The sequence below is a fragment of the Cajanus cajan genome, chromosome 5 (assembly GCF_000230855.2).
Source record: "Cajanus cajan strain Asha chromosome 5, NIPB_CcT2T_4, whole genome shotgun sequence".
NCBI classification, from domain to species: domain Eukaryota; kingdom Viridiplantae; phylum Streptophyta; class Magnoliopsida; order Fabales; family Fabaceae; genus Cajanus; species Cajanus cajan.
Genome location: NC_138521.1, coordinates 28,236,943 through 28,309,031, shown reverse-complemented (window position 1 = coordinate 28,309,031; position 72,089 = coordinate 28,236,943). Strand labels below are relative to the sequence as shown.

The 72,089-nt window shown below is 36.3% G+C and overlaps 2 protein-coding genes and 1 long non-coding RNA gene across 4 annotated transcripts; 1 reads left to right on the top strand and 2 right to left on the bottom strand.

The window, feature by feature from the left end:
* Window positions 1-24,745: 24,745 nt before the first annotated feature.
* Window positions 24,746-25,917, bottom strand: CSDP1 (cold shock domain protein 1). Its single transcript, XM_083075173.1, has one exon. The coding sequence runs from the start codon at window positions 25,812-25,814 to the stop codon at window positions 25,053-25,055; it is 762 nt and encodes a 253-aa protein (XP_082931299.1). The 5' UTR covers window positions 25,815-25,917; the 3' UTR covers window positions 24,746-25,052.
* A 22,928-nt stretch (window positions 25,918-48,845) lies between these two features.
* Window positions 48,846-55,712, bottom strand: LOC109800502 (uncharacterized). Of its 2 annotated transcripts, XM_083075172.1 has the most exons (8): window positions 55,280-55,712; window positions 54,676-55,184; window positions 54,042-54,446; window positions 50,668-52,308; window positions 50,440-50,576; window positions 49,594-50,181; window positions 49,186-49,266; window positions 48,846-49,082 (listed from the first exon to the last, which is right to left on the bottom strand). In XM_083075172.1, exon 4 carries the CDS (start codon window positions 52,293-52,295, stop codon window positions 51,144-51,146), a length of 1,152 nt encoding a protein of 383 aa, XP_082931298.1. In that variant the 5' UTR covers window positions 52,296-52,308; window positions 54,042-54,446; window positions 54,676-55,184; window positions 55,280-55,712; the 3' UTR covers window positions 48,846-49,082; window positions 49,186-49,266; window positions 49,594-50,181; window positions 50,440-50,576; window positions 50,668-51,143. The 2 variants fall into 2 exon arrangements, with proteins under 2 accessions (XP_082931298.1, XP_082931297.1); XM_083075171.1 differs by having other exon boundaries at window positions 49,186-50,181.
* Window positions 55,713-63,474: 7,762 nt separating this feature from the next.
* Window positions 63,475-66,909, top strand: LOC145958285 (uncharacterized). The gene is made up of 2 exons (XR_014434027.1): window positions 63,475-64,592; window positions 65,684-66,909. It is a non-coding gene; the product is annotated as an uncharacterized LOC145958285 (long non-coding RNA).
* Window positions 66,910-72,089: the final 5,180 nt, after the last annotated feature.

Below are 72,089 nucleotides of genomic sequence, written 5' to 3'. Positions count from 1 at the left end.
TTTTATAAAATATATATTATTAATTATATTTTAATTATCTTATTATATTTAATATAATAAAATATATTGATATTTTATTTTATTATTTAATTACTTTCACTCTAATAAAATAATTTTAATTTTTTATGAGAAAATTCACTTATTTTAAAAGTAAGTATTGATAGATTTGTTTTTTCAATAATTAATGTTCTATATCAAATTTTTAAAAATTCAACTATTAAATTAAAAAATATTAATATAAAGATCAAGTTTATAAATTTTTTAAAAAATTAAAAATCATATGATACTTTATTAGATAGATTTAAAATAATATAAAATATTTTTTTTATGATTATTTATTAATTTAAATTAATGAAACGGGGTATTAAATAATTTTTAAATTTTTTTATAATTTTTATAAATTTGATCTATACATTAAAGACTTTTAATTGAACGGTTAAATACTTAATGTAAAACATGAATTATTGAGTGGAGTAAGTTTATCGAAATTTATCTTGAAATAAGTAGATTCCTTCTTGTTTTATTATTATAATAAAATATATTTTTTGACTAAAAAATTTATTACTTCTTTACTCATTAAACGTGTTGTACTATCCGTACTCCGAAGCCGAGCTCCGAGCTCGGTACCACAGCACGAGCTGACCTCGGACACGTGCCACGCGGTGTCAGCTCGGCACTTAAATAGATCGTAACCGATCTCGGGGAATCTCGGTCTAGGCGAGATCCTCTACCTAATCAAATCACAACTAATCTCAGGCCCAAGGCCCAACAAAATCCTAATACACATCAAGGTACGTGCATTATACATACGCGATTCGTACTCATACAAACCCTAACTTTAGCATCGGAGTCTCTTTTGCAGGTACCACTCCCGTCTTGGAGCACCAGCATACTAGTGAATGAAGCTCACAAATCTTACCTAGCGGATCAGCTCTACAGCAGATTTCTGGTAAGAACATTTGGCGCCCACCGTGGGGCCGATCAAGACAGCTCTTATCAGCCACGCTTATGGTTTTCACCAGAAGCCATAGCAGACGCACAACGGACGACGCAAATCACTCAACTACCATGGATAACGAAGCAGCGTTGAGGAGACTAATAGACCAGGTCGAAGAGATGCGGCAACAACACGCCGCCGACCTACAAAACATGCGTGCCAAGCACGACACTGACCTAGCGGCAATGCGTACCGCTAATGAAGCCGACCTGGCGGCACTACGCACCGAGAACGAGCGAATCCGCGCTCAACTCCCTCGACACCACTCCGATCATCCTCCTCATACAAGCAACCATAATGAGGAGGAGGAGCACTCAGTCTCTCAACCCCGGACCGCAACTAGGGCACCGACTCAACGACCTGCCTCACATCGGTCCCATGCACGACACACAAGTCGGCCCATGAAGTCAACAAGGCCCCTACTCATATCCCAGGGGATCAGACAATGTAACGACCCGCCATGGTCTCTACACTTAGTGGAATCGCACTACTACTAGTGAACTAAGGAAAATATTAAATTGGATAACTCATACATACAGGTATAGATAAGAATAAAAATAACCAAATTCTTTAAATACAAAATAAAATGCCATATATGTACAGTCATCCCAAAAATAATATTTCCTAGTGCCGGTCAAACAGACAAAAATCGCTACCCAAAATGGTAACCCTAACACGAGGATCAAACTCCCCGTCTCGCAGCGGTCACCTCGACTCCAAGCTAGCCCTGATCTGCTCCCATACCAAGTATGATCATCGCAGTTCCACCACATGGAAACAGAAGGGTAAGCTAGAATTCACAAATGAATCATAATAATCTATATTACACAATCGTATTCATAGAGTCACACCATACACTCTATCCAATACTACTCATGCATAAAATACAATCCACCAATCATGAAGTCAAACACCACACTTCATCATATTAATAATCATACAATAAATGCATCTCATGACAGATATCAATGCATATCAATCATCTAATGCGTCGTCACGCATACACCTAGGAGATCTCCACAACAATAGAGCTGTATAAGTGACATTCCATCCTACCGAAACCACCCCAACCGTTTTCACGCCCAATGCGCCCGCTCGGTCACAGCTAAACAGAATATATAATCCTCCCTCGGGTTTACTCGGATGATGTCACTTACACAATTGGAAGTCCAGATCCACCGTCAGGTATAGCACAGCTGGGTACGGGCTTACCACGACCTTGGCATGCATTAACCAAGTCAATTGTGGAGTTCGCCCACCGACTATCCGCAAGGATCCACGCACCTTCCCGAGTACTTGGTTAAGGGAATAACCCTCGACCTCATACCCCGCTCCAACACTAGCTAAGGACTTAGAGGAGACTCACCCAACCCAGTGGCCTATCTGAGCACCACTCTCCCAAATCCAGTGGCCTCCCAGAGCACCACTCTCATATATCAGTGGTCTATCCAAACACCACTCTCAAGAAACTCTATGTGAGCTCTTCCAGTTCGAAAATATTTTTCCTCTCCTCAAGTCCTAGGCTAGACTCATGCCATAGGCATCACATGCAATCATGCATCATACATCATAATGGTCTGCCCACCATCATGATCAACAATCATACACATGTCATAAGACATCACATGCAATAATGCATCATACATCATAATGGTCTGCCCACCATCATGATCAACAATCATACACATGTCATAAGACATCACATGCAATAATGCATCATACATCATAATGGTCTGCCCACCATTATGATCAACAATCATACTCATATGAACATATACGCATGTCATATCATATTCAAACATTCATACGTATCATCACAAAGCATACATATGAATCACACCTCACCATACATCATATATCATACATACATGATCTAAAACTTTAACTTTAAACATGCATAAGCATCAATTCATTCATAAACTTATTCACGCTCGGCGTAGCCTGAGCTCGCCCAGCCTAATCCCAGCCTGAGAGTCCCAAGACTCATCCACGCCTAGCGCATTCAACCTGCGCCCGGCCTAAATTCCAATAACAGAGTTCACAAACTCTCATCCACACCAACAAATCCAGCCACATGCAAACACAAAATACAATGCATAGACTCCATACAACTTAAATAAACCTAGAATCAACATGCACCCATCTGATGCATCAAATTCACTAGAACCCCCATTTTTCCAAGACTTTGAACAATTAGCGAATTCTCCGATCCAGCCATGGATCCTCAACTTTCATGCATCAATTGAGTTTCTAAACTCACATGCAACTTAAATAACAAACATTCTAGCTTCCCTTACCTGAAGATTGGCTCAGATAGCCAAAGACTGAACAAAAGTATAATTTTCCCTCGAGGCTCAACTCGGAACTTCAGTCCTCCCAAAACAAGCTTTCTAATCTGAATTTCAAGAAAAGTCAGAAGGAGTTAGTGATCTAGAGGAGAAAAGGAGTCAAACAGAGAAATTTGGGAGAGAAAGGAGCTCACTGACCCAGAGACATTCTCTCTAAAACTTCTCTCTAAAAACTCCAAAACTCCTGAAGGCCCCCAACCCCCTATTTATAGACTTTCGGATTGGCCCAGAACGGCCCGTACCGAGTTCGGAACGGCCCGTTCCGAACTCCCAAATCACGCACAAAATTAACGCCCAGAACGGCCGGTTCTGAAAACAGAACGGCCCGTTCCGGAACTCATCCGGAACGGCCTTTCTCCCTCCGGAACGGCCCGTTCTCCCTCCGGAACGGCCCGTTCTCCCTCCAGAACGTCCCGTTCTCCCTCCAGAACGGTCCGTTCTCCTTCCCAGAACGGCCCGTTCTCAACTACAATATGTAGTTCAATTCAGTAGCTTGGAACGGCCCGTTCCAATTTGGGAACGGCCCGTTCTGGGCTACTGAATCAGCCTCTTCTTTTTTTTTTTTTTTTTTTTTTTTTTTTTTTAACAATGTTACAGACAACCTTCCGCCAGCACCCTTTTGTGGATGGCATCATGGAGACACCACTCCCTCATGGGTGGAAGCCTCTCCACCTTGATCGCTATGATGGCACGACGGACCCAGATGAGCACATCGACCTGTATACGACGCAGGTAAACCTTTACACTAACAATGACGCTATCTTGTGTAGGGTTTTTCCAACCTCGCTCAAGGGGGCCACGCTCAACTGGTACACCCAACTGCCTGCCGAGTCCATTGATAGCTTCGGCACCCTAGTCAGGAGGTTCACCGCGCAATATGCGACGAGCCGACCTCACCATGTCACTTCAACCGCCCTGGCCAGTCTCAGGCAAAACGACGACGAACCACTCCGGGCGTTCATGGAACGGTTCGCCGCCACCTCGATTAAGATCAGAAACCTGAATCCCGAGGTCGCCCTACATGCCATGCTCATGGCACTCAAGCCTGGGCCATTCGTCGACAGCCTGTGTAGTGAGTCTCCCCGCGACATGGACGAGCTCCGCGCCCGCGCTGCAGGCTACATCTAGATGGAGGAACACTCTGCCTTCCGTGACCAGGTTCGCGGAAAAGGACCCGCGAAACCAAAACAGGGGCACAACGATAAAATCAAAGTCAACAACGACAACCAGTTCAAGAAGTCGGCCAGGGCAAAAAAAGGGGGAAGATATGACTCCTACACTCCCCTGAACGCACCCAGAGTCCACATCCTGGAAGAAGCCAGCAACAGCAACCTACTCGCCCTTCCACCACCAGGCCACACTCCCAACAGCGCCAAATCCAAGCACTGTCGGTACCACAGGAACCACGGTCACACCAAGAGGAGTGTCGCACGCTCCAGGACCGTATCGAAGAGCTCATCCAGGCAGGTCACCTCGTCCAGTACATCCAGCGACAGCAGGGTCACCGAGGGAGCTATGGTGGTCAGGGGCGGGGCAGAGGCCGAGGTTCAGGAGCGCGCACGGATCAACCCTCTGGCTCCCAACAAAATGCTGGCAGCGTAGTGCAAGCCGAGATAAGCCAGGAGACAGGGACAACCCCCTTACGGGGAGTGATTAACACAATTGCAGGTGGTTTCGCCGGGGGAGGCGCCAGCAGCTCGGCCCCGGAAAAGGCACCTACGAAATATCAATTGCATCCACTCTACCACCTCGGCCTCGCACCAAAGCTCACCGTCGATCTCTTTCTCTGACGAGGACTATGCGGGTGTCAGCCCTAACCAAGATGATCCCATGGTCATCGTTGTGGAAGTCGCCAACTGGGAGGTACAGAAGACACTCATTGACCAAGGGAGTTCGGCCGACGTCCTGTACTGGCCGACGTTCCTCAGGCTAGACGTCCCCCATTCTCTCATCCAACCTCACACGGAGCCCCTAGTCGGTTTCGCAGGAGAGTGAGTTCACACTCGCGGGTACGTAGACCTACTGACAACTTTCGGAGTACCTCCGGATACAAGGAGAATCATGGTTCGATACTTCCTCGTGGAGGCCAACACCTCCTATAACATCATCATCGGGAGGCCAACCCTGAATCAGCTCGGAGCGGTGGTATCCACTCCACACCTCACCATGAAGTTCCCAGGGAATGACGGCAAAATCATCTCCGTCAAAGCAAATCATAAGACAACTCGGTAGTGTTATGCCGAGAGTCTGAAGATCTCCTCGTCCGGCAAGCAAAGCAAGGGGGATCCCCCCACCGTAGCTCACATCACCCGCAGGGAGGCCACTGATCTTGGCCCGAGGACCGATCCCCGTAATCTTCCTTAAGTTCCATTTCAACTAATTTTGTATGAACGAGTTGTGCACTCTTTTCCCGCCTCAGTCTTTGACTGAGAGGGTTTTTAACGAGGCACACAGACATAATCAATAAAATGACTCATTTTGCTCAATCTATATTCTTATTTTATGTTTTTATAGAAGACGAGATCGAACCAACCTCTTTCACTCTCACCAAGGTCGAGTTCAAACCTTAATAAAGTCATTTTACTCCAATTTAAGGTCGAGCACGAACCTTAAGCACGCTTATCGGAGTCGAGTCTGAACCTCGTTAAAGTTTGAGGTCGAATACGAACCTCAACACTCTTATCCAAGGTCGAGTTCGAACCTTAATAAAGTCATTTTACTCCAATTTAAGGTTGAGCACGAACCTTAAGCATGCTTATCGGAGGTCGAGTCCGAACCTCGTTAAAGTTTGAGGTCGAATACGAACCTCAACACTCTTATCCAAGGTCGAGTTCGAACCTTAATAAAGTTATTTTACTCCAATTTAAGGTCGAGCACGAACCTTAAGCACGCTTATCGGAGGTCGAGTCCGAATCTCGTTAAAGTTTGAGGTCAAATACGAACCTCAACACTCTTATCCAAGGTCGAGTTTGAACCTTAATAAAGTCATTCTACTCCAATTTAAGGTCGAGCACGAACCTTAAGCACGCTTATCGGAGGTCGAGTCTGAACCTCGTTAAAGTTTGAGGCCGAATACGAACCTCAACACTCCTATCCAAGGTCGAGTTCGAACCTCGACATGATCAACTCGAGGTCGAGTACGAACCTTTACAAGAGTTAAATAAGGAAAATCCGAGGTCGAGTTCGAACCTCGACATGATCAACTCGAGGTCGAGTACGAACCTTTACAAGAGTTAAATAAGGAAAATCCAAGGTCGAGTTCGAACCTCGACATGATCGCACGCTTATCGGAGGTCGAGTACGAATCTTTACAAGAGTTAAATAATAAAAATCCGAAGTCGAGCTCGAACCCGTACAAGACATACTCAAAACCCGAGATCAAGACGTCAAACACATGTCCCACAGCTCAAACGGCAAAAACTAAGTCCAAAAAGCACAAAAGGCAGATGAAAGCGAGAACGCAAAAAGAAAAGAAGAATATATATACATACTCAAGAAATATCCCAAAGTTTTATACTTGAATTCCAAACAAAAAGTAAAACAGAAAAACATTAACTCAGCTACGACAAAAAGTGGCCTACGCAGAGGCGTTCTCACTAGAGCTACCCTCGAGGTCGTCCTCCCTAACCAGCTTCCCAAAGCGGACTACCTTCTCCACGTGCATGGCAGAGAAGTTGAACCCCGGGGCAAGAAACCTTGCCTGGCGAGTCGCCTTGAGGAAACCCCGCCTATGTTCAACCACGATGGCTCGTTCAGTTTCCTCCAGCTTCTTCTCCAGCACCGCTCTCTGCCTCCTGCCTCGCCAGCTCCGTTTTCAAGGCGACGACCTCTTCCTCTTTGCCGCCAATCACGACCTCGTCGCAAAGGTGCCTCTCGGCCGCCGTCACCAATTCACTCTTCAAAGAGGTGACTTCATCCTCCAAAGAGCGAACCCGACCACGGGAAGACGTCATCTCATCTTCAAGGAAGCGCACCCGACTTCGGGACGAGGAGGCCAAACCTTGCAGCTCGCCCACCTGAGAAGCATAGTTCTCGTTCAAGCACAGAGCAATCTCCAGGGATTTCTGCACCCTCGCAAGATCCCCCCTCGCGGCTCGCAACTCGGTATTTAGGACCGTATTCTCCTCCTTAAGGACCTTATTATCCCCCTTCAGGACCTTGTTCTCATCCCTAAGGGGTTGAACTCGGCCCCTCAGTCTGACCAAGTCCTCCTGCTGCTTGGACCATCGAGGCTTCCAGTGACCCATAATGGTCGTAGCCCTCTGCAGAAGGACCTGAGCAGCGTCAAAACTATCCACGGGCCCGACCTCGTCTATCAGCCCCTGGTCTTCGGAGCTCAACGAGCCTTGAGGGAAGAACTTCTCGGCAGTCACCCCCGCACTCCACAACGAGTCCATGTCAGCCGAGGCACTCACATGGTCCAATCGCACCTTTGAAAGGCCCTTCCCGAAGCGGTGGGCTATGTATCGGCTCCAGGAAGCCTCCTACGACGAACCAGACGGCGGCGCTGAAGTTGTAGGGGTGGACACGGGGACCTCAAGACTCGGCCCTTCGCCACGAGCCTCGACAGAGGCGGAAGCTGGTGTCCCCTGCTCGGCAACTGAAAAGTCCACGATAGGAACCTCCGACCTCGCCTGCGAAAACCAGCGCCATGTCAAAAAAGAAAAACGACAACATACAGAAAATCACGAAAATCAGGGAACACTACTTACCTCAACAGCATGGGCAACCTGCTCGGTGGCTGGAGCCACCACCTCGGCAGCCTGGGCGACCTGCCCAGTAGCCTGGGTCGCCGCCTCGGCAGCATCTCCTGCCTGCAGAAGACGGCCCTAGGTCAGAACACAGAAAAGCACAATAGAAGACACCAAAAAGCCGAAGAGACATGGTACTTACCACCTCGGCAGATTGAGCAACCTGCTCGGCAGTCCGAGCCATCAGAGGCCACTTGAGGAGCCCCCTTGGGCAGTGGACTCTCGGTAAGGTCCACCGCACCAGCATCGGCAGCCTTGGAGTTCACCTCCTCGACGTCTAGAGGGGCAGAGGTCCCCCCGACCTCCTTCGCTCCCCTCTTTCTTTTTCGGTTAACTTTCAGGGGGGAAGCATCTTCCTCTCGAGGCTCGGGGACGTCGAGCTCGGTAACATTGTAGCGATGCTTTAGCTCACGCCACAAGTTCTTCCCCATGATACCTACAGACAGGAAATAAAACACATCAGCAAAGGGAATTTACACAAACTCCAACAAACCACCAAAAAACAAAATACTCACTCTCCCTCTCCCTGTACGCCGAGTTCACAAGCGACAGAACGAGCTTGCAATCCAGCGGACGAGGAAGCGCGGCGAGGTTCTCGATGGCAGCCGCCTCCGAAGCCGTTAGCTTCACTTGGCCCACCCCATTGATGGAGCTAGGTGAGGAGATTGATGTTCCTCCACTTTGTTCCATGCTTAGGACCGAATCTCTTGAGGTAGACCTTGGATTGAAACTTGAATTCTCCTTGAAGAAATCTTCAATGGAGGTGAAGCCTTAGAAGGAGGTTCGGTTACTTCCTTTTGGATGAAGAAGTTTAAGGAACCTAGGCTAAGGTTTGAGGAACTTTGGAGAGAACTTAGGAGGGAAAGTTCTCCACGGTTTTGAGGAAGACTCTTGATGAGAGAAATCTGATTATTATTTCTCAATTTGCTCAAAAGTGATTACAAGAGTATAGAAAACAAATATATAGGATAAGGTAGCTTGTAGGAGAAGCTAACCTTAACCATGGTTCACTAGGAACCATGGTAAGGTGAACTTAACTCCCACGGTTTTAGCTAGCTTCTAGGAGAAGCTAACCTTGACCATGGTTCACTTAAGAACCATGGTAAGGTTGGCTTAACCTCCCTTAGTTTAGTAGCTTGCAAGGCAAGCTTCAAAACCAAGAGGAGAAGTCTTAGAAATTTCGGCCAAGAGGAAGTCTTTTGGGCTAGGCGGCCTTGGTCTCAAAATGGCTCCAAGATTAATTTGAAAATCTTTAATTTGGTTTAGTTAGGTTCATCATATGATGATGAAACCTAGCTAAATCAAATCTATGAAAAATTAGGAGCAAAATGAGTCCAATATGCAAAATTTAGCCTAGGCCCAACTCAGGCCCAATTTCTAAGCACACTCCCTAGCTTTGCTAAAAGCACCCCCTTTTCCCTACTGAAAAAATACCAAATGAAAGTATGAACTAGGGAGGTTAAATGGAGTTAAACTCTCCAAGTAACCTACCTCAAAATCAATATACAAACACTAGGAAAAAGCAAATAAAGTGCCTCAAAAATACAAAGGCAAAAATAACCTATACAAGAGACTATTTGAAACTATACAATATATACAAGTAGAACTAGGCTTCTCTTCATGATAGAGCATTCCAAGTGAAGACTACCTTGGGCTTGGCAAGTCCACTAGTCTTTACAAGGTCCAACTCTTCTTGTATTCTTCTAGCCATAGCTCTGGTAACTGGGCCCTTGGCCCATGGTCTATCACCCATGAAACCTAGACGGTTGGGGGCACCAATAGAAGGGAAATTTCGGCAGCCCGCCGAAGTAGAACACCCCATCTTCCAATGGGTCGATATTCACAAGAGCGACTCGGAAAAACTCTTGTTTGAAATTTTTGTACGACTGGGAGTAGAGAGTAAACAAACCCCCATCCCTACTCCCACTCAGAGATAGTATGCCGTATGGCGGAACGCCTAACTTCAACTGGTAAAAATGAAGGAAGACGAGAAGAGACACCTCTATCCCTAAAACTGCACACAGGACTTGAAAAGCCCTCAAAAAACCCCAACTATTGGGGTGCAACTGGCAAGGAGCCGAGTTGACAAAGTTCAAAAAATCACACTCGAACTGAGTGAAGGGAAGACAGACACCTAAATCCCTAAAAAAATAGTGGTACATATAGAAATGGGGAGGGTCGGTAGACTTCCCCATGTACACGCCCTCACCGGCCTAACAGGGTTCAAGCCGGATCATCCGGGAAATGGAAGGGTCACAAACCCTACACAATCTCGGGATCCCATTAACCTCAAGAAAGGAGCGAAAAATGCTCTGGACCCCCGCCATCTCACGCCTGACCCAGTCGTAACCAGGGATGCCTGGCTCTAGGCCCTTGGGCAGAGGCGGGTCCTTCTTCTCGACAGCAGCTTTCCCGGTAGCCGTCGCCTTGCCGCGTGCCTTGCCCCTGGCAGGCGCAGAAGAACCGGCACCACTTCCACCAGCCATTAAAGAAAAAGAAGATTTGGGAAGAAGAAAAAAAAAGATCTGGGGAAAAGAAAAAAGAAAACTGTAGAAAGGAAGTACCTGGTACTCTTCCTCACAAAACAACCCTAATAATGACGGGGTTACCGGAAACGGCGGCGGAAATTGTGAAAACAGCGACGGAGACTGGACGGAAGCGAAGGTGCACAAAGCAGCTTGCGCTAGAAGCCAAGGGAGAAAGAAAACGAAAAGAGTAAAGTGAAAGGTGAAGAGGCGCGAGTGAGAGAAAAGAAGGTTTTCTCCCAAATTCAAAACGGCCACGCCACGTGTCAGCCAAGGGGCACGTCTGACGACACATTAATGGAAAACCATCATGACAAACGCAAACCATCATTACATAACCGTCACTTCCATTAACGCGCCACGTGGCGTTAGCTCGGCACTTAAATAGATCTTAACGAGCTCGGTCTTAACTCCTCGACCTATGGTCTTCGGAGCTTGGGGGGCTAGTGTACTATCTGTACTTCGAAGCTGAGCTCCGAGCTCGGTACCACAGCACGAGCTGACCTCGGACACGCGCCACACGGCGTCAGCTCGGCACTTAAATAGATCGTAACCGATCTCGGGGAATCTCGGTCTAGGCGAGATCCTCTACCTAATCAAATCACAACTAATCTCAGGCCCAAGGCCCAACAAAACCCTAATACACATCAAGGTACGTGCATTATACATACGAGATTCATACTCATACAAACCCTAACTTTAGCATCGGAGTCTCTTTTGCAGGTACCACTCCCGTCTTGGAGCACCAGCATACCAGTGAAGGAGGCTCACCGATCTTACCTGGCAGATCAGCTCTACAGCAGATTTCCGGTAAGAACACGTGTCAATTTAACAACCAGTAAAAAACTTAATCCTTAATATTGTAATCTTTTCATTGACTTATTCGAATATTTAATTTCCTAATGTTATAATCCAATATTTTTTTTAGATAGAATCCAATAATTTATTTTTAAGAGGTGAAAGTAAATTTTTTGCACTTGTTCACACTTTCTTGGTCTTCAACCTTGAGCTCTCAAGCTCTCCCTCACTCTGTCTTCAACACTACAAAAAATATGCAATTTAGCAACCACCAAAATCGGTCGCTAAATTACTAAAATCGGTCGCTGTTTATCTTAGCAACTAAATTTAATCAGTCGCTAAAACCCTTGTCGTTAAGCTATTTAGCAACGAAAAAAAATTTCATCGTTGTTTAGCGACCAAAAATTTCGATCTCTAATTCGGTCGCAAAATGGTTGCAAAGATTTTGGTCGCTGAAGTGTATGGGACCAAATTAGTGACCGAATAAATCGGTCGCTAAATATTTATTTTTTATTTTATTAAATTTTATAGACGTCGCAAATTTGGTCGCTACGAACCACTCATATTTGGTCTCTTAAGGATTTTATTTCACAATACTTAACTTTTTAGCATGTTTTGACCTTAATTATATAATTTTTGGAAACTTCCCAGAAGGTCACCCATCCCTATATTACTCCAAGTCAAACACGCTTAACTGTGAAGTTTTGATGAGATAAGCTACCGAAAAGCAGATGCATATTGTTAGTATAAGTAGTACAAATTAATTCATTTAAGTCATCCTCAACTATCCAATCTCATACTTATATTATCTTTGGATCCTTATCATTTTGGTGTATCCGGACCGTTATAAATATATAATAATATATATAATAATTATATTACTAATAATAATTATTATATTATATTTAATTAATCTTTATTTATATATATACTTACTTTTATAATTAACAATCTACTTATTTCTATTTAAAATTAATTTTATGATACAATTTAAATTATTTATTATAAATTTAAAAGTTTAAGTAATAATTTATATATTTTAAAATGAGAAGGGTTATAATAACACCGGTATAACTTTTACTAAGTATTACACCGCTCAATAACTTTATATTAAATGTGAATTTCGTAAATCCAACCGTTAGATTGAAAGTTCATATCACTTTATATGTTTATATCAATTTTTGTTAAAATTGAACAACAACTTAAAAGTAATCAAAGTGCTCATATTTTATTTGAAATATATATATTACGTCAATTTTGTTTTACAAGAATGAAGTATTAAATCATCTTGAATTCATATAAAATTTTGTATATATGATCTAAGAGTAAAAAACTTTCAATCTAACGGTTGAATTTATAAAATTCACATTTAATATAAATTTATTGAGCGATGTAATACATAGTAAAAGTTACACCGATGTTATTATAACCCTTCTCTTTTAAAATATTATTTTTATAAATTAAATTTTAACATTTTAAATAAATTATTAATTAACTTAATATATTTATTCATCTTAAATCTAAGATATAAAATTCAAAAGATGTATTTATCCTTATTTTATTTTCTGATTATAACCATTAATAAAATACTAATTTAAAATCTTATCTAGTTATATCATAATATTTTCATATCAAGTTTAAAATCATATATTAGTTATACAAAAATATTAAAATCATATAGTAAATTATTAATAAGATTCTAGTTAAATAATTTAAAATAATCAATTTTATCACACAACAATAAAGAAATACTAATAGTTAAGAAAATACATTTGTACTCTTCCTATTAGAAAAAGAGACGATGTTATAATTCTTTTTTTCCTTAAGATATCACATCTCTTCTATCAATAAAATTTAAATATAAATATTTATTTAAAAATAAAGTTATCATAAGTTATAAATATATATTATAAATATGGATCAAAATAAATAAGAAATTTTAAAATATTCATATACTCTAATTAAAAAATGCCTAAAAATCCAATCATAAAAAAAAACCTCTAAATATTTTTTCACATAAATAACTATTGGTATTAATTATGTAGGAGTGGATATAAATATTTTTTTATTATAAATTAATGTCTTGCTCTTACAAAAAAAGAAAATGGGATTGATACTCAACAATAATATTATCATCACTTTTAAGCAATTTATAATTTTTTTAAGTTTTATTTAGTGACCGAATAAAATTTCGTCGCTAATTTTAACTAACATTTAGCAACCGAATTCAATTCCATCGCTAATTTTAACTAATATTTAGCGACCAAATAGAATTCTGTCGCTAATTGTAACTAATATTTAACGATTGAATTTAATTCCGTCGCTAAAAAAATCAAAATTTCTGATTTAGCGACCGAATTCAATTCCGTCGCTAATTTTAACTAATATTTAGCGACTGAATTTAATTCCGTCGCTAAAAAATCAAAAATTTTTATTTAGTGACCGAATTCAATTCCGTCGCTAATTTTAACTAACATTTAGTGACAAAATTCAATTCCGTCGCTAATTTTAACTAATATTTAGTGACTGAATTTAATTCCGTCGCTAAAAAAATCAAAATTTCTAATTTAACGACCGAAATAGAAACCCAATTTGATTCCTTTGCTAAAAAAATCAAAATTTCTTATTTAGCGACCGAAATAACGACCGATTTTCTAGCGAAGACTTATTTTGGTTGTTAAATTGGATGCTATTTTGATTATCGGTTGCTAAATCAGTCGCAAAAAAGCAAATGATAAATTTTGGTCGCTAATTTCGGTCGCTATTTTGCAAATTTCTAGTAGTGCAACCTTTAGCTCTTTCTCCTGGTTGTGTTCATCTCTCTCTTTGTCCCCATTGGTTCATCTCTCTCTCGATGCATTTCTTCTCTAATGAATATAAGGCTTATGTTTGTCGTGATTCTACATTCTTGCGAACTATTGAGGTAGAAGCCCTCTTGAAGATCTTTGTGAATATGAAGTTTTAGTTTTTATGTAGCTATATTTAGCTTTGATTAAATTTGCTTCATTTTATATTTTTGGCCTATGTGAAAAGGATATTGTATTGATTGTTTAATAGGACTTAGGGTTGAATGCCAAAAACTTATCTTGTTTTAGTAAACATAAACTCAATGTTTCTCATTTCATGTGAAAACATAATGTAATAGATTATCAAGTGTTGATAATAGATTACAAAGCGTTTTGACATTAAATGAAAATTGATTTATTCAAAAGAATTCAATATTAAGTCAGGTAATAGATTACCATTTCAGGTAATAGATTACTAAAGCTTAGTTTTGAAGTGGAATTCAAAGTCCTCTCTATGATAATCGATTACCAATTGAAGTAATAAATTACCATGGTAACTTTTGAGTGAAAACAAGTGAAACAAGTTGAAAAAGCATTAAGTTAATCGATTACCCATATTAGTAATCGATTACCTCTATACAAAATTGAGTTTTATGGTTTCTGAAACATGGGATAACTGATTATCAAGATTAGTAATCAATTACCTCAATTATTGAATCAATCTGATTTTAGTTTCTTTATAGACTGGTAATAGATTACCTGTTATGGTAATAGATTACTATTGTTACAAGTTTTTAATGTTGAAATCTGTTGAGATGATGAGACATCTTGAAGACTCCTAAAGAATGTTTTAGTTTTGATGATGTATTGTATAAATGTTGCTTAAACCTATGAAAAAGGATAATGTATTGATTGCAATATATATAGGCATGTGTGTGTGTTTTTTTATAATTGATGATGATGATGAATGCTTAATTCAAGAACTAATCAAGCTTTTAAGAAACCACGAACTTGATTACTTAGTATTTCCATGTATAAGCATAAAGTAATAGATTATCATGAAAAGGTAATTTACTACCAAGTATTTAAATATAGAAATATGATTTGATTCAAACAAGAGTTTTCAAAAAAACATTGTTAATCAATTAGAATTCAGGGTAATAGATTACCAAGTCTGTTACTGAAAAAGGATATTTAAACATCCTTGTGTTAATGGATTACCACAGCCGATAAAAGATTAAAATAGCGTCTCTTACTTGAAATAAGGCTGAAAAATCAAATATTTCATCGGGACAATCGATTACCATAGAGTGAAATACAACTTTGGGTTCTGAGAAGCTTGGGATAATCGATTACCATATTCTGTAATCTATTACCCTGACTCTTTGTGTTCTAAAATCGATTTTCAGATGAACTATTAATCAATTACCATATCAAGTAACAGATTACTTATGTTATGAGTCTTTATAATTGAATTACATTTTTCACTTTAAATAACTATCTTTTATGAAACTAAAAGAAAACCTTTTTGAAAAACAAAATTAGAGAAAAAAGAATACTTTCAGAAAACAAGAATCAAAGGCTGATCAAAGAAATATTTTTTGAAATACAAAAAGTGCAAAGATTGAACATGTATTCTTGAAGGAAGAAATTCAAGAATTGAATTCAATTGTGAAAGATCAATGTCTACACAAATTAGGTGATATCTTTATGCTCTTTTAATCTATATTTTCATTTTGTTTGGTGTATCTCTTGAGATAGGATGTCTCAATAAGAGATCTTAAAATCTTGAGTGGGATTGCTCAAGTAATTTCTATGGGCTATAGAAATTTGTATGTTTTTCAGTCTTGTAGTATCAAGATTGATGTGTGTTAGCATTCTTGTAATATTGTGTGTGCATAGTATTTGTAAACAATATTATAGTGAATAATCTTTGATTTAGTGGGGTGCTAAATCAGAGAAAATTGGATGTAGGCCAAGTGGATGACTGAACCAGTATAAATTTCTGTGTTCGTTATCTTCTTACCTTACCTATATCTCTTTAATAATATTGTTATGAATCTAATTAAAGAATTCAATAATTTATGAGATATGTTATTTCAATTACCACTCATACTCTGAATATTTTTCTTGTAATTGAAATTGACTAAGAAGTTGGTAATACAAAATCAACCTTGATTACAACTGACTGATTTGTTGCGTTAACATTGAAATTATGATATATTAGTATTGTTCCTTATAATATACTGTAATTTGTTAAATCAATTTGATTAAAGATTGAGTATTGAATATCTTGGTAGGTTAAAATCAAGAAAATTTAGAAATAGAGTCATCTTAGGATATAATCTATTTAACCCCTTATAGATTCTAGTAAACAGGGACCAACAAAATCTTGTTTGCTCTATAAATATAACTCTTTTTGAAAAACTAAAAAAAAATAATGAAATGAAATGATCATAGAGAGCAAGAAAGATCATTAGAGAGATCAAGAAAAGAAAAGAAAAACATGATTGTAATTTGAAAACATTTTTGAGAGAAGATCAAATCAAATTTTTTAGAAAAACTACAAGAGCAAGATTGAACCAAGAAATATGTGTTCTTGAAAGAACTTGCAAGAACTTGAAAGATTGTTGAGCTAACCTCTATGAAAGATCATTCTACACGGTAGGTGTATTTTTTCTGATCTTTAAACTTTATTTTTACTATTGGGTATATGACTCTTTTGAGATAGGGTATCTCTAGAATAGTTAAGAGGAATCTTGGGATAGGTTTTTCTCAAGTGGGTTCTTGTGGGGGTGCAATAATTTTGTTTTTGTGAAATCTTGTGGAATCAAGATTGTTTGGTTTACATTTTGAGTATAATATTGTTTGTACATGGTGTTTGTAAATAATATTATAGTGGAATGGCTTCATTTAGTAGGGTGCTAAGTCAAAAACTGGATGTAGGCCCTTGTATGGCTAAACCAGTGTAGATCATTGTGCTAATTCTCTCTTAACCTTTATATCTTGATATAATTCTTGTTAAAATTGGTAAAATGAATCTCAAGAAATTCAAGAAACTGTTTTGTGAATGTTATCAATTACTTATTCAAATTCTGAGTATTGTATATGAAATTTGGTAATAAGTGAAAAAAGATAATTACTAAAATCAATTTGGATTACAAGAATTTGTTTCATTGTGTAATAAATATGATATTGTGTATCTTTGATTGAATTGTAATTTGAATGTGATTAACTGAAATTGGTCTAAGAAAGTAAAGAATTAAAAAGAAAAGTTCTTAAAGACCATAGGAAAACATCTAAGTGAATAATTTATTCAACCTCCTTCTAGATTTGTGTTCTACTGGGACCAACATGAACAACTATGATTGAAATTATGTGTGTGTGTGTGTGTGTATATATATATATATGTGTGTGTGTGTTCATTTTTGTTTAGGTTGTGATGATTGATTCCTAGTTTTCTGTCTCTTTTTGTTGAGTTTTTCTTTTGAGTGATTGAATATTGTGTGTTTAAGTTGTTTCTTGTTAGGTTTTGAATTTGGGTGTAAAAGATTTCCTACTCTTTGATCGATTTGTGTGTCTAGTTTTTTTTCTTTGCAAGTCAATATTATATAAACTTAAACTTCATCACAAAAAGCTATATACACTTGAATTTTTTAGCTTGCGGAATAATGAAGGCCTTGTTAAGTCAGACGAAGAAATTTCTAAAAAGGTTTTGAGTGAGACAAATATAATATATGTTGTTATCTATAACTAGTGAGTTAGTGTTTCAGAAAGACATAAGAACAGGTATAATGATGAAGAGGCATAAGCATCAGACGATACAAAACGAAAGGCCAACATAAGAACTCAACAAGCCAAATCAGGAACAAGACTGTGCCAAGCACAATCTAAGGCAGCACATAAAGACTCAGACGGAAGATGGTCAAACGACCAACAAGTAACTCTAGAAGAAATGGAAAGTCTGACCATATATAATGTTGACCAAGACAAAAGGAAAAGTCAAAACACTGATGATCAGACAATGGTTGAAGTATTAAACTAAATGTCGACTACCAGATGCAGATGAAGAATGTCAAGCAATCATATGAGAAATCAAGCTTCAAAAGACAATTTAAATATCGTCCACACTCACAGGAAAACACACAGAGTCATCTGAATTGCAAGAAGAAAAGAGGAAAGGAGAAAATCAAAGCACAGAATTACAAGCATGCATGTGTCAGGAAAAGTACATTACTTTTTCAGACAAAGACAAAACTTCACATCTATGAGACCAGAAAAGGATAAAAAGGTTCCTAGGTCTCTACTAAACTCAGACACAGCTGCTGACAGGGAAAGGAAACTTCATGCATTGTCTATGAACAGGAAGCAACATTTAATGCAAAAATCTGAGCATTAAATGAAAAGATCAAACTAGTCAAGAACGACTACATCAGCTTCAACGGACACTTGTAACGGGCAGATTTCACAAGACTATATATAGGTCTCAATATCGAACCTTAAAAGGTTGGTTGTTTGGCTCGAAATGGTGCAAGCGTAAAGAAGAATAATATCCAGCCCATGGTTCAACGAAACCAAAGATAGTGCGCATAGAGTCAAAAGTAAATTAATGTATTCGTCTTAGTAAACTACGAAATTTCAAATATGTACATCTTAACATCAAACCGTAGTGAGTGTAGAAACATGTGTATCCACTCCTTGAGAGTAACCCAAACACTCAAACCAAATCTATCTAGCCAAAATTGTAAAGCCTGAAGAGGCTAGGAAAAAAATACTTGTAAAGCCCGGAGGGGCTTGTCAAAGAATACTCACTGCTAGCCAGAAGTGGCTGAGAAGAATATACTAGCGCTGGTGAGTGAAGCTGGCAGGCCAAGAGTGGTCGAGAATACTCGGGCCAGAAGTGGTCAACAATACTTATGTACTTCATTGCATATTTAGTGGAACCCTTCAGTTGAAGGAGACTGGACGTAGCTCAGTTGAGCGAACCAGTATAAAATGAGTGCATTGCTTTTCTTGTTTAACTTGGCACAAATTCTTCTTACTAATTAAATCCTTGCGAAAGACTTCGTCCAGTATTTACATACTGTTTAAATCACTTCCAAACGGAGACGCAAACTCAGTTTGACAAACATATTATACTGAAAGATCTTATCTATTATTTATCTCATCTTGAAAAGAAAATGCAAGAACTTTAATTATCATTGTAAATCACTTTCCTTCAGCAGACGATAAATCTTTCAGACGCAGTAACCTTTTATTGTAAAATTTGCATAACCGTCTGGTATTCAAAATTGCATTGGACAAAGGACATTATTCTTGCGAAAATGGTTAAAAATTCCTTCCTTCACACACACACATATTCAACCCCCCCTTCTATGTGTTATTCCGCTAACTTCAGACATTTTCCTATGTTTTTACACTTTCAAGAAAACATAAGCTTAATGTTATACTTGTTCCCTTTCTATTTTAAAAAGAGTAGTAGATATAAACATGAAATGACAAAATAAAGAATTTTCCTAGCAATCCCCTTTCTTTTTGCACACAATTTCCCCTACAAGCCCGAAATTCAACCTATTCTACTATAGATAAATTTTGAGTGGATGTTTCTTTGAAGATCTTACAATATTGAATATTTTGAGATTGGATTTGCATATTTTGAGGTCAAGAGAGGTTTTAATCAAAAGCTTCATGTGAGAGATTAATGATTATTGTCTCAAAATACTCCCTTATCAAATGTGCTCCTGCTAATGTTAGTACTTTTCTAAAAATGCTTTGATTATGAATTTTCTTGTTTTTTATCTTGTCTAATTGTTAAAAATAACTTGTTCTTAGAGGCATTAAAATGAAAGTTTGAGCACAAGATGCTTGATCTATTAATGGAGGACCATTCATAAAGACCGTTCGACCTTTGACTAGGTCTATGACTAAGAGGACTGAGGAAGCCATAAAAGAGGATACATTTCATAGGCCTATGCTTATTATGAGTATTGAGTATTCTTCCTCTCCTGGTACTTATTCTTTCTATTTGTATATATCTTAGAATAGGATTGCTTATATTGTCTAGATATATGTATAGGTTATTTTTGACTTGTATTTTGGTCTAAATAGTATAAGATGGATGCCCTTAGTTTGTAGGACATGTTCTTATTTTAAGGACATAATTCTTTGTGATCTTTCTTTTGTTTTTCTTAGGCCTTGTATTTTGGCCAAATTAAATAGGAAGTTTAGTCCTAATATTATTTTCATTTGATGATGTAATTAGTATTTTAGGAGAGGTGTAACTAGTAAAAGTTTATTGTGTGTGTTGTTGGGCTTCCTTGGCCCATATTTACTTGAAAGGATGGTATTGTTTGGTGACTTTTTTCTTAAAAAAATATACTCTTCTTTTTTTTTTTAAGCAAATAACATAACCCCTTTTTTATTTATGTAAATGACCCATTTTCCGGCCCAAGAGAGAAATCGGTTGGGGGAACTAATTTCTCACTTGGGCCTCCCTTTTTTTTTGTATTTAAAATTTTTTAAAATGATTTTAATGTAAAATTTAGAATTTAAATTTAATAATTTATTTTTTTTCCAATAAATAGATATTTTAATATTTTAAATAATGTATTTATTTATTTATTTTTGTAATAAACATAGAAATTTTAATAATTTTTTAAAATCTGTTGACTAAAAAAAGATTATATTTTTAGGGTATTTAAACAATTAATTTTTATTAAAAATATAGATATTTTAATATTTATGAAATATTTTAAAAAAATTCATTTAATTTGTTGAGTTTTTAAAAATCATTCTAATTTAATTTAATTTTATGTTTGTTTTGTTAAATTAGAAATAATGGATTGAGTTGGATTTTATCCAAACACTAAAAAAATACTTGACCCAAACTATTTGGGACTATTGGGTATATCAATATTCTTGCCTGTGAATACCCCTATTAATTTCACCATGAATTTTTGCTATGTTGCCAAACATGCAAGATAATCCATAATATTCACCGGTTATGAAATTATAATCTCAAGATTTTCTATGATTATAATAAGAAATAGAAGCGTTTTTTTCATTAGTCTTATACCATAACTTTATTAAATATTTATAAAAAAAATAACTCTTATATATTAAATGCGAATGTCCAGTTTGATGGAGGACCATCTTTGACATGGCTAGGAGAGTGGAAGAGGAGGAGGGAGCTCACACACCAAGAGACACTCTCCTCATGATCATAGAATATTAATACTCTCCTAAACCTCATTAGTGTAGGGTTTATTTTATTTGCCAATTTTACCCTTGTATTTTGGGGTGTTTAGGACTTAAAATTTATTTTCTTTGTATTTCTTATTTTGCCCTTGTATTTTGGGGCACTTAGACATTAGGGCTTTATTTTCCTAAGTATTTTAAGTGTAAGGCCGTGACAATAATGGATCTTTTGGGCTAAGGTGAGCATTGACCCAAGTGGAAGGGCACCTAAGTTGCACATTCTCATTATGCACCTAGATGTAGCTTAACTTCACCTAAAAAGGTACCATTTGTAGGGTTACTTGGGCGGCACCTTTAGGTTTACATGTGGGTGTCATTTGGAGTGCATTTCCTTCTCATTTAGGGAAGGAATGCTCATCCAATGATGACCTAGCCGTCACACTTCCCTAGGTCATGACCTCACCCCACACTTATAAATACCTTACGACTCACCTCTTGTAAACACTTTGGATATTGAATATAAAGAGAGCATTTTGCCTTTATATCATCCTTAGTCCCCTTGGCTATTTTCGGCCACCTCCCATCCTATCTCCACCTTGAGAGAAAAACCCTAGAAGTAGACTTCAACTACCTTGGAGTAAGCCAACCCTAGAGTACACCTCTCAAACCTTTTCTCAAACACTTCACCTACAACGTCCACCTCCAACTTTCCTTCACCATTCCTTGCGCCTTTGAAAACCTTGATCCAAGGAGTCAAGGTTTCCTTCTCATTGATCAACATCTATCCATCAATACTAAGAAGGATGCCATCACAATTTTTACTTTAATATCTTTAGGAAATATTCTTCAACGAGAGCATTTTTAAAGATTCTTTTAATTTTTATTTAATTCAATTTTTATTTATTATATTTATTTACAAATTAAATTTTCATTTTTTTAAATAAATTATTGATAATTATAAATAATTTTGTATCACAATATAAATTATTTATCTTGAATTTAAAATATGATCTATTTTTAAAAATGTTTATATATACATATTTCAAATATAATTTATATATTCAAATACTGTATTTATTTGAACATATAATTTATTATGTCAATTTATGTATTAAACATAAATAATCATCTTATATGAGAACATTTTTAAAAATTATTCTTTGACAAAAGTGTTTTAATAATTCTTTAAACTTCTTATATAATTTAATTTTTTATTTATCAAATTCATTTATGAATTAAAATTTTATATTTAAAATAAATTATCAATAATTAAATATAATCCAATGACATAATATATATTACTTACCTTAAATCAAAAATATAATTTATGTTTCAAAATATTTATTTATACAAATTATAAATATAATTTACATGTTAAAACATAGTATTTATTTTCATATATAATTTATTATATAAAAAATAAACATTTAACATGTAAAATATACTTGCTAAAAACGAATAAGGGAAACTAACTAAAAAGGAATAAGGGGAAAAATAAGGAGATGATTACCAACTTCCAAAAGAAGTTTAAAAAGGTACAAGATTGAACTGCGCATCAATTCATATAGAATATCAGACTATATCAAAATCTAGTTTAATTCAAATGATTCTAACTTTGAAGACAAAATAACTGTGAAGTTTAACTTTTGGGTATAAATAAATAGTCATTATTACTTTATCTTATCCAATGATCGCCACTAAATATAATTAAACAATATACAAAATTAGGTAATAAAAAATTTATCAAGAATAATAACTGAAGCTTGTTACATGTGTCTTTCTCTTAATATATTTTTTGCGAGGTACACATAAATGATTATAACCTATACAGGTTACTCTTTATTTATAGACCTCACCAACAGAGGTTTAGGTTATTCTCAAACATTTAACCTATTAATATTTAACAAATATTTGATGTTGAGCCACAATCTGTGTCGGTGATTACGTATTAGTGCTCGGTTAGATTTAACAATATAAAGAATTAAAAAGAAAACGACAAAATTTAATTTACGATACAATCAGAAGACGACCTGAACCTCTTGCCTCCAGGAACAGCGCACAACTCGCATTCTTCCATCATTTCACTGGATCAAAGTGTTTTTTTCATTACTCAACCCAAATTTCTACGGGTACCCCAAATTTCTCAACTCCAACCCCATGACAATGAGTTGTAAACGACACCATCTGCAAGTGATGCCTGCAACTTTAATAATAATGTCTCCTATAGTAACAGTCAACCGCAAGCAACTACATCAACGAGCAATGTACGATTTGGAAACACGAAAGCAATCAACTCAAGAAAGGTGCGACACATCGTAGAGGGAAAGAAAGCTATTCATTCAAGTAAGAATTTTGGCAAGGTGTAAACATCATTGAAATGCTGCTGCAACAATTGTAGCGCCAAGAGTAAGACCCTTCACTGCAACTTTTCTTATTAACAACTCAATCCAATTCAATTGAATTTGCTCAACTGGGTTCGGTTCAGATTGTTGAAACAAACATCAATCCAATCAGTCAAGATTGAAAAACAAATCTCTGAATCCCAAGCAGTGACCATTAGATTGTGAAACAAAATATCAATTATATCCATGTTTCGCTATTTGCATCTTAAGTATAGGTAGAGCACAAAACATTTTTGCAATTTACATCTTAGATTCCAAGGGCACAAAACATCGACAAAACATCGACCCTAGAGTTTGCGCAGATAGGAATAACTTGATCACTAGCCAAACCAATTGTAGCTTAGGCACAAAAGAAGCAACGATTAGAAAAAACAAGGATGTGTGTTTCCATCGGAAATCTAGGTTGTATGTGAACAAACATGTTCATAAAGCTTCAGGGGAGGGTTGGTATGCCCAAGCAATCAACAATTATCCCATTTCCTTCTATTAAATACAGATAAGCAAAATGGTAAGCAATTTTAAAAATTGTGGCAATGTGGAGAATATGCTATTTCTAATGATACAAGTAAACTTGAGGATAATGTAGTAATCTGTTGACACTCTCTGCTAGACTACTCGTGTTTGCAAGATTCCTCAAATTGGGATTTTCCAGAGGGATAAATAAAATACAACCATTAATGTTGCGATCCAAATCCATGGACAATCAATTAATCTTCTTTTTCAATCAATCATTGTTCCATTGTTGCAATTATAAATCCAAATTAAAATCCACGAGAATCAATGATCAAATCCAAGCCACACAACACAAAACTATGCATCTTTGAAAAGGGAAAACACTCCACATTCCACAATCTATCGAGAACTTGGGTCTAAATTTATGATAATATATAATTATGAACCTTTAAGACAAATAAATAAATGAAGATATAAAATCTCAAGAGTTCGGCAACAAAAAAGGCAGACTATTAACCAGAAACAAGTTCTAACAGGCAGTAACAACTAACAAAAAGGAACCACAAGAGAAGGCAAAATCGCCTGCGAAGCAGTACCATACTCAAAAACCAAACCCACAATCTTTGCCATATGTATAACCTTCCCCGAAATTAGAAGAATAATAATAAGAGAAGAGACTAATAACAAGTTAATATAACTGTTAAAAGGTGCAAAAAAAGAGAATATGTACTATTCCACCTTTTTCTCCCTTCGCAAAACGTAACCCCTCCTCTCTCCAACAACCCTTCATTTCAATCACCCAGAAGCTTCAACGCATTCTCTCGCAAAATGCCCAGGCTTCCCACAATTAAAGCACGTGCTATTTCCACCGCCACCACCACGACCACCGTTACCACCACCGCCACCACCACCGAACCTCCCTCCTTCAACGCCGCAATCCCTAGCCAAATGCCCAACCTCCCCGCACCGAAAACAACCCCCACCACCGCCCGCTCCGCCGCCGCTGCCTCCCTTCGCGGTGGCGCAATCCCTCGCCATGTGTCCAAATCCGCCACACCTGAAGCAAGATCCGCTCCCTCCACCACCTCCACCGCCGCCGCCAGCGTTCCCTCCGCGCACGCAATCCCTCGCGAGGTGACCAAACCCGCCGCAACTAAAGCAGCCACCGCCGCTGCCGCCGCCTCCGGCGGCGGCAGCGCCACGGTTGCAGTCCCTAGCGAGGTGACCGAAATCGCCGCACTGGTAGCAGGCAGCGCCGGAGCCGTTGCGGCGGGCGCCAAAGCCGTAGCCGGCAGGGCCACGGTTGCCGGCGGCGGCGCGTGGCTGGAGCGGGGCGCCGTGGAGGCCAGTGACGTCGACGGCCTTAGTCTTGTCGTTGTCGCCGGTGGCGATGCAGAACTCGACGCGATCGCCCTCGAGGAGCGTGCGGTAGCCGTCGGATCTGATGGAGGACTGGTGGACGAAGAGATCCTCGCCGCCGTCGTCGGGCTTGATGAAACCAAAGCCCTTGATATTGTTGAACCACTGCACCACGCCCGTGAATCTCTCTTCCGCCATGGATCCAATCGTTTCGATTTCAGAACAAACCCTAGAAACCACAGAGCCTCTCCGCTGGAATGCCCACAACACAGTACTGCCCAGACTCTCTCTTTCTATCTCTCTCTATATATATAGTCGAGCGGAACTGGTTCTAATCTAATCCAACCCTACCTATTTTTAATTATTAGTAATTAATTAATATTAATTGTTAATTATTGATTATTAATTATAATTATAACAACTGCTGCCTGCTACTCCTTCCGCACGTAATTATTACTCGCAGTAAAATCTACTAACCTGTGACTCTGTGAGCTCGTTAAGAAATTTATTTAACATTAATTAATTTTATTAATTTCAATTAAAATAAGGTTTTTTCTCTGTATTATCCTTTTTTGAAACTACATATATTATGAATAATAAAAACATTGGAAATAGATTTTCAATTAAAGGAATATTTTGAAAATAATGAATTTGTTAAGATTTGTATATATTTATGTCTATCATTCATTAATCTTTTTTTTCCTATATTTTTTAACAAACAATGGATTTATAATAAATAAATATTGTAAATTTGTAAATTATATTGTAATTAAAATCATAAATATATTTTAAAATATATAATTTATAACAAATAATTATAATCATGATATAATGTTATGTATATATATTTATTATTGTTATTATTATAAAATAAGAATTTGTCACATAGGCAGATGTGATGGCACGTGACAATGTCATATCAATTTTTTGTTTCCAAAATATGTTAAATTATTTTATTTTATTTTTAATTCTTAAATAAAGTATAATTGTAATAATTAAGATGATTATTTTGTATAAAATATTTCACTATAGTAACTAATCATAATTCAAATATTCTAATTAATAATGCAATTACGCTGTAAATAAATTAATAATAGAATTGCATATTCTCATTTGAATTAATTGATAAAGTTATTCGAATATCTATCTAATTTAAATTCAAATTAAGAAATTTTGTTAGATTTATTTTATGATAATTTATTTCATTTTATTTAGATATATCTTCATTCAAATATTTATCAAATTTGAATTAAGAAATATAGATTTATTTTGTTTAAGTTAATTCAAAAAAAAAATTGAAATAAATGTTGATATTTATTTATTATTGTAACGACCCGGCTGATCATTACACACGGCACCGCACAGAAGAGAACAAATGTATACATATAGAGTTTAGAATATACATATACATGATCCAGTCTGAACAGAGTTAAAGTGTAGAAAAGATATTACAATCAAATGTTACTGTCACAAGTAACTACATAGCAAAAGATATCACAACAGAAATCAGCTCCACGGGTCCACCGGAGACTCACCACCAGACACCCACCTATCCCTACTCTGCTCCCATACATTGTATGATCATTGCAGTCCAACACCATGGAGACAACAAAAGGGTAAGCTAGTGTAATTAAAATTCAACATACAAATATATCAATATAAATAAACAACAGATACAATTATCAGCACACTTGTACAGCTTATACCACTCGACAATATCAGCACCGCAATGCGGCAATATCAGCACTGCTTAGCAGCAACAACAGCACCACCTTAGCGGTTAGAACCAGCACCACATATGTGGCTAACAACAGCACCACATATGTGGCTAACAACAGCACCGACTTAGCGGCTATAATATCCCACAACTCAGCACAACCCAGCACAGCACAACACAGCACAGCACCACACAACACAGCACCACACAACACAACAATTCAACACAATTATTATTTTCCACAATTCAGCCCCACAGTCTATAATTCCGCTATACTATAAAATTTCACTTATTAATCCAATGATTTTCAGCTCAACAATACACCTCTAATACAGCTAACATATTTATCTCCTAGTCATCATAGCATATTCATCAAATACAACATGGTTCAGCATATAACATCATTGATTTACAAACTCGACACAATTCAATAGTCATCATCATATAGGTCATCATCTCCTTGCGCGCCCGGCGCACTCGAGGTCGCGCCCAGCGCGGCTTAACCCGAGAGCACCAGGACCAGCGCGCCCAACGCAGGAGTACTCGCGCCCAGCGAGACTCAACCTGAGAGCACCAAGGCTCTCCCGCGCCTGGCGCAATTCCAAATTGCGCCCAACGCCTGCTTGGCAGAGACTCAAGGAGTCTCGTGCGCTCAGCGGGGCCTAACCCGCGCCCAGCATGGGGAAGGCAGAGACCTACCCAGGTCTCGCGCCCAGCGCAATTCGCATTGCGCCCGGCGTGCTCTTGGCAGAGACTCCCAAGGAGCCTCCGCGCCCAGCGAGTCCAAAAGTGCGCCTAGCGCGGCACCAAGTATCCCAAAACATGTTACTCTTGATATCGCGTCCAGGGCAACTCGAGTCATGCCCGACGCGGGCCAACCAGAGACTCCCATTAGCAAGCTCGCCCAGCGCACACAGCCTTGCGCCCGGCGGGCTTGCCTAAACAGAGTCTCCTAGTGGTCGCGCACCCGGCGCGAAGAACAGTGCCCAGCGCGAACTCATCAGTAACTTCCCCAAGTTCGAAAAATTGCTCAAAACCTGCAAATCTTAACAGAAAACAAGCATGCAATCCAGCCAAAATGCCACATTCTCATCAAACATCAAGAAAAATACCCCATTTTCCACATGTAACCACAATCCAAGAATTTCCTCAAAATTTCTCAAAATCCCGAAAACCCCAAAAACTTAACTTTAGAAGTTCTCAGCCAAAATCATCAGTTCTCAACCGTTTAAATGAGTCCCTAGACCCACCTTTAACCAAAACACAGCATAAAACTAACTTCCCTTACCTTAGTTCGAAGATCCGAGCTTCGGGAAGGAAAATGGAGAAGGGGGAAGCTTGATCAAAGAAAATGGACAAGCTTGATCGGAGAAAATGGACAAGCTTGAACAGCAAGGGAGAAGAAGAGAGAAGGTTTCAAACACTCAACTAGCACCTCCCAACTCTAGCTCAGCACCTAAAGGTTCCAAAGGTCAGAGAAAGGAAAACAAGGCAAAGAGAGGAAGAGTGAATGGGGAAGAAGAAAAGAATGAAGGGAAAAGTTGAGGGGGAAGAGGGGTCTCACAATTATCTTTAATCTAAATAGATTAAAAATACAATTTGTATAATATGCTATTTTTAGAGTGACAAAAATAAATAAAATTTGTTAGACTAAATCAATTTTTATTTAGATTTAATTCCATTGAAGTCAAAAAAAAATCTTAACAAATTTCACATTTTTTTTTTTGTAATTAAAAGATTTTCTTGTATTGTATTTTGATATAGATTGTAAAATTTTAAAAATAAAAATAAAAAAAAATTATTTTAGTCAAAATTAATTTTAATTCAATAGTGAATTAAATTGGATTTATGAATGTGAAGAAAAAGACGCTCTCAAAATTAGGGCTTTACATGATAATCATGTGGAGAAACGAGATATACTAGAACGGAAGTTAAATAGCGTCAATCAAAAACTCAACAATTTTTATAACATTGAAGTAGCATTAAAGGTCTTATGAATGGAGACAAAGAGTCAAGCAAAAGTAACACAAGGTATGTTTATATTAGTTTGTCTCGATCATCATAACTACATCTAGTTTTTGATTAACTTGATCAAGTTTCACTATCTTTGTAAAAGATGTAAGTATTCTTTCACAAGTCACTCTAACTCAACCTAAGTATTTTTTGACTTGTCTCTTCAAGCAACTACCTAGGTATTATTTGAACAAGGAAGTCTCTCGAGGGCTGAGGCTTCAATAATCAAATATTCTTTAACAACAAAACTTCTTCAAGTTTAAACAAACAAGTATTCTTTATAATCAAGTTTTTTCAGGCTTTAAGGAATAACATAGAGTTAAAGTTAGGAAATCATTTGTTGTTTTGTTTTACTATCAAGATCTCAACCAAATTAAATACAAAGTTTTTTACAAAAAGAATGAATATAATTTTTTTAAAAAGTTGTTCTCCTTTATTTATGAATCTTCAAGCTTATTTAAATAAGTGTTTCATGAGGATGACCATTGCAAATCCTCGAGCATCTATCACAAGTTTGTTATCATTAAAACTAATTCCATGAGGGATCCAAGATCATCTTTTGATCTAAAGCATTTCCAAAGTGAAAATATCAAGGTATATATAAAGATTTCTAGAGTGAAAATATGATTTTATCATAAATTCCCCCTAAGATGGAGTGATAAAGTTGAAGTTTTGAAAACAATAAAATTTTTAATTTCAAAAACTAAAATAACTTTTTTACTCTTCCTTTTGGCACCAACAAAAGTCAGGACCAAGGCAAAAAAATATGATCAAAGCAATAGTAGTCTAATGAAGATTCATCATCAGAGTTGACTTCAATATGAAGTTTGTTGAGCAACTTCTAGTATTTGCAATCAGAGCATCATTATTAACGAATTGATTGTTGGAAAGAAGAGACTAGAGTGTTGACCATTCTTTTCAATTCTAAGACCATTTCTAAAGCCTCAAGGACGTCTGCAAATGAAGGTGTCAAGGTTTATGGGTCAAAGCCCAATTTAATATGTAATGATACTAACCTCACAATTAGAGAAACGCTGATGGAGGCCCATGGGCCAAAGGCCCAACTACTAGGGTTATGGCCAAGAGGATGCATGAAGAATGGGTCAATGCTCAAGAGAAGCCCATAGTACTTTTTAGTTGGGCTTTAACTCAAGCCCAAGTAGATTAGGTTGTAGTATAGGTTTGGGCCTTTGGGCTTGTATTGTATTTTTGGGCCTTGTATTTTGGCCACCTAATTTAGGAATTTCATTTCATTGCCATGTGAATTTAGGGTTAATCTAGGTTAGCATGTGCATTTCAATTTGCATGTAATTAGTATGCAATTTAGTAGGCATTTCGGCCATGTGCACTCATGCACATGGTGTGACCGAAATGACTCCTAAATGAATACCAAATTACATGTAAATGTGGGGTGCACATGGTGGTGACCGGACTTGGCACCAAAATTTTGAATTTAAACATTCAAATTTTGGCGCCTAAGGTTAGTTAAACCATGGTATGGTTTAACTTAACCTTGGGTTAAGCCTAGCTTGCTCACTACACTTCCTACCCTATAAATTCACTTTGGTCGGACTTGTTAGCCACTTTTGGAAATATATGAGAATTTATTCTTTGCAAATTCTCTCCGACCGAAAGTCACCTTTCTCCTTCTCTATTTGAGCTTCTCTCTTTGTAGAGCTAAGCCTACCTTTGCTTCTAATTGGAATTGGAAGCTCACTCTCGGCTACACTTGCTTCTCCTTCTTGAATCCTAATCCTTGCATCAATTACAAGGAACCGAGGAGAAGTTTGCAAGCATTCATGGAGCTTTCTCCCTTGAAGGTTCCATCAAACACTTTGCACATAGCATTATCTTCAGTCCAAAAAGTTGCAAGAAACCTAGCAATCTGAATAAAGAAGAAATTAAAATGAGATTGAGATTTGTAACAAAAGTATCAAGAACCATAGATTTATCGAGAAACATAGATTTGTATGTTATGCCTAATTAAATCTATATCATAAGTGTAACACCCCATTTTTCAAAATACTATTATTATTATATAGTATTTGGTCAGTATTATTTTATTATTATAAGGGATATTATTTTGTACATTTTAAATAATTATTTTATCGTATGAAATAAGTATTTTTAAATAATTATTTTCATGTTTTAAGAGATAATTCGGGAGTTGATAAAATATATATTTTATTTTAAAATCTAAAAAGTTGATTTCATAAGATATTTTAAAATTAAAATTATATTATTATATTTTGGGGCAGAAATATATTATTATTATTATTATAGAAGAAAATATTTTATATTATATATTTATTTTATTTAATTATTTTGGAGGAAAAAAGAAGTGGGTCAGAAGAGAAAGAAGATGAGTTGGGTTGACCAGTCTAGTGGATCATTTTTAAGAAAGGGTCAAACAAAATTAACTCTTGGTAAAATGGATGATCTAGATGATAATTGGATTTATTGGGATGTGCTCTGTAAACTCATGTTCCTATAGATTGATGAACACCCTTAATTATATGAATTAATGAGTAATTGAGAGATTTTACTTATGAATGTATCTTAGTATTTTTGTAATATCCTTCTGTGTGATTAACCAAATCAATTTTTGTATGTTGGGTTAGAAAGTAGACACTTGGGGCTATAATTTATACAATGTGGTGGAATCATGCCTAAGAAGGCAAGAGGTGACACATTGAAGGATCCAAGAGGAATGGGCTAGGCATGAAGATTTGGGCTAGTTCAGAACCCAATGGACTTGGTGGGCCTAGGTACTCTTCACATGGGCCTTACATTGACCATCGTCATTATTCTGTTCATAAGTGTGGAAGAACGTATGTAAAAGATTTTGATGATGCCAAAACAATTGTAGAAAACAAGAAGTCAAGTTAAAGCAAGGTGATCAAGAAACAAATATCTCAATGTATTTTCGATAAGTCTTGTCAACCTAGCTTTATATGTAAAAAGAAATCTTTAGAAATATTGCATAAGGTTCTTGGCCATTTAAAATAAAGAATTTCAAAGAAAACCCAAATATAATTTTTTTAAATAAGGTTTTGAAAATAAAAGTTTTTCTATATCTTAAGTTTTAACAGTCTGGTAATCGATTACCAGTACATGTAATCGATTACCCGAGGATGAAACTCATATGTTCAAAATTCACTTATTAAAACGTGCTCTGGTAATCGATTACCCATTCCCTGTAATCGATTACCAGAAGATAAAAACTTCAAAATTTGAATTTAAATTTTACAACGTTCCAAACTTTTTGAAATTAAACCGTTGTAATCAATTACCAATTGTTGTAATCAATTACCGGAGCCTATTTTCTGAAAAATTTTAGAAAGTCACAACTCTTCATGAAAAGTCAAGACCTATGAAACAATCATCTATAAATACCAATAATTTTTCAGAAAAAGGTTACGAACTCAATTGTGAAAAATTATCTTTACAATCACTTGGCCAAAAATCATTTGCAAATATTATCTAAAGAGTTCTACTAGATCAACAAAGTGTAAAATCCACTCTTCAAAGAGAGTTGTTCTACTTCATTCATCTCATCTATTGATCTGTAAAGGAGAAAGTGTTGTTCTCCTTGGTAGTCTGTGATTCTCAACACGAAGAAAGGGAATTCCTAGGTGTTGGAGAATTTGAGTCTTGTAAAAGTTACAAGCATAGTGAAAAATCTCAAGTGGGAGACTTGAGGACTGGATGTAGGCAAGGTTGGCCGAACCAGTATAAAATCAAGTTTGCAATTCTCTTTTCCTATACTTTTAATTTTGTTGTGAAGTTTTTGCATCATTACATACAATTTGTTTATGATATTGATTTTATAAGAAAGAAGTTAGAAAAACTTATAAAGAGAAGAAAAATTAGATAACTTAATTCACCCCCCCTCTTAAGTTACACGAGGCTACTTGACTAACAAGTGGTATCAAGAGCAGGTTTCTTGTATAAGGCTTAAAAGCTTCAAGATTTGAAATGGCCTCATCAAATTTGTTATTTCCTGAAGGAAACTCTATTAATAGACCTCCTATATTCAATGGGGAAGGGTATCATTATTGGAAATCTAAGATGCAAATTTTTATAGAAGCCATAGACTTAAACATATGGGATGCTATTGAAATTGGTCCTTTCATTCCCACTATTGTAGTAGGTCATGAAGTAAAAAATTTGCCCAAAGATCAATGGAGTGAAGATGATAGAAGAAAGGTTCAATATAACTTAAAAGCCAAAAATATAATCACTTCTGCTTTAGGAATTGATGAATATTTTAGAATTTCAAATTGTAAAAGTGCTAAAGAAATGTGGGATACACTTGAAGTAACACATGAAGGTACTAATGATGTGAAAAGATATAGGATAAACACTCTCACTCATGAATATGAATTATTTAGAATGAATCAAAATGAAAGCATACAAGACATGCAAAAGAGATTTACACATATAGTTAATCATCTTGCATCTCTAGGAAAAATGTTTCCTAATGAAGATCTTATTAACAAAGGTTTGAGATGTTTGAGTAGGGAATGGCAACCGAAAGTGACTGCAATTGCTGAATTAAAAGATCTGACAACCATGTCTCTTGCCTCATTGTTCGGAAAACTTCAAGAACATGAAATGGAATTAATGAGACTAAATCAAAATGAGGAAAGTGATAAGATAAATAAAGGGATAGCACTCAAAACATCATCATCTATTCAAGAAGAAGGTGAGAAAGAAGAAAATATTAAGGAAGATGGTTTAGAGGATGATGAGGATTTCAGCCTCTTTATAAAGAGATTCAACAAATTCCTTAGAAACAAAGGAAACCGAAAAAGATTCAACTTCAACAATAAAAGAAAAGGAGAAGACTCTTCTTCAACCCCAAAATGCTATGAATGTAATCAACCAAGACATTTGATATTAGAATTTCCAATCTATAAAAGAAAGATGGAAAAATCTAATAAGAAAAGTTTCAAAGAAAAGAAGGGGAAGAAAGCCTATATCACTTGGGAAGAAAATGACAGATTCTACAAGTGACTCTGAAAATGAAGTTGTAAATTTGGGACTTATGGCCAATGACTATGAAAGCGAAGAAGAGGTAACATCTTCTAACAATGATATCTCAATCTCATTTGATGAACTTCAAGATGCATTCAATGATTTACATAAAGAATCATTTAAACTTGCAAAATTAGTATCATCATATAAGAAAACAATTTCAAAATTAGAAAATGAGATTTCAAAATTAAAATAATGAATTAGATAATCTCAAAACTGAAATTAAGATGATTAATTCTAAAAATGAAAAACATGAAATTAAAACTAAGTTAGATACTAATAAAGCAAATCATCCATGTTCAACTTGCAATAAATTTAAGGAAGAAATTAGTAATTTAAGAAACACTCTTGCAAAATTTACAAATGGAAGAAATAATTTAGATATAATATTAGGAAAACAAAAATGTATGTTTGATAAGACAGGATTAGGATATAATCCTCAAAAGCAATAGAAGAAGTACAAAAATTTCTTTGTTCCCACACAAGTTACTAGTTTTCCTTTAATAACATGTTTTTATTGTGGGAAGAAAGGTCATAATTCTTCAACTTGCTATATTAGAAAGAATTTTAACAATCTCAAGAATATGGTGTGGATTCCAAAAGGTTCTTCTGTTAATACTAACATTAAGGACTCAAAGAAAACTTGGGTACCTAAATCAACCCTTTCTTTGTCTTGAAGGATTCCAGCAACCAAACTTGGTACATTAATAGTGGATGTTCCAAGCATATGACAGGAGATGCTTCAAAATTTATTAACTTCACTCCTAAGAGAAGTGGACATGTAACCTAGGAGACAACAATAGAGGAAAAATACTTGGCATTGGAAAAATTGGTACAAATTTCTCAACCTCCATAGAAAATGTTTACTTGTAGATGGTCTTAAACATAGCCTATTAAGTGTTAGCCAACTTTGTGATAAAGGTTTTTCAGTATCCTTTGATTCACAAAAATTTCTAATTGAACACAAAAATGATAAACAAGTTAAGATAGTGGGATTTAGAATTAACAATGTATATAAAATAAAAATAGAAAATAATCCTAAACATTCTCAATGCCTCGTGAGTAAAAATGATGAATCTTGGTTATGGCATAAAAGGATTGCTCACATAAACATGGAACACTTAAATAAATTAATCTCAAAAGATTTAGTAATAGGATTACCAAAAATAAAATTTGAGAAAAATAAATTATGTGATGCTTGCCAAAAAGGAAAACAAGTAAAAGTATCTTTCAAACCAAAGAATATAGTTACAACCACAAGACCCTTAGAACTCTTGCATATGGACTTGTTTGGACCTTCTAGAACTATGAGCTTTGGTGGAAGTTACTATGGTCTTGTCTTAGTAGATGATTTCTCTAGGTACACTTGGACCTTATTTCTTGCTAATAAAAGTGATACATTTGATGTTTTTAGAAAATTTGCTAAACTAATTCAAAATAAGAAAAACCTTAAGATTGTCTCCATTAGAAGTGATCATGGAAAAGAGTTTGAAAATAAAGATTTTGATTTATTTTGTGAAGAAAATGGAATTGAACATAACTTTTCTGCACCTAGAACTCCACAACAAAATGGAGTAGTAGAAAGAAAGAATAGATCATTAGAAGAATTAGCAAGAACAATGCTTAATGATTCAAAACTTCCCAAATATTTTTGGGCTGAAGCTGTCAACACTGCATGCTATACTATGAATAGAGCCTTGATTAGACCTATTCTTAAGAAAACTTCTTATGAGTTATTCAATGGAAGAAAACCTAATACTTCACATCTTCATATTTTTGGATGCAAATGTTTTGTACTTAATAATGGAAAAGATAACTTAGGAAAATTTGATGCTAAATCTGATGAGGAGATATTTCTTGGATACTCTCTAAATAGCAAATCATTTAGAATATACAACAAAAGAACTATGACTATTGAGGAATCAATACATGTTGTATTTGATGAAACTAACCTTGTTTGTCCAAGAAGAGATATTATTGATGAAATTGTAGAAAGCTTTGAAGATACTCATATTAATGAGCAAACTCACAAGGATGACAAAGATAAAGAAAAAGAGGATTCAACAATCCAAGAAGGTCAAACAAACATCAATTCTGAAAGAGAGTGGAGAATCTCAAGAAATCATCCTCTTGAAAATATCATTGGAGATATAACAAAAGGGGTAATTACTAGAAACTCTCTAAAAGAAGCATGCAACAATATGTCTTTTGTTTCTGAAATAGAAGTTAAAAATATTGATGAAGCTTTAAATGATGAACATTGGATTAATGCTATGCAAGAAGAATTAAATCAATTTGAGAGAAATCAAGTATGGGATTTGGTAAATAGACCCACTTATCATCCTATTATAGGAACAAAATGGATTTTTAGAAACAATCTTGATGAACATGGTTTAGTCATAAGAAATAAAGCTAGATTAGATGCTAAAGGTTATAATCAAGAAGAAGGTATAGATTATGAAGAAACATATGCACCAGTAGCAAGACTAGAAGCCATTAGGATGTTACTTGCCTATGCATCAATAATGGACTTCAAATTATACCAAATGGATGTTAAAAGTGCTTTTCTAAATGGTTTTATTCAAGAAGAAGTTTATGTAGAACAACCCCCCGGTTTTGAGAACTCAGAATTTCCAAACCATGTCTTTAAATTGAAAAAGGCTCTTTATGGATTAAAACAAGCTCCTAGGGTATGGTATGAAAGACTTAGTAAATTTATTTTGGAAAAAGAATTTACAAGGGGAAAAGTTGATACTACACTCTTTATCAAAAGAAAAATGAATGACATCCTTTTAGTGCAAATCTATGTTGATGATATTATTTTTGGAGCTACTAATGACTACTTGTGCAAGGAATTTTCAAATGATATGCAAAGTGAATTTGAAATGTCCATGAGGGGAGAACTAAATTTTTTTCCTTGGACTACAAATAAGGCAAACCAAAAATGGAATTTTTATTAATCAAAGCAAATACTGTAAAGAATTGCTCAAAAGGTTTGGAATGGAGAATGCTAAATCAATGGCAACACCAATGAGCACTAATTGCTACCTTGACAAAGATGAAGTGGGAAAATCCATAGACGTAAAGAAATATAGAGGTATGATTGGATCTCTCTTATATTTATCTGCAAGTAGACCTGATATTATGTTCAGTGTTTGTTTATGTGCTAGATACCAATCTAACCCTAAAGAATCTCATTTGAGTGCTGTTAAAAGAATTATGAGATGTCTGTTAGGAACCACAAATCTAGGTCTATGGTATCCTAAAAACATGCCTTTCAATCTAGTAGGCTACTCCGATTCTGATTTTGCTGGGTGTAAAACTGATAGAAAGAGTACTAGTGGAACATGCCATTTTATTGGATCCGCTTTAGTATCATGGCATAGTAAGAAGCAAAATAGTGTTGCTTTATCTACTGCTGAAGCAGAATATATTGCTGTTGGAAGTTGTTGTGCACAAATACTATGGATGAAACAACAACTATCTGATTATGGTTTATCATTAGATCATATTCCAATTAAGTGTGATAATACTAGTGCTATCAATCTCTCTAAAAATCCAGTTCTTCATTCTAGAACAAAGCATATTGAGATAAGACATCATTTTCTTAGGGATCATGTTCAAAAAGGAGATTATGTTCTAGAATTTGTTGAAACAAAGAATCAATTAGCTGATATATTCACAAAGCCCTTACCAAAAGAAAACTTCTTTTCAATTAGACAAGAATTGGGGATTCTAGACTATTCTCACATTACTTTTTGACTCTATAGTAAAAAGACACAATTTTAATAATTGTAATCGATTACAGGGTTAGGTAATCAATTACCAAAGGGAATATATAATTTTTTTGGAAATTTGAACAATTGTAATCGATTACAGGGTCAAGTAATCGATTACTAGAGCGTAATTGCTTGTTCTGGCACACATGTAATCGATTACAAAAATGTGTAATCGATTACCAGAGCGTGTTTCACTTTCTGGATAAAAGGTAATCGATTACCAGTAGCGAAAATGCACAAATCTGGAAACGTGTAATTGATTACCATATACATGTAATCGATTACACGACACATATGCACTTATAATTGTGCAATTTCGTCTTCTTCCTCACGTAAAAAACCCCAAAACCCGCGCCCTAACCCTTTCAAAATCTCCATATCTTCCTCAATTCTTAACGAAATCGAGTCCCGTTTGTTCCATTCTTCATCCATTTTCAATTCTCTTCAATTCTATCGATTGTATTTTTCGAAACAATCACTCAAATGGCAGAATCATCAAAACTTCGTAAGGGTTCTTCACGTTCAATCACCGTCGACCGTCATCAATAGCCTCCCTTCGATGATTCCCCTGCTCCTACGAATCCAATTCCATATACTGGACGTGCTCTCGCTCTGTTCTCCACAGACGAACAACGAGATAGGTACTACCAGTTATTTTCTGAGCGAAATATTGTTGATCCCAAGTATATCAGTATTGATTTTTTTGAGGGTGAATCATTTGAGTGTTATACGATTTTTAAAAATTCTAGGTTGTTGGATTTTATGTCAATGACGAACCCTGTTTATCCAGAATTAGTCAGGGTCTTTTACAGTAATTTGGAAATCAGGAATGGGGTTCTTCACAGTGAGGTTAAAAAAATTCCAATAGTGATAAATCAGTCTCTGTTCTGTGATTTATCAAAATTAAAAGATCAGGGTACACTGTTTGAGGGAACGATTCCAGATACATGGAAACCAGAATATTCCCATCCCAATGCCAGAAGTATGATTTGTGTGGAAAATGCTGACATGACTAGACGATTATTGGCAGGATCAATTAAATTTGATTTTCGTATCATGCATTATATAATTGTTCGGGTACTACTTCCCCGCACGACTAACCTTGCACAGGCATTAGAGGAAGACTTAATTTTGATATGGGATCTAATCACTGGCCGAGAGTTTAGCTGGGCTCATCTGATTAGAAGTCGTATGAATAAGGCCTTGCGAGTTAATGCTTCTTTTCCATACCTACACTTTATAACTACTATTTTGAAACATTTTAATGTTCCTCTAAAAGATGAAACTTGGGTTCCAGTTAAAAGGGTCTTTGAGATTGGGGCAAATGCAATTGCTTCTTTTGGGTACAAGAAAACACTGGAAAACACCTGGGTCAGGAAGCGGGATTTTCAAGCAGTGGACACTGATGATAGAACTCCATCACCACCTCCTCAAGATCCTTCATCAGCACTTCTTTCGGATGTTCTCAATGAAATTAGAGATCTCCGTTTTTATGTTGGTGTACATTTTGATTCTCTTGACACTCGCATGACTCGTCTTGAGGAGGAAGTAAAATCTCTTCGCTGCCCTTCCGAGTAGCTAGTTGACTGTGTTTCTGTTAGTTGTTCTCTTAATTTATCTTATGTTTTGGGTAATTTTTAGTCAATTTCTGAACTTTTTTGATTAGTATGTTCTAGGATAATTCTGCACGTATGACTCTGATTATTTTGCTCTAGGGACATATTTGACTTTTGGTTCTGAATGGTGTTTGTCTATATCATTCTATATTTTATTTATATATTGTCTCGTTCCTTTTGATGTTGCCAAAGGGGGAAAAGAAAGGAAAGAAGAAAAAAAGGGATAATTTATTTCCGATCAAAAATTGGATATTTTGATTTGAACAATTTAACTTGATCACTACAACTGTCTATTTGAATTCAAATTTTTTATAAAATAAAATTAACATCAAACAATGATTTATTAAGGGGGAGACTAAGGGGGAGTGATCGATATCACTGTTTTGTTTCTTTCCATTTACAGTATGTTGTCATCATCAAAAAGGGGGAGAATGTGGAAGAACGTATGTAAAAGATTTTGATGATGCCAAAACAATTGTAGAAAACAAGAAGTCAAGTTAAAGCAAGGTGATCAAGAAACAAATATCTCAATGTATTTTCGATAAGTCTTGTCAACCTAGCTTTATATGTAAAAAGAAATCTTTAGAAATATTGCATAAGGTTCTTGGCCATTTAAAATAAAGAATTTCAAAGAAAACCCAAATATAATTTTTTTAAATAAGGTTTTGAAAATAGAAGTTTTTCTATATCTTAAGTTTTAACAGTCTGGTAATCGATTACCAGTACATGTAATCGATTACCCGAGGATGAAACTCATATGTTCAAAATTCACTTATTAAAACGTGCTCTGGTAATCGATTACCCATTCCCTGTAATCGATTACCAGAAGATAAAAACTTCAAAATTTGAATTTAAATTTTACAACGTTTCAAACTTTTTGAAATTAAACTGTTGTAATCGATTACCAATTGTTGTAATCGATTACCAGAGCCTATTTTCTGAAAATTTTTAGAAAGTCACAACTCTTCATGAAAATTCATGACCTATGAAACAATCATCTATAAATACCAATAATTTTTTCAGAAAAAGGTTACGAACTCAATTGTGAAAAATTATCTTTACAATCACTTGGCCAAAAATCATTTGCAAATATTATCTAAAGAGTTCTACTAGATCAACAAAGTGTAAAATCCACTCTTCAAAGAGAGTTGTTATACTTCATTCATCTCATCTATTGATCTGTAAAGGAGAAAGTGTTGTTCTCCTTGGTAGTATGTGATTCTCAACACGAGGAAAGGGAATTCCTAGGTGTTGGAGAATTTGAGTCTTGTAAAAGTTACAAGCATAGTGAAAAATCTCAAGTGGGAGACTTGAGGACTGGATGTAGGCAAGGTTGGCCGAACCAGTATAAAATCAAGTTTGCAATTCTCTTTCCCTATACTTTTAATTTTGTTGTGAAGTTTTTGCATCATTACATACAATTGGTTTATGATATTGATTTTATAAGAAAGAAGTTAGAAAAACTTATAAAGAGAAGAAAAATTAGATAATTTAATTCACCCCCCCCTCTTAAGTTACACGAGGCTACTTGACTAACAATAAGTAGTATAGGACTTCATATTTTTGGTCTTGTATTTTGGACCACTTAGTATAGGAGTTTGGGCCTTAGGTCTCATAGGCCTAGTTTTTGGGCTTCATGGGCCTTTGGGCTTTTGGTACCCAGTATGGGGCTCATTTTATTTATTTTATTATTTCCTATTGATTGTATTTGGTTGGCCATTGTATTTAGGCCATTAGAATAGGATAATGAAGGGAATATATAATAGGCATGAACATTAGACTTTTAATTACATTTATAAGTAATTACAATTGCATTTGAGTCACATGTTTTGTGCCAAGGGTGGTTGCACATGTGACTCAGCAAATCAACCCTAAATTACATCTAAATGTAATTGAAATGATCAAATTGGACGGACACATGGTGCTCACATGGTTGGACATGCATTTTGAATTCAAATTCAAAATTTGAATTCAAAATCCGGCGCCAACATGTGCACCTTGAAGTGATGCCAATTTTTAATGAATCTCTGGCTATAAATGCTTGTTCCCTCACTTGTGTAATCACTTTGATCATATATGAGAATTTTTTGAATATTTCTTCAGCCATTCTTTCCCAAAGTCACCAAGAGTCCATAGCCTTAGCTAAGGGAATCCTACCTTCTAAGCTTGGTCGTGAGCACTTCTTTGTTTAAATTCACTTGTAATTGCTTGGAGGGAGTATTAAGAAACTGATCAGGTATATCTAAACCTTTATAGCCTCACTCACACTAGTGCTTGTGGAAGTGGCTTGAAAATTACATATGTTCTTTAAGCTTCCACATAGGAAATCAACTAGTTTTTTGTTATTTCCTCATTGTTTTTAGCTTTCATTTGTATATTTACTTTGTTGGAAACATTGTTTGTTGAACCTTGCACGACTAGTGTAGCTTTTATTACAATTTCTTTCACATTAGTGTGGTATTAAAAAAAATTGTGAAAACTCATAAGCATAAAATCTTATGAAAAGAATTTGGAAGACTAACATAAAGGGGTTTAGTAATTTCCACTTGAAAAGGCTTGGTTATTAAGTGGCTATTTGTAGCTCACCTACCTTGATAGTGCAATTTGTATACTTAGACCTCTAAGTGTTTATTTTTGCTTCACCAAAAACAAAATCAATTTTATTTTGCATTGCATAAAATTCTTCAAGTTTAACTATGAGTAAGCATTCCTTAAGTGGTAGTGACTCAAGCTCTCCAAAAAGTTTTTCTCATCTTGCTCAAGAGCTTAAGGAACTAAAACTATGGAAGAAATCAAAGGTGCTAGCTAAAGAAAAAGAAAGAATTGAAAGAGAAACACAAATTGTTATTCTACAGGAAGAAATTTGCATGCTTAAACATCAAGAAGAAAAACTTTTGGCAAAAAAAAAAAAAAAGAGAAGTAGCAAGAGTTCCCATAGTTCCACAAGCCTTGAGGAAGTAGGTAGCATGAATTTAGAGGACTACATCAACCTACTCTTAGAAGAGTTATAAAAGAACCAAATGTGAGAGAATCAAGAGTTGATCTCCCTTCCTTTCATGGAAAAGAGGAAATAGATGCCTACTTGGGATTGGAAAATGAAAGTGGAACAAAATTTCACTTGTCACCAAGTAGAAGAGGAAAGAAAGGTTCCCTTAGCCACCTTAGCTTTCCAAGGACAAGGTATGTATTGGTGGATAACTCTAGTTAAGGAAAGAAGGCCTCACAATGACCCACCCATACAATATTGGAATGACCTGAGGAGTGTTATGAGAAGAAGGAATATTCCTTCTTATTATAGTAGGGAGCTTATGGTGGCATCCTAGCTTGCATGAACATGAGATGATGAGCAAGGAAGAGGACGCCTACTCCAAGGATCAAGTTCTTCAAAGGTGGCACAAGGTTTTAGGGTGCTATAGTTTTAGTCTTTTTACCTTTTTAGGTTTTGGTTATACATCTAGACTTCACCATGGGGAGGATCCTATCTTTCACATTAGAGAGTCTAGTCCTTTTAATTTAGACAATCTTTTTATCATTTTTAGTAGAACTCCTCTTAGGATACACTTTCCATTTCTACCATATACTATTACCTCTAATGCTTATTTTTATGTTTTTGTTGGTCATGATACCCACCATGAGGAACCTCTTGATTTGAAGTCAAATCCTTTTCAAGAGGAAGGGAATGATGGAATAGCACTAAGGCCAAGAAGTCCAATAGGTGATGTATTGAAGGAAGCAAAATGAATGGGTTAGTTTTGAAAAACCATAGGAGGAGTGAGGCCTCTTTTGGACCTTAGCTCCTAAGTTTTTATTAGCATAGCATTTATTTTTATTCCTATTTTGCCCTTGTCTTTGATTTTCCATTTTTACCCTTGTATTTTGGGGTATCTTAGACATAAGATCTATTTTACTTGTATTTCTATTTTTACCCTTGTATTTTGGGGTATTTTAGTCATAGGATTTATTTTTGGGCTAAGGTATTTGATTAGGGTGGGAACAAAACCTAGACATATTTTTTGTGGCTCTTGGACCTATTTTTGGTGTTAGAAAGGCTTAGGCCCAAGTGAAGGGCAAAGGTTGCATGGTCTTATCATGCACCTAGATATAGCCTAACTAATCCCAAAGATTCCATCTTTGGCCACCAAGTTGCATCTAGGGTTCATTTGCATTTTATTTGGTGTGAAGAGAGCCAACTAGAACACCCAAAACACCATCCTCCCTTCATTTCTCATATTCGCCTAAGCCATCACCATCTACACCCACCTTCCTTTTTGCCTCACCCTTGAAGGACATCCACCCCCTAAGGTCACTATCTTGGCCTTGGCAAGGAGCTCCTCTTCACCATTGACGTTTGTTCATCCCCTTGGTGGAAGGAGTCCATCAACTTATGGATAAGCTCTAAAGTCCAACAAAAGAATATGAGCATGGAAGAATATAGATAGAAATGGAGCTTTATTTGATGAGAGCTGGAATAAGGGAAGAAAAGAGATTGACCATAGCAAGGTTCTTGAGTGGTCTTAATTTTGTCGTCCCTGTTCTTTTAGTGCCAAAAAAAGATGGTAAGTGGAGGATGTGCACCGATTGTAAGGTTATCAATAAATTACAATAAAGTACAAGCACCCAATCCCTAGGCTAGATGATATGTTAGACGAATTGCATGAGGCCATCATATTTTCCAAGATTGAACTTAAAAGTGATTATCACCAAATTCAAATTAAAGAAGGTGACGAGTGGAAAATCGCTTTTAAAACCAAATTTGGTTTATATGAATGGTTAGTGATGCCTTTTGGCCTCACTAATGCCCCTAGTACCTTCATGCATCTAATGAATCATGTACTTTGGGATTCTATAGAAAAGTTTATGGTAGTTTACTTTGATGATATCCTTGTATATAGCAAAACCTTATATAAGCATCTTGGACATCTAAGGCAAGTCTTAATAATTCGTAGGGACAACCACCTCTATGCCAACTTTGAGAAATTCACCTTTTGTCAAAATCAAGTAAATTTCTTAGGATTCATAGTTGGCAAAGAGGGAGTTCATGTTGACCCCGAGAAAATAAAGGTCATCGAAGATTGGCCCACCCCAAAAAGTGTCGGAGAAGTTATAAGCTTTCATGGTTTAGCAAGCTTCTATAGAAGATTTGTGAAAGACTTCTCCACACTTGCATCCCTTCTCAATAAGCTTGTTAAGAAGGATGTACCATTCATTTGGGGTAAAGCCTAAGAAAAAGCTTTTGAAATTCTAAAAGAGAAACTCACCAATGCACCCATTCAAGCTCTTCCAAACTTTGCTCAAACCTTTGAGCTAAAATGTTATGCATCCAGTTTTGGCATAAGTGTCGTGCTACTTTAAGGAGGGCACCCAATTGCCTACTTTAGTGAAAAACTTCATGGGGACACCTTGAATTATCCCAGCTACACTACTACAAGATGCATATTCTACATCAGTTCTCTAAAGGAATCTACATCGGTTCTAAAACCGATGTAGAATAGAGCGACGTAGAAAATGTATACATTTTTACATCGATTTTGAAAAAATGATGTAGATTTAAGCATAAATCTACATCGGTTCTCCAGAGAATCGATGTAGATTTATTCTTAAATCTACATCGGTTGTCCAGAGAACCGATGTAGATTTATGCTTAAATCTACATCGGTTTTCTTGAGAACCGATGTAGATTTCATTTTTTTTAAAAAAAAATCATGCTTATTTTATATACTACATAACGTGCAAGTAATAATGCAGGGTCTGAAACTAATAGATCTAGCACTAAATAATCCACCCATTCTACTAAATGCCGAGACATTTTGGAAACCATAGCCTGTTACATTCAAATTTTAAAATATGAAAATAAAGATATCATTCAATGCTTCAACCCACTTACATTCCTGCATTCTTAGCTGCGAGAACTCCTGAGGAAATCTTCAAAAACAAAAATGTTACAAGGATCTACAGGTCCACCCTGTTGACAATCATCATTAACTACAACATCAATATGTCTGATTGCAAACTTGACAAGTCAGAAATACAATAAAATGAACCCAAATTCAAACTCAAATTGAAAGTAGGAAAAGAAGGCATCTTTAATCCTTTATTCTGCAGAAATTGTCAACAAGTGCACCACATTCATTAATTGGTAGTATACCTCAAATCTCTTGGCTACAACAAGAAATCCATCTGGGGAAGGCTTGCCTTGTTTAACTTCAGGGTCATCACCAAGAACAACATGATGCATCAAAGAGAAGAGTTCATGATGTGTTTGAGTTTTCAATTCAAAATGTCGGCTGTGAGAACTGTAGGGCAATTGTCAAAACAACTTTGCATCAAAAATCCTTCAAATTTCAGAATAGATGAGAAACAGGAAACAAATAGCTATAAGCCAATATTACCACAATTTAAAAGAAAATAATGAATAAAAATTCCAGAGTAGCATACATCCTCAATGCTGGATAAATTTTTAAAATTTTTTAAATTCCAAAGCAAAAAATATAATCTACTAGTGTTGAGAGTACTCAGATAGTTTACATGAGATTTTAAGTTTAATCCTTATCACTGATATTGTACGTAAAATAAAAATTAAAAATTAAAAAAGTCATCTAACCTAAACAATAATCAATGCTGAATTTCTTAAACATTTGAACATCCATGGATCTTTTAAACTTAATGATTTGAAAGCTCATTACTTTGAGTGACTTACTAGAATCAAAAAAGCAATCCCAGATTTAATGCTGCAGTAGCATTCACAAAACCACTTCCCATGTCAAAGGGAGTTGCTGGAGATTGGTTTAGGTCTATGGAGGGATATGATCGTTGATCCATAATTGGTCTCCCATTGTTGTCATACAGAGAAGCTGAGGTGGAAAGTGAAGATCCAATGGCTGTAGAACTGAAACTGGGAAACTTTTGCTTAATTAGTGCAGCAAGACCAGCAACATGAGGCGCAACCATGCTTGTGCCAGACATCATTGCAAAATTCTCACCTGTTGGAACAATGCATCAGATATTCACATTTCACTAATTAAGATGCTTAACAAATCAAAATTCCTATTTCCTAGTATCTATAATTTAAAAAGATGTTATGGTTAAGAAAGTACAGTCATATTAGTCCTAAAAACTAAGAAATTATTCCTTACAGCCCTACTAGTGTAAATTCATAATTATATTAACAAGAATATAGAAGCAGAGCTAAACTTTCACTCATGCATGGAAAGCTCTAAAGGAGCCCCAAAATAAACCTTTAGACTTTGAATGTCTTGATTGATATGCTAGGTTTAATACTAACTTTACCTCATTTTAAAAAAATAAACTAAGACAAGTCATGCACCTGCACTACTTTTATAATTTCAAAACCAGATTGCGCCATCAGGATCAAAAGGCCAAGTTAAGTCATGTATAGCTAACCAAGATTAGAGCAACAAAATTTTACGTGCTAGTACAACTCTAGGTATGGTCACATTATTTCCAAGACATAGGGAGTTCCTATAAACTTGATCATGAGTGGTGGCACCTACAGTAAAGATCCATGGACTGAAAGAAGACATGCTCATAGGTGATGGTCCAGTATTGCCAGTAGCTTGCACTACAAAAATACCAGCTTTTACAGCTAACATCAATGCCATATCTATTGGATTGAAGAAAGTTGCAATACCAGAAGGACGCCTATTAGGAGTGATTGACAAGCATATTATGTCAACCCCATCCTGAGCTGCCTGTAAACAATTGATTATGCTAGAAGCCTTGTCAGAAATGTAAAATTAATTGTGGGTATAATTCACTAAAGCAGATTTTGAAGGGAACACATGCAAGGAAATTACCAATACTTTACAGAAACTCTTTGATTCAATATTATCCCTTTTGTATGTCTAATTTCACAAAATAGAAGTCACAAAACTATGTGTAATTAATTGATAAAGAAAATTATCCGGTCTTTATAATTTGTCCTATAGAAAGCTCCTTACACAATTGAACATGAATTGATTTAATCATAAAAGGAAAAACCTTGACTTCCATAAAACAATTAATTACAATGTGATGAAAAAGAAAAATCATGGTAATATAATTACTTTATATATATATATATATATATATATATATATATATATATATATATCATTGTCTCCTTTTAATAAAATGAAGTAAGTTGACTCAACTCATATTCAACTAGTTATTGACAAAATTGATTTATATTTTGTCATTTTAAAAAAAATGAAAAATGTATAAAATACATGAAATTTGCGGATATAGCTAGTAAAATCGAGTTTCTAATTAACTATTCATACATATTTATGAATTATTAGTTGTTTAATAATTTATTATTAAAACAAAATTAATATAATAAAAAAGGAAGTAGGATACGAGCTTTGAATTTGAAACAAATAATAGCTACACGATTATATCGCGAAAGTAAAAACAAAATGTTGTCAATAAAAAATTCTTTAATTTATTAAGAATAACAATGATATGGAGTGCTATAATATTATAGAACATTGAGTGACACATATTTAATGTTTAGAATGTCACATCATGCAATGGTATGGACCAATAATAGTTTTAGACGTATTAATAAAGCAATAGTTTTAGACATGCAAAAGCTTCCAATTCCAAGAGGAACACTGAATCAAATTTCATCATACCATCATCATTTATAACTAAAACCAAAATGTCCATGTTTATACCATTCTCATCAACATTTCTCTGACTCTTTCCCTTAGTTTTTGCTTTATCTTTAGTCCACAAACTTAAGTAGTATAAATACAACCAAAACAAATGACTGGAGCAATTGTTTCCTAATTGCCAATACATTGAATCATGGTTTTAAATTGCGGTTGCGGTCGCGGTTGCGGTCGCGGTTGCAGTTACTGCGGTTGCGGGTATTACGAGTATTGCGATGCGGATTGCGGCTATTGCGGTGTGAAATTATTAATTATTTGCACTAAATATAAAAAAATTGTAATTATTGATATATGTTTTATTTTTAAAAATTTATACATTTTTATTCCTTTTTTTTTAAAACATTCTATTATTTTAATGAATAATTTAATTTATTTTAAAATTAATTTAAAAGTAAGAGAAACACAATAGTGGTTAGATTAATTCCTACATAATATTTGTCATAATATCTCAAAAGCAAATTGTCTCATTGACACAAATAAAAAACTTAAAGGTACACACATTTAGACAAATTTTAAATAGACAAGAAAGAAAAAAGGACATGGCTTGACATAAAGTAATATGATTGCCCACAAGTTTCATTGTCATCAATTATCTGAGAAGCAATGCCACCCTTCAGAGATGCATTTCACTACAAGGAAAAATATGAAATTTTTATTAATATTGTAAAACTATAAAAAACATGAACTTTTTTTCACGTGAAAAATTATAAATATAATAAATTTATAACTCACATGATACTTATTACCACATAGTAGAGTGACGAGGATGATCATAGCCTCCACTCTCGCTTTGGCTATCCCCTTGTGTGGCTCCTTGTCCAAAAACATAATCACAAAATCCACCACTTTGTTGTTGATAATAAAGATCATTATAATTCATTGATGGTTGGTGGTATGAGGGAACTTGGTCACTTCCATATTGATTATATGCATTAAAATAAGGATGTTGATAAACTAATGGTGGATAGTACCCTTGACTACTTTCTGAAGAATCATCAATATTGAATTCACTAAAACTTTGTTCAATATGAGAAGATGAAGAATCTTGACATGACACATTTTGTTTATTTTTTCCTCTTCTAACTTGTGAATTGTCTCTTCTATTATCACCTGAAAATGAACGATCAGGAGGAATCATACCTGGCATAGAAGTAGTGAAATCAATTACCAGATTTGTGTCACGCCTATTATATGGAGTCTCTTGATATGGATCATTTTGTCTTTGTTCATCCTCATCATCCTCACCATCATTTTCTTCACCTTCAATATCAACACCATCATCACCACTATTATTACTTGGTGGGCTTAAGTCACCACCATCATTATCACTATCTCCACCTTCCACATCTTCATCATCTGTATCAATTCGAGGCAACCACTCTGAATTTTGAACTCCATCTAAAAGTGGATTTTCTCTTTCTTCTATCCATGCAGATAATGGATCATCTTCTCGAAATATATAATCAAGATTAATTGGATTGAAACTTGATTCAATTTCTTCTTGACTTTTTCTCATTTGATGCCTCATTTTCAATTTCATATTGTAATGTGTAAAGACAAATTTTTGCAACTTTTTGTACTTAAGCCTATTCCTTGTCTTTGTATGAATATAGCTAAACGTACTCCAGTTTCTTTCACAATTTGTGGCTGAAGTTGTTTGACTTAAAACTTTAATAGCCACACGTTGAAGTTCAGGAGAGCATGAACCAAACATCAACCACCATTCAGCTTTTTAAGAGATCAAGCAAAAAAAAGTTATTATTTATAAAAAATACATTCATTTATTGAGAAAGGAAGAAACTATATTTACCTAGATTCATTCTAGACCAAGCTCTTTGAGCTTGAGGTGTAGCAAATGTTTCACCCATGTTTTTAAACAATACCAACTATATAACTATGTATTGATAACATTATATTGTATAAGATATCAATACATAGTTATATAACAATAATTTTAAAAAAAAAATATAATTATTTATTACTAACCGAGTTTAAAGCTTTAATTTGATCATCCATGTTTCTCTCCAATTTCATAATGACCTTTTTGGTTCCTTCAAATGTCTCTCGATACACATCAAATCCATGTTCAACTCCATATTGAAATTGTGGATTAAGAAAATACCCTAAAAAATAAATAGTTAATCAATATGTATCTATAATTGTATGTATTAATGTATTGCTTTATATGATAAACGTAAAATTACAATGACATACCAGCAGAATGAAGATCAGAATGCATGAATCTCCAACGCTTGTCAATTATTTCTTGGTATTGAGAATAATAACGAGAACTTTTTTGAATTGATTGTTTTGCTCGATCAATTGCCTCGTATATAAAACCCATTGTTGGTTCTCATCACCATCAACTAGCCTCAAAACTTTTACTAAAGGCTCAAATACCTTCAATATATCATTAGCCTTGCTCCAAAAATCATTGCCAATAACAATTTGTCTTGTTTCAAATGCCAATCCATTTTTTTCTCTTCCAAATTTAGATCGTCTAAATTCTTCTGAGTTGAACATGTTCCTCAAGCCTTGCTTTTGTTGCACAATTGCTTGAAGTTGTAAGAATTGTGTTGCAAATCGGGTAACACCAGGACGAACAATTTCTCTACCTCCAGTGTATTTTTTCATGAGATTTATAATCCATGTGTGATTGTAGATAAAAGTTGTTACTACTTTTGCATCACTTAATAACTTTTGCACATTCTTTTTTTTCCTATATCCTCCAAACAAAGATCCAAACAATGTGCTGCACATGCAGTCCAATATAAATGTTGTCTCTTTTCCATCAACTTTTGACCAGCTGCTTTAAGTGCTCTTTCATTATCTGTAACAACTTGAATTACAAATTCTTCTCCCACTTCATCCACAACCTTATCCAATAACTGAAAGTAGTAATCAGTATTTCTACTGTCAACATTAGAAGCATCAATAGATTTCAAGAAAATCGTTCCTTTGCTACAATACACTAGAAAATTCATAATATGTGTATGATTTACACTATCTGTCCAACCATCACACATTATTGTTACTCCTTTTTCCTTCCATGTAGTTTTCAACTTGCTTATCCATTCTTGCATGCTTTTATATTCAGCTTCTAAATACACATCAGAAACTTCATAAGGTGTAGGGCATTTAACTGATGGACCTACCTCAGCTGCTGCAATAATCAAATTATGCAACCATGGAGAATTTGATAAATTCATAGGTAAGCGTTCATAAATTATAAACTTGCTTACCGCTTCTCCGAGCTTTTTCTTTAATGTTTTCATAAGACCCCCACCTATTTTTGGTTGTTTCATACTTTTACTTCTCACAAGATCCACATTTGTAGATCTTAAAGCAAAAGTAGCATCTTCTTTTCTTGAAGTTTGACTAACACTCATGCGAGAGCTTCCACCTGATTCATAGATGTTATTAGATCCCTCTGTTTGTTGTCTGAATCGTTGTCTATCTTCCCACTCACGTTGTGATCTAATGCTTTGTTGCGAAGCTATCATCATCTCCTTGTCACTATCTTCTTCATCATCTTCTCTTAATCGAGATTCAAATTCTTCTTTTCTTTTTCTAAAGTCAATTTTCTTTTCCTTTTTATCTTTGAGAAGTTTCATCATATTCTCCCTAACAAATGACGTGACTCTTGGACAACCTGCTACTTGACCTTTATCATGTGCTATGTGTTGCTTCAATCTTGTAATGTCACCCCTTATTATCTTTTGACAAAGTTTACATTGGACATTGTTGCGATTTCCTGCTATAGGTACTCCAAAATGCCATCCAATATCGTCGCTTGGAGCACCTTCGAGTCTTCCTATAGGAAATTCTTCATTTGATGTCATTGTGTATATATATCTGTATAAAATTTTGAAAATATAATATCAATCAATAATTAAATTATATTTCAAACTTCATAACAATGACTAATAAATTAACATAATAATAAAAATAAATATAAACAACCTAATATTGATATACATATAATTAGGCTAAACATATTGAATAAACTAAACTAAACTATTATCTAGATTAGTGCACTATAGTTCTAGGAGTTTGAACTAAACTATAATATCAATTAAATTAAATTATTATTAATTATAAATTAAACTATTATTAATTATAACATTTTTCTATTTACGTGAGATTGTTTTCATTTTTTGTTAATTATAGGCGTGCAGAAATAAAAATAAACTTCAAATGTAGGTGGAAAATTGAATTGGTGTTTTTTTATTTCGGTAAAAATTACCATAACAATAAAAGTGTTCAAACTTCAAATCCAAAATCGGATACTCCCATGAGTGTTAGATATTATTTAACCCACAGAAATTACGTGTCATATAAGTATAAATTAATTCTTATTTATCAAGATTAAAATATTATATAAATCATGTTTATGAAAAATAAATAAATATTATATATAATACTTTAACTCTCACTATCAAGTCAATATAATAATTCAATTGAGTTGTGGTTTAACCGCGTAATAACAAATTTTTACGTGTAAAAAAAAATTATGCATAAACTTTAAATGTAACGTTCAGGACAGTGAAACACTATTTTGCTAATTTTTCTCTAGAAGTCAAAAAAGAGCATTAACAACACCCTTAATTTTGTTGATCCTTTTAAAAAATAACTATCTTAAATGAAAATATTTTTCAACAAGAACATTTATTTTTCTCAAAGGAAGTGTTCTGGTAATTTTTCTTAACTTTTTCCCTTTTTTAATAAATCACTTTAATTTTATTTTAAATTAAAATTTAATATTGTTTAAAATTATCAATAATTAAAAACAACTTTATATCACAATATACATTATTTATTATAAATTTAAAAATATAATTTATATAGTAAAAATATTTATTTATGATAAATTTCAATTACAATAATTTATATAGGCAAAAATATTTATTTATTATAAGTCATATATATATATATATATAATTATCTTCTACAAAAATATTTTTAAGGACTACTATTTAATTAAATTATTTTTAGTTATTTTTATTTTAGAATAGTGTTTCTTGATATTTTTTCATATGGCATACAATTCATCATTATTGTTTTCATTTCTAAATTAAATTTCAATTTTTTTAAAAGAATTAATCAATAGTTAAACAAAACTTTCATAAAATAAATTATTTAACACAGATATAAAACGTAATTTACATAAAATAAATAGTACCAAGGCCCACATCCAAACCACTTAATTTTTTTTTCATGCACCAGTTAATCTCTCAATCTCACTAAAGGCCCACGTACACTCACTAATTAAAAAATTATATTAAAATAAATTTCTCATTAAAGGCCACAACTACAAGGTACAGCCCACGTCCAAACCACCTAATTTTTTTTCATGCGCCAGTGACTCTCCCAAACTCACTAAAGGCCCACGTCCACTAAGTAAAAAATTATATTAAAATAAATTTTTAGGTTTTCATTCGTATTTCATAAGGGTTGCTGGACATGGACTACGTCGTTCTTCCCCCAAACTACTCCAGAATCCATATTCACGCAGCAGAAAACCAAATTCAAGCATTTCAAGCCAAAATCAAAGAGAAACAGGAGTACGTAAGAGGCAGAAAACTTACGATTAACAAAAGCTTCCTCTTCTTGGTAGAGATACGAAGGGAGTTCCGAGTTCCGAATGAAAGTGTAAGTTTATGCTTTGTTTTTCACCTTTTATGTCAAAGTTTGAACCTTGAACCATTATTGATCTCGTGAATATATTCTCTGAATCCCTGTTCTCTTCTCTGAAAAAGCTTCCCGAAAGTTAACTTTTTTTTTTTATTTAAAAAAGTTACTTTTTTAAAAACGATTCTTTAAGTTGTCGTTTGCGGATTCAAAACGGAGGTGTTGCAGATGCAACACCGTTACGCAACGGAAATATCCGTTATTTACGGTCTCACCGCAATTACGGTCCGATGCCGTTGCGGACAAGGCCGCAACCGCAATATTGAGGCCGCAATGCGTGATGCGGTCCGCAATTTAAAACCCTGCATTGAATTGAATTAAATACAACAGAGAGATAAGGTTCACAATATCAAAGGCTTCCAGGTTTCCCATTAACAAAGATTCAATTGCAAATGACAAAGTTACCTAGAAGCTCTACAACCATCAACAGTTTAACATAGTGTAGGCAGATACTACTGGTCTCTTTGATTCACATTTAAAAACCATGCTTCTAATACATCAAAAAAAGAATAATTGCTTCTAGAAACAAACCTTCAATGTCTTTAGGACTGACAATGCTTCTTGTGTAGAATCCACCAAAACTGAGATCGCAACTCGATCAAGCTTTTCCACAACTACAAATATGACAAGGAAAAACAAAGATAAGAAAACTACCAAAAAACAATTAGAGTATTAGTAATACACAAAATTAGACCCTAAATTTACTAGTATAGTAAACCAGTCAATTTATCCCTAAATTTCCAAAATGTTACTATTTCAGTTTCTGAAATTAGGAAACATTAAATTATGTCTGCAATTTCAGTGACTAAGTAAGGAACTCAAATAACAAATCAATGCGATAATACTAAAACCACTATTATGATGAAAAAAAATAAAAAGCACGAAGCATTTCCCAATTTTCGTAACGGCAACGCTATTCTCGAACACCATTGACTTGGTTCCGCCAAAAACGTCAGACTCTGGAGTGTCATTTTGATCAGGGCGAGTCTCCACACGACTCAACACCCCTTGCAACGATCACACGAACGAAATGTGAAACCCTAAACATGCAGTACACATTTTCTTTGAGTCAAAAACGAGAGAGGCACACATTCAAAGAGAGGCTTGAACGAAAACGTGGTGTGATGTAACGTACCTTTCTTGGAAGCGATGAAGATGGTGAGGAGAAGAGCGAGGGAAGTGCCGAAGCCCACAAAGGCGTAGGGAGGAGATGGGGAATTAGGGTGGAGCAGGGCAGGTTTGTTGGCGATGGAGTGGGTCGAGGCGTGGAGGAGGGCCCAATCGCTGAAGTCGTCGGGTGGTGGGGGGGTCAGGTGAGGGAAGGATGTTGCAAACCACATTTTGGTGAAGGTCAGCACGCAAGAGAAGAGTGTCCACCAGCGTGAGTGTTGAGAGGGTTTGGCCACTTGGACATTTGTCTTTCACTTCTACATCCGTCAAAAATTAAACCCTATGTAGAATAACTTTTTCATTTTATATCTACATCGGTTAATCACAAAATCGATGTAGAAGTTTTTATATTTACGTCGTTTCTTCGCAAAACCGATGTAAATATGTTTACATTTTCTATTTATTTACAAAATTGCCACCGCATTTTTTATTTACATCATTTCTATTGGAACCGATGTAGATATAACGATGTTGAATAGTACTTTTCTAGTAGTGCTATATGAAAAAAAGTTCCTATGCCCTTATTAGAGTCCTCCAAGTTTGGGAGCACTACTTTGTGATAAAGGAATTCATCATACATACTGATTATGAGTCACTCAAGTACATTAGAGGGCAAGGGAAGTTAAACAAAAGGCATGCCAAGTGGTTTGAATTTCTTGAGCAATTCCCTTATATTATCAAGTACAAGAAGGGAAATAATAATGTGATGGTCAATGCTCTTTCTAGGAGGCATACATTACTCTTTTCCTTAGGATCTCAAATTCTTGGATTTGATAATCTAAAGGAATTGTATGATCTTGATCAAGACTTCCAATCCACCTTTGCTAAATGCCTCCAAAAGCCTTTTGATGGATTCTATTTACTTGAGGGATACCTTTTTCAAATGGAAAAACTTTGCATACCTAAAGGATCCATTCAGAATCTTTTGGTCAAGGAAAGTCATGAGGGATGACTCATGGACCACTTTGAGGTTGATAAAACCCTTAGTCTCTTAAAATCAAAATTTTATTGGCTACAAATGAGAATAGATGTCCAAAGGCATTGTTCTAAATGCATCACTTGTCTTCAAGCAAAATCTAGAGTGATGCCTCATGGACTCTATACACCCCTCCCTATACTAGCTCCGCTTGGGTTGAAATTATTATGGATTTTGTGCTTAGTCTCCCAAGGACCCAAAGGGGATTTGATTCTATCTTTGTGGTAGTGGACCATTTTAGTAAGATGGCTCATTTTATACCATTCCATAAAGTAGATGATGCTAACTATATTGCTAAACTTTTCTTCAAGGAAGTTGTTCGTTTGCATGGTCTACCCAAGACTATTGTGTCCGATAGGGATAGTAAGTTTCTTAGTCACTTTTGAAAAGTACTATGGGAAAAACTAGGAACCAAGATTGTCTATTCCACTACTTGTCACCCACAAACCGATGGAAAAACCGAAGTGGTGAATAGGTTCCTATCCACATTGTTGAGGGTCATATTAAAGGAAATAAGAAAACTTGGGATGACTGTCTCCTCCATATAATGTTTTCTTACAATAGAGTAGTCCACAAAACTACTAATTTATCCCCTTTTGAGGTTGTATATAGCTTTAATCCCCTCACTCCTCTTAACTTACTCCCACTCCATAATACCACTTCCTTGTTTCACAAAGAAGGCGTATCTAGGGTTAATTTTGTAAAGAAATATCATGAGAAAGTCAAGAGCCAAATTGAGAAACAAAGCCAAAAGTATGCCAAATATAACAACAAAGGGAGGAAAAAGGTAACTTTTAAGGTTGTGGGATTGGGTTTGGCTTCACTTGAGGAAGGATAGATTCTCTACTCAAAGGATGTAAAAATTAAGCCTTAGGGGAGATGGACCTTTTCAAGTTCTCCAAAAATCAATGACAATGCATTCATCTTAGATCTCCCTTCCAACTATGGAGTTAGTTCCTCATTTAATGTTTGTGATCTTATAGATCACACCTTTTGTAGGGACTAATGACATGGATGAGCTTGAAGATTTAAGGTCAAATCCTTCTTAAGAAGGAGGGGATGATAGAGGATCACCCTTGAAGTTTCACGTGGGACCCATGACTAGGTCCATGACTAGGAGAATGGAGGAGGATGGAGGAGACACCATGCCTAGGACTATGCTTATCATGTGTGTAGAGTATATTAACCCTCTCCTGGGCCTATTTTGAGTAGTATAAGATTTATTACTTTTACTTCCATTTTACCCTTGTATTTTGGGGTACCTTAGATGATAGGATTTTATTTTTTATTTTCACTTAACCTTTGTATTATGGGGCAAATTAGCTTAGGATTTATTTTTGGACTTAAACCTTGACTTGTGAGGTCAAAGTCCACTTTTTTGCATTTTTAGGTCAAAGGGTATTTTAGTATTTTAGGAGAAAAGGAACCCACACCACATTTAGCGTTAATTTAGGATGCATTTGAGTGCATTTGGCTTGCATTTCTCGGCCAAGCACCTCCAAATGCAACCCTAAATGCTTTCCTTCTCCTATATATACCCTAGGCCACCCACATTATAAATATTTTGAATTTTATGCATTTGAGTGAGCATTTTGCCTCAAAAGCTTTCCTTAGTCACCTAGGTCTTCACAACCTATACCCTCTCCTCTCAACCTAGAATAAGTACAGGGTTTCCTTGAGTGGCCTTCATCAATACTTGGTGAAGAGACCCAACCTAGAGCACCCAAACACCGTCCACCCTTCCTTATACCTATTCGCCTACTTCCTTCCCTTCACACCTTCTCTTTGTTATTCACCACCCTTAATGGAGAAACATCCTACCCTTTACACTCCATTTTGACCGTGGACAAGAAGATTCCTTCCTCCTTAGACACCATTTATTATCACATGGAAAGAAGGAGTCCATCAAAGACTCTGGGTTATTCCCAGCATGAGGAAAACAAGGAAAATAAAAGAATATTTTTTTTCAATCTTAACCTAAAAATATGTATGATAAAATTGAATAGTCTTTCATTCGTTAGGTTCTTCAAGAGTACGGATTTCCAAACAATATCACCAACCTTGTAATATTTGAAAAATCGTCTGCCTTTATAATTATCTTTTGGAACAGGAATAAAACTGATTCATTCCCTGTTAGAAGTAAACTTAGACAAGGTGACCTCCCTACCTTTTTGTACTTTACATGGAAAAAAAACTTGGGAACATGATTAATTCAGTGGTTAACGCTTGCGAATAAGGGCCATTTTAAATTTCTAGAAATAACCCTACAATGTCACACTTATTCTTTGTTGATGATGTTTTGTTTTTCTCCAAAGCAAACCTTCTCAAGCTCACATGGTTTATAACATCCTTGCTAAATTCTGTGAAGCTTCAGGACTAAAAGTTAAGCTTGTGAAATCTAAGGCCTTCACTTCCAAAGCTGTTACGAATAGATGGAAACAGAAGCTTGTTAGTATTACCCATGTAGAATTTACTAATGATCTAAAAAAAATACTTAGGTTTTTGCATGGCCTATGAATGGGTGACGCATCACCACCTTGACGATGAGATGGATAAAATTAGTAGTAGACCAGCTGCACAAAAAGGGAGAGTTCTTAATAAACCAGGGAGAGTAACACTAGTCAACTTTATCTTACTATACCTGCATATATATGCAATTACAATGGTTCCCTATGTGGTTTGCGATAGAATTGATAACATTAACAAATGGTTTATTTGGAGTGGGAATACCCAGATTGACTACATCTAGTGAACTAGGAATTTATCTCACAAGGTGTTGTAGGGAAAGTGGCATAGGTGTTTGTGTTGCTTGCCACCAAAATACCTAACTTCTAGGAAAACTCTGTTGGAACCTTCTCCAAGATGATAACAAACTATGGGTACAAGTGGTTAAGGCTAAATATCTGGACATAAATTACCTGATGGAATCATGCTTTGGAGTGCAAGAGGTGACATACTCAAAGATCCAAGAGGAGTGGGCTAGACATGGAAGATTGGGCCAGTCAAGGCCCAATGGGCCCTATGGGCTTGGAAGGCCCAAACCAAGTTTCAACATAGGCTTATCTTGTTATGAACATTCTTATTATATTTTGTTAGCATAGTTTGAATATATTTTGGTCTTGTATTTTGGACCACATAAAGTAGCATTTTAGGTTTTAGGCTTGTTGGGCCTAGTTTTGGGCTTCGTGGGCCTTTGGGCTTTTGGTACCCCAATATTGGGCTCATTTTCATTCTTGTAATTTTTCCTTTCCATTGTAATTGTTTGACCAAAGTAATTAGGTTATTAGAATAGGAAAATATAAGGAATACTAAAGTATGCTAGTAGGTTAAATTAGGTTTAATTTGGAAGTCATTTAAGTTACATTTGAGTCACATGTTTAGCACCATGGGTGGCTGAACATGTGCCACTCAAATTAACCCTAAATAACTCTCAAATCAAACCTAAATGCACCTTGGTACCTAAATTTTTGGACTTACACATGTGCACCAAAGTTTGAATTCAAATTTCAAATTTGAATTCAAACTTTAGGCGCCATTTTGTGAAGCTTTAGTTTAGGCGCCTATGGGTCACATTTCCGTGCATACTTAAGCCTTTCTTTCACCTTTTGTATTCACTTTGATGCATATTGAAATTTGAGAGCCATTGAGCCGAGTTTCCCTATCAAAGTCTTCTAGCTTCTCACCTCAAAAACCTTAGGAGAGTTCCATTCTTTCCTTCTCTTTGAAGTGAGTAGTCCATTGCTTCTTAAGCTTGGATACTTCCCTCTATAGCTTAGGAAACCTATTTCTGAGAATCTCCTTTCTTTAAGTGTTCATAGCTACGGATTAAAGTCTCCTTTGAAGAGGTCCTAGCATTGGTGAATCCGAGGAGAAGAATACCTTTCACTTCTCCTAGCTTTTGCCATCATTACCTAGCATACTAGATAATAAGGGTTCTTATTTCCTTAATTCCTTAAGGAATATGTTTAATGAATTGACACAATGGTATAGTCTATAACTTGGAAATGGTCTTACTAGTTTTTGGTACGGGAATTAGCTTAACAAGTGGAACTCTTTGCTTTCGGGTCTTATATGTCCACATCCAAGACACTAATCTTAGGGTTTGTGATGTGTAAAAAGACAAGAGATGGCACTTGAATACATTATACTTTATCTTACCTAAGGAGACAAAATAAGAGATACTTAACGCAAAGGTCTCATTACACCCTTACCTACCACCTACCAAATGTTATAATGTGAAATGAAAGCATCTCAAGTCGGTGCACAACAAAAATTGGCTACAGATGGCTCATGAATTAGGGGCTACCAGTTGAAAGCCACTGGAAATGGCTTTGGCGAACCTCTCTATCTGAAAATATTAAATTTTTCCTTTGGCAGGTTTGTAGAAATGTTATTTCGTTTAAACTCTTTCTTAATTTCAAGCACATCACTAGTGACACTACATGTCGTCTATGCCAACATCATTTGGAGGACACCTTTCATATCCTTTTCAAGTGCAAGTTTGCAAAATAAATTTGGAAAGAAAGTCCAAACTAGAACATCTAGTACCCAACAACAAAATTTTTGAATAGTTCTCCTTGTTACATTAGTTGTGGGAAAAGCAACACCTAAAGTAAGTAGTCACCATGTGGACCATATAGAAGCACAAAAATAAATAGTTATTCAAACAATTGGATATTTCAACTTGAACCATTGTTAAACAAACCAAATATTTAACAGTTGTGGAAAAGTCATTTCAAACATTTGACATCCCTTACCATGCCAACTGTGAGGAGCATTGGGTAAGTTACACCTTAGCTCTAGAAGGCCAAATTTCAGTTCATGTGGACGGAAGAGCTTTAGGGAACCTTGAAGAGGTGGTATTTTGCAGTCTCATCCGTTGTGACAGTAATGGAAGAAAAATTCTCGATTTTCTTGGGAATATTGGCATAATAGACAACCTTAAGGCTGAACTTGTTACTCTATTTTATGGGCTGAAATGTGCTTGTGAAAAAGGCTTTTGTTAGATTCTATGAGTTTCTGACTCAGCCTTAGCCATCTCTCTAGTCAACGGGGTCTTAGATCCTTGGCACAAACATGCTTGCATTATTGCAAATATTAAGGAGCTGTTGAACAGTAACTAGTAGGTGGAGTTGAGACATTCCCTTAGAGAAGGGAATCAATGTGTAGATTACCTTTTGAAGATTGATCCTCATGATAAGGAAGAATTCATCTATGTAGATTCACCCCCTCAAAACTCTACAGGCTTCTCATAATGTCACAAGGACAATTTATATTAGAGCATCTACAATGAAAGTTGCTTATAAGCAACTCCCATCCATTTTAAATAGGTCTCATTGTGTTACTTTACTCATAAGCAACTTATACTATATATTTTTACAATTTTTGCTCCAATTGGAATTGCTTATAAGCACCTTCACTTTTTGACAACTTATACTACCCTTTTTGATAACTCACTACACTTTTTTTCTCCCAACGTTCAATTTTCTCTCATTCTCTTTCCTTCTATAATGTCTCTAGCCTTCTCTTTTTCTTTATCTCACTTTCTCTCGTTCCCTCTTGTTCTCTCTTTCCCTCGTGGGTGTGGCTGTGGGTGCTGCCTGTCGGTGGTGGGTGTGGTTGTTAGTGGTGGGTGGGGGTGGTGGATGTCAGTGGTGGGTGTGACTGTCGATGGTCAGTGTGGTTGTCGGTGATGGGTGTGGTTGTTAGTGTGGGTGAGGTTGGTGGTTGTGGTTGTGGGTGGCGGGGAGGTCCGATTCGGGCCGCGTTGGGTGGTGGCTGCCTGGAAAGCTTGCTCCTATTTTTTTCTGATTTTTTCTTATCGTTCCAACATGGAGGGGAGATGTTTCTCCAACCAATCACAACACTCCATGTTAAAGATCCATACACCAAGCTCTGTTGCTTTAGCAAGGAACGAAGCTAAAAAAATTTCTCCTTTTTGTGTCACGTACAAACTCCAGTGCAGGTTGCTTGTAAGCATTGATTCTTAATGATAAGATACAACACAAGCATCCCACGATGAAGATGCTCTAAGAGGCTTTGTAGCTTGATTCCTACTGTTGTAATATTTTCTTTTGCTTTTTGATTCACTTTTCCTTATGTTACCCAAAAAAAAAATTGGATTTGTATTTAAAACAAAACCAATTAGTCATCCAATAAAAAAAATTAACAATCTCTCAAACAAATAATTTTTTATCAAACACATTTATATTAACTATAATATTTTATTTTATTTTTATTTAGACTATCATTTAAAACTTTAATATTCACATTTTTGTACTTAAAGATTTTCTTATATATTATACTTTGGCATAGATTGAAATTTTTTAAAACAGTAAAAAAAATTAATTTTTTTATATTAAATTAAATTGGATTTGTATTTAAAATCAAACAAGTTAGGTCATATAATAAGAAAAAAATATTAAATTAACAATCTCTCACACAAATAAGTTTTTTCATATATGTTTATATTGACTATGATGTTTTATTTTATTTTTGGTGTAGAATATCATTTTAAATTTTAATATTCACATTCTTTTACACTTTAAAGATGTTCTTATATTATATTTTGGTATAGATTGAAAATTTTTAAAAAGTAAAAATTAATTTTAATTTAGTTTTAAATTAGATTACATTTGTATAATCAATTAGGTAATATAATAAGAAAAATTATTAAATTAAGAATCTCTCACACAAATAAGTTTTATCAAACACATTTGTATTGACTATGACATTTTATTTTATTTTTGTGTAGACTATCATATAAAATTTTAGTATTCACAGTTTTTGTACTTAAAGATTTTCTTATACTATATTTTAATATAGATTGAAAATTTTCAAAATAAAAGAAGAATTAATTCAGTCAAAATTAATTTATTTGATATTGAATTAATTTGGATTTGCATTGAAAACCAAACCAATTAGGCCATATAATAAGAAAAAAATATTAAATTAAGAATCTCTCACACAAATAAGTTTTTATCAATGTAAAAAAAAAAAATCATCAAACACATTAATATTGATTATGATATTTTATTTTATTTTTGGTGTAGACTATCCTTTAAATTTTTAATATTCACATTTCTTGAACTTAAATATTTTCTTATATTATATTTTTATATAGATTGAAAAGCTTTTGAAAGAAAAAAATTATAATTTCTATTAATATTAATTTTAATTTGAATTAAATTGAGATTTGTATTGAAAATCAAACCAATTAGATAAGACTTATCGTAATTAGTGGCTCAACTCATAAGGTATATATTGTTGTTATTTCCTGTCTATCATCTTAACTATAAAAACATAAAGATATAGTATTGTTCCTGTTCGGGAACACTCCTCCTGTCCTTCCTATTGACTAGTCTTCTAAGTCTCAAGTGCTAGCTGAGTCCTATTTCGAGTTGTGGGGAGGGTATCTACAAAGGAACTCTGACGCTCAAGTCATGAGTATTCGGTACAGAGCAATAAAGGCTATTGTATTAAAGAATCATACCTCTCCTGTCAGTCCCATCAATGCCATATTTATAGTGACATTTTTAGGCCTAATGGGCTTTCTGAGTTATTGGGCTGGTGTACAAGATTTGGTACACTAATTACAACTAATGTGGATGTATTTAATATAATTAATGTTTATTTTACCTTAGCTCATGGATATTCGTCATGGTCGAGTACCCATTCGCATGTTCATTAGTCAAGGGGGTATTCAACATTTTCATTGGCCGAGAGGGTATTTGGCGTGTTCGTTGGCTGATGGGGTATTGAGTCTTCTAAGTTCTTGGTTGTCTTTACTGCTGAGGGTGAGTTCCGTGTCTTTCGATCCGGTCTCGTCTCTAGTCGAAGGGGTTGTCTGGTTGCTTTCGGAGTCGAAGGGGGTCTCGACAGCGGTGAGGGCCAAAGGGGTGTTCGGTTCTTGCCGAGGCCGAAGGGGTTTTTGGCATAACAAGTACACTATCCCCCAAGCCCAAGGATGCAAGATAAAAGGGTTTAGTGCAGGTGTTGACGTCATGGATCGGTCGGTCGTTTGATGCGCTGGCTAGGGCTGAGGGGTTGTAATGTTTAATGGTGTCATTTTGTTTTTTAGGGTTAAGGTGTGCAATCGTAATAAATGTTGGGATCCATGTTGAAGTGAAAAGTCGCGGGATCGTAGCCGTTGGATGAAGGAGATCCAACGGTGCTTAGAAAGGGTGTGACCCTTCATTTTTTGATTGGTGAGGTCTATATAAAGGGGTCAACACTAGTAATACTATGTGCTCGTTCTTTCTGTACCTAAGAGGTTGAATTTGTGCATACTCCCTACTTCAAGGTATGTTTTTGTGTGTAGAATTGAGTTGTCGATCGATCAAATCTCTCAGGGTAATTATTTTGAAATGGTGTCTATCAACGAGGTGTCTAGTGGGTCTTTGTCCAACTTTGACGGTCTGGCGATTAGCCGAAGGGGGGATGTTTCAGAGTCAAAATCGCGACAGTTCTCCGATGAAGGGACTTCTAATGTGACCGAATCTTCGGGGTCGACGTTTCCCGATGCCGAGATGGAGGCTTAGGATTATAAGCAGAAGTTTCCCCTTGTGAAATTACCAGGTACGAGTGGGTAGAGGAAGAGGTTGCAGCATACTTCTCACATTTTTATCAGAGGAGCATTGTTGTGGTACTGATGAAGCGATGCACTCTAGCCCGATGGGAGGACCAAGATCCCTACCCGATCATGTTAAGGTGTTGTAAGGCCGATGGCCGGGTGGATGCCGACATGGTGTTCTTCGGGAAAAGGGATAATCAAGGGGACTTTTTCTATGTACGAGTGCATGTTTAAAGAGCTCGATGTCTCCTTTCCTTTTGATGACTTTCAAATGGGTGTCTTAAGGGTTTTGAATGTGGCCCCGACCCAGCTTCATCCGAATGGGTGGGCGGTAATGCAGGCTTTCCCAGTACTATGTAGATACAACTATATTGAACCAAGTGTAGGATTATTTTTACATTTCTTTTGTACCAGACCCTCTAATAAGACCATGAAGTGGGTTTCGTTGATAAGGCATGTGGATCGGCTGTTGTTCAAGCCTTTCACTTCGTCCTTCAAAGGATTTAAGTCAGGATATTTCAAGGTGATGATAGACCTAGTGGTCGACCGAAATTTCTTCTACGACTCGGAAGACACTCCCTTGTTCCCCTTTTATTGGACTAGAGTGCCTCAGAAGTTTAACGAGTATCCGATTGAGATGCTCAACCTGCATGAGGCGTAGACCCTAGAATACCTATTGACGTTGCCCCGAGAGATCCTGGCTCAGTTTCTTGTTTTGTTACCGAAGTCTCCCAGGCCTCCGTTTGATCTAAACAATATGTGTTACATGAAACTTGGTTTATTTGCATTTGAGTTGATTTGTGACTGGTGCTCTGTTGCAGGTCTTATGGCTTAAAAAGGAATGTTGTTGTCATATCATCAAGCTATCCAGAATTGGGCTCCTCCAAATACTACTGTCGAAGGGCATCCCAACATGGCGGTGGATCAAATGCCGAGCACGAACGTTGCCCGCCCTCCCCTTCGGGACTTTATTCCACCAGAGTCTCACTGAAAAAAAAAGAAAGACAAGGGGAAGAGAAAGGAACATGAACCCTCTCGCCCTGGGGGTTCCGGCGCTCAAGGAGAAGCGTCCCAAGCACACAAGAGTAGGCAGATAGAGAGTTTGTCCTCCGATCTTGCTATCTCGTCGTCCATTGTGCACCAGGATTTCTTAGCATCGAGTATTTGTCCCGCACGGATGATTTCGGTTAATGTCCTTTCTGACGAGGGTCGTTGAATACTAGGTTCGGCTAACCCAGCGACATAGTGGGAAATTGCTTGTGAATTGTAGGTTCAAGCAAATGCCATTCTTCGGCAATTGGCTTAGGAACCAATTGCCGAGACCAACAAATTGAAGGGTTCGTTAGAGGAGACAAGGAAGGCTCTCCAGGAATCGGTCAATGCCCATAAGGCTACTTTGGTTGAAAAGGAAAGGTTGGAGGTCGAGGTTGCCAAGTTAAAAGAGGCTCTTGAGGATATGGAGGGGAAAGTCATTACTACTGAGGGGGCTAAGCAGATGCAGCTGGAGGAGCTGAAGGAAGTGTTGGCTCGGGAGTCGCAAGCAAAGACCGAGGCTCAGTTAGTTATGGCCACCTACCAGAAAGAATGCGAGGACAAAATTGTTCTTGAGCATGAGGCCGATTTCATGCATGTCGTGCACCAGGCTTCGCATTTTTTCTAGATCCCTTTGGACTTCCAGTTCGACGTGAGCAAGGATTTCTACTAAGGGGAGTTCATGGATTATAATGACATGCTAGATGATGTCGAGCCAGACAGTCATCCCCCCTCTCGGGCAGCTGCACATGAGGACCTGGGCACTACTATTCAAGATGACAGGGATGAAGACACCCAGTTGGGGGATGGTAATGCGGTCTCGAAAGATTGAGTTGCGTAAGGTCCCCTTGCTTGTTTTGTATAGGGCTAGGGGTTTAACTTTGTCATTTTTAGGGGGTTATTCTTTTTGTATTTGGGGTCGGTAGAGCCCAAACCATCTAAGTAATTTTTTTGTAATAGGCCAAGTGCCCAGTTTGATTTACCCCTTGATTTATAATACATGATATTTATGTTTCTCAAAGTGTGTCACCTTTTATATTTTGTTGTTACTATTCAGTGTTACATGTGGTATGATGTATACTTGAGGGAAGCTAGTTTACTGTTATGGCTGAATGTGAGTACTCGGGATGGATTAATATTATTCTTAGGCCAGTTCTGAAATGAATTGACAAGTGTCCTTGGCCGAATAGGGGTACTCGGGAGGAAAATAATGTTTCATCCCTAGCCAGGCAGGAGCTAACGAATGCTTTGACCTTAACCTAGTGACTACCTAGCTAGGAGGGATTGATCCTTGGCCGAGTCATTGTTCTCGGGAGGGAATAAATCTTCCATCCTTAGCCAAGCAAGTATGCTTGGGAGGAAATCAATATTTCATCCTTTGCCGAGCATGTATGCTCAGGGGTAACAATTGTTTCGACCTTTGCCAAGTGAATGTACTAGGGAGGGAATTTATTGTCATCCTTGACCAAGTGGGTGTACTCGGGAGGGGAATTATCTCTTCATCCTTAGCCAAGTAGGTATGCTCGGGAGTGAGTGATTTTTTTGACCTTGGCCAAGTGAATGTACTTGGGAGTGATTGTGATCATCCTTGGCCGAGCTGTTGTGCTTGGGAGGGAAATTATATTTTCATCCTTAGCCGAGCAGGTATGTTCGGGAAGGAGTGATTTTTTTTACCTTGGCCAAGTGAATGTACTTGGGAGGGAATTTATTGTCATCCTTGACCGAGTGGGGGTACTCGGGAGGGTAATTATCTTTTCATCCTTAGCCGAGCAAGTATGCTCAGGAAGGAGTGATTTTTTTGACCTTGGGCAAGCGAATGTACTTGGGAGGGAATTTATTGTCATCCTTGACCGAGTGGGGGTACTCGGGAGGGTAGTTGTTATAGTTAGCTTAATTTGTGATCAAAAAGTAGTAACTTGTATGTAAAGCAAACTAGGTGAGTCTAAAATGTGTTTCATTACTGGGGTGCCTTGTTAAAAACCTTTCCAAGTAAAACCTCTTTCACATTCTTTTATAAGAGGAAAAAACCTGGGAAAGGAAAATAGTATATCGAAACAACTACATATTTGGCATAAAATTAACTGAAATAATGCTTCAAGTGTGTAGCATTCCATGTTCGTGGAATGGCTCGTCTAGTGAGTTCCTCAAGCTTATAAGCTCCATTATTTAGGTTATGTAATATGCGGAAGGGGTCATCCTAGTTGGGTGCTAACTTCCCCTGTGCTCTGCTCTTTCTTGCTTCTCCAGTAACTCTCAAAACTAGGTCTCCTGGTTGAAATTCGCGTGGCTTGACTTTTGTTTTGAATTTCCTGGCTATCCTGGTCCTACATGCTTCCATGTTGATGAGTGCTTGGTCTCTTGCTTCGTCGATTAGATCGAGCTCCACATTGAGCGATTCACCTTTGGTTTCCTTATTGAATTGTTGTCGGCTCAAAGAGGGTTCTCCTATCTCCACCAGGATCATGGCATCTGTACCATACGTTAGTCTGAAAGGAGTCTCTTTGTTGGAACTTTGTGGAGTGCAATGGTAGGCCCACAAGATTTCCAGTAATTGATCGGGCCATGAGCCCTTAGCCTACCCAAGTCGTCTCTTTAATTCTCTTAAAATAACCTTGTTTGCTGCCTGTACTTGGCCGTTGGTTTGGGGATGCTCTACAGACGTCATTCTATGTTTGATTTGTAGTCCTTCCAGGAATTCATTAAAGCGACAGTTTGTGAATTGCAGGCCATTATCTGTGACCAGAGCATGTGGGACTCCGAAACGGGTGATTATGTTTTTCCAAAAGAATTTTTGGACGTTGTTGGTTGAAATGGTGGCCACCGCTTCTACTTCAATCCACTTGGTGAAATGGTCGATCGCCACTATTAGGAACTTTACCTGCCCTTTTGCTGGTGGGAACAACCCTAGAATATCCATTCCCCACATCGAGAAAGGCCATGGGGTTGTGATTAAATGCAGCTCCTTAGTCAGTTGGTGCACTAGCAATCTGTTGTTGGCATGGTTTGCATTGTTGGGTAAATTTAGCACAATCAACTTTAAGAGTTAGCCAATAATACCCTGTTGAAAGAACCTTAGCTACCATGGTTCATCCTCCAGAATGAGTTCTGCATACGCCTTTATGGATTTCACAGAGGACGTACTGTGCTTGCTCTAGAGTTAGGCACTTCAATAGTGGGGATGAGACACCTCTCTTGTACAACTCACCCGATACCAAGGTATACCAGGCGGCTATTGTCCTTATCCTTCTTGCCTCAATGGGGTTGGCAAGTGATTCTCCGGTCAAGAGATAATTGACGATGCTAGTCATCCAGTTATCATCCCCTCGTTGGATTTGTAAGCATTCGGACTCTACAATGCTTGGACTTTATAGTGCTTGTTGTATTACACTACGTAGTTGGTTTTTCTTCTTACTGCTTGCCAGCTTGGCCAATCGGTCGGCCCTCGTATTAAGCTATCTAGGGGTATGGCTTATGTGGACCTCTTCGAAGGTAGACTTGAGTTTCTGAAAAGCATGGAAGTACTGGAGCAACGTCGGTTCTTTGACTTGAAATGTGCCACTAATCTGCTCTGTGACTATTTGGGATCTTGGTTGTTGGAAGTTTTAAAGCGGAAGCGCAATGATTTTTCTATCACCATGTTGTCCGGTCCTTCAAGTATGATCCCAGCTCCGCTGCCCTACTGGTTTGATGACCCATCTACGTACAATATCCACATAGCCATTTTTTATGGGCTTTCAGGATGAAATTCATATAAGAAATCAGCCATGCTCTGAGCCTTGATAGGACCTCTTGCTTCAAACTGAATGTCGAACTATGACAGTTTTGTTGACCATGTTACCATCCTGGCTACTAGCTCGGGTTAACGCAGAACTTTGGCTATTGGACTATCCGTCCTTACAACTATTTTGTGACTTTGGAAGTAGTGGCGTAGGTGTTAGGCTGTCTGTACCAAAGCTAAGACTATATTTTCAAGCTGCTGGTACTGGGTTTCTGCCTCTTACAAGACTCGGCTAACAAAATACACTAGAACTTGTTCTCTTTTCTCTTATACCAGGGCGGCACTAATAGCTTTGTTAGATACCTTTATGTAGACTACCAGGTCTAATTGAGGGTCCGGTTTAGCCAAGAGTGGTGGTGTGGCAAGCATTTTTTTGAAGTCTTGGAACGATGATTCGCACTCTTCAATCCCTTAGAATTTGCTGGCCTTCTTCAATAGTGACATTATTGGTCTTGACTTGTCCGCCATGCATGGCAGGAAATGAGCTAATGATGTTATTCGTCCAGCCAATCGTTGTACTTCCTTAATGTTGTGTGGGCTTCTCATATTGATAATTGCTTGACATTTATCGGGGTTAGCCTCTATCCCTCTTTTTGAAAGCATGAAACCCAAAAATTTTCCACCAGCGACTCCAAAGGGGCATTTTGCCGGGTTTAAGCGCATGCGATATTTTCTTAGCTCGTCGAACACCTACTAAAGGTCCTTGGTATGGTCAGTTGTGGAATTAGACTTTACCACCATATCGTCTACATATACCTCCAGGCAAGTTCCAATCTACTTTCGGAAGAGTTTTTCCATAAGTCGCTGGTAGGTTGCCCTTGCGTTTTTCAGCCCAAACAACATAACTTTGTAACAAAAGTTGGCCAACTCCGTGATGAATTTTGTCTTTCCTTCATTAAGGGGATACATGGGTATCTGATTGTACCCAAAATAAGCATCGAGGAAGCTGAGTATCTGGTGGCCTACTTGATGGCATCCTAACTAGCATTGATGGATTGGTTGATCAATGTGAGGACACCTTGACTCCTTGGATCAAGTTCTTCAAAGGTGGCGTCTTGTTTAGAGAAGGAATATGGTGGAATGGATAAAAATGGAGAGTGTGGGTGAAGTGTTTGATGAAAGGCTTGAGAGGGGTACTCTAGGGTTGGCTCACTTCATGATGATGAAGGCCACTTCTAGGGTTGTTTCTCTCAAGGTGAAGATGGGAGGGAGGTGGCCGAATTAGCCAAGGGTGACTAAGGAAGGATATAAAGGCAAAAAAGGCTCTCTTTATATTCAATATCCAAAGTATTTACATGATGCATAGCCTAGGGTATTTATAGGAGGGGAGGCATCTAAGGTTGCATTTGGAGTAGGCAAATGCATTCCAAATGAAATGCAAATGAACCCTAGATGCAACTTGGTGGCCAAGGATGGAATCTTTGGGTTTAGATTGGTTATATCTAGGTGCATGATAAGACCATGCAACCTTTGCCCTCCACTTGGGCCTAAGCCTTTCTAACACCAAAAATAGACCCAAAAAGCAAAAAAAATGTGTCACCCCTAATTAACACCCTAGCCCAAAATTAAAAACCCTAATAATCTAGAGCACCCCATAATACAAGGGTAAAATGGGAAATACAAAAGAAAATAAATTTTAAGTCCTAAACACCCCAAAATACAAGGGTAAAATTGGAAATGCAAGTAAAATAAATTCTATGACTAAAATACCCCAAAGTACAAGGGTAAAATAGGAATAAAAATAAATGCTATGCTAATAAGAACTTAGGGGCTAAGGTCCAAAAGTGGCCTCACTAACCCATTCCTCTTGCCTCCTTTAGTATATCACCTCTTGGTCTTCTCGGCCTTAGTGTTATTCCATCACTACTGCCCCATTTACCAATGTGTCAATATGCGGTAAAGGATAGGCGTCTTTTGGGCATGCCTTGTTCAAATTGGTGTAATTGGTACACATTCGCCACTTACCATTGGCCATTTTAACCATTATCACATTGGCCAACCACGTGGTATACTTGATTTCCCTGATAAACCCAACTTCGAGTAGTTTGGCGATCTCTTCGTTTACCGCTTGTGCCCTTTCACCACCCATCTTCCTTTTCTTCTAGGCAATGGGTTTGGCATCTCGACATATGAAAAGCCGATGACAGTGAAAGTTTGGATCGATGTCCGGCATGTCGGCTGCTGTCCAAGCGAACAGGTCAAAGTTTCAGATGAGTACCTTCTTGATACATTCAGCCTCGATGACCGACAACTAGGAACTTAAGTACGTGGCTTTCTCCTTGTCTTTTTCGAGCTGAAATGGGACTGTTGTTTCCACCATCTCGACTTTGTGGTCGTCATCCAAACGGGGGTCCAGCTCCAGACCTGTATCCCCTCTACTTTTGTTAGTGTCTCCAATAACATTAACATCGTGCCAG

What these genes read in the sequence shown, in the direction of transcription:
- CSDP1 (XM_083075173.1), bottom strand. Translation starts at nt 25,814, where the DNA reads ATGGCGGAAGAGAGATTCACGGGCGTGGTGCAGTGGTTCAACAATATC.
- LOC109800502 (XM_083075171.1), bottom strand. Translation starts at nt 52,295, where the DNA reads ATGACATCAAATGAAGAATTTCCTATAGGAAGACTCGAAGGTGCTCCA.